General features: G+C 44.6%; 1 protein-coding gene and 1 long non-coding RNA gene across 5 annotated transcripts; one reads left to right on the forward strand and one right to left on the reverse strand.

The window, feature by feature from the left end:
• Positions 1-9,649: 9,649 nt before the first annotated feature.
• GPAM (glycerol-3-phosphate acyltransferase, mitochondrial) lies at positions 9,650-49,418 on the reverse strand. Of its 4 annotated transcripts, XM_039237621.1 has the most exons (22): positions 49,235-49,418; positions 47,369-47,499; positions 46,082-46,204; positions 43,483-43,556; positions 41,000-41,113; positions 38,878-39,024; positions 38,179-38,275; positions 36,877-37,013; positions 33,974-34,073; positions 33,444-33,656; positions 29,338-29,451; positions 28,109-28,194; positions 26,594-26,709; positions 24,212-24,282; positions 23,159-23,423; positions 22,445-22,587; positions 21,220-21,297; positions 20,498-20,638; positions 18,762-18,951; positions 17,578-17,636; positions 16,796-16,912; positions 9,650-10,308 (listed from the first exon to the last, which is right to left on the reverse strand). In XM_039237621.1, exons 2-21 carry the CDS (start codon positions 47,468-47,470, stop codon positions 16,796-16,798), a joined length of 2,487 nt encoding a protein of 828 aa, XP_039093552.1. In that variant the 5' UTR covers positions 47,471-47,499; positions 49,235-49,418; the 3' UTR covers positions 9,650-10,308. The 4 variants fall into 4 exon arrangements, with proteins under 4 accessions (XP_039093552.1, XP_039093548.1, XP_039093550.1 ...); XM_039237617.1 differs by lacking the exon at positions 9,650-10,308 and having other exon boundaries at positions 13,174-16,912; positions 49,235-49,417; XM_039237619.1 differs by lacking the exon at positions 9,650-10,308 and having other exon boundaries at positions 13,174-16,912; positions 49,191-49,417.
• Positions 49,419-59,663: 10,245 nt separating this feature from the next.
• Positions 59,664-65,445, forward strand: LOC120235330. The gene is made up of 2 exons (XR_005529383.1): positions 59,664-59,922; positions 65,272-65,445. It is a non-coding gene; the product is annotated as an uncharacterized LOC120235330 (long non-coding RNA).
• The last annotated feature ends 6,644 nt before the right edge of the window (positions 65,446-72,089 follow it).

Here is a 72,089-nt window from a genome sequence, read left to right on the forward strand (position 1 = left end):
GCTCTCATTTGGATCCTGACTTGAACAAACCAACTGTTAAAAAAAAAAAAGAAAAGAAAAAATCTGTGGCAATTGAACATCGAACACCAACTAGAATGACTGCTGTTTTTAGGTGTGATAATGCTATTGTGATTATGTTTTTTAAAGAGTCATTATCCTTTAGAGCTGCCTGCTGAAATATTTATGAAGAAAATGATCCGATGTCAGGGATTTGCTTTGAAATAATCCAGAGGTGGGGGGAGCAGGGAGGAAACAGATGAAACAGAATTGGCCCGAAGTTGGCAATTGTCGAAGCTGGCTGATGTGAGCGTGGGCCTTAGTTGCACAAGTCTCTCCATTGCTATACGTGTTTGAAATTTTCCATGATGAGCAGGAATGGTTTTTTAAAAGGAAAGAAAAAGGCCCCTGCTCAATAGACTCCCAGCTCTGCCACTGACCGGGTGGGGGCCCCTTACAGGACCAGTGGCTAGTAAGAGCGCCATCTCCTCAGTTATTTCTGCTACTCATTTGTCTTTTTGTTAGTGTTTAGTCTGTTTCTCTCAGTGTGGTGTCTACTTCCTGGATTACCCTCCAGCAGAGCTCAGCTACCTTTCATTTCCTCTAAGAAGTCTTGCTTGGTACCCAACTCAGCCAAGGTGAGTCCTTCCTCTGAGTCACCCTGCCTCCCTGCCTGGGCCACCCACACTGTGTACCCATCATCCTTATGCAGTCATGGCCCATCACCGCGTCCACATCCCCTGTCGGACCCCGAGCTAGCCTCAGCACCTCACATGCAGTTAGCACTTGGTAAACATTATCTGACCAACTGAATGAATGAAACCACCCACCTTTGGTGTCTCATTTTGCAGAAAGAACTCTGAAGGTCTAGAGGCAGGATTCTGCCTCTTGAGCCTTTCTCCTGTCTCTGCTTTGCTGTGTGGCCCTTGGCAAGAATCTAAATGGCTCTAAGCCTCTCCTCTAATAAGTCACACTATGATCACGTTGCAACACAGAACGAATGGAAATCTGGCCGTGGCTCACCGCCTCCCAGTTTCTGGTGAACCCGCATTGGTAGCACAACCCCTCTATCCAGCTCTGCCTGCAGAAGCATCACCACTACCTCCGACCCGCTGCTGTCCTGTCCTTCCTTAGACTCCATCATGGTCCACCATGACGCCACATGAGTCCTCAGGCTCTGGACAATTTCCATCGCCAAGGCTCTCTTTAGGATGGAAATTATCCACGTGACATTTACAATCAAATATATTAACATTTCAGACAAGCCCTAGATGCAGTGTCTTCCCAGCTGTCAGAGTGGCAGTCCCACTCAGGGGGGCCCGGGGGTGGGGGGGGAAGGGCTCAGCCCACACTGCGAAAGCGGGAGATCCAAGAACTTGACGGCGCGCCATGCCGGGGTGGCAACGTTCAGAGACGCAAGAGTGACACCAACCAAAGCCGCTGCAGACCTGTGTCCCATAGCCATCAGGGCATCAGTGCACCCCGTGGGGCACAACGGCAGCCTTGGATTGTGGGTCTCCCTGGGCCCTGTGGTTAAAGCCATTCCCCTCCCCCCACCTCACCCACCCAGGTTCCCCAGTGCAGAGCAGCCTGGAAAAAAGAGCTTTGGAAGCGGAAGCAGAGCGGCTGCATGGGTTAGTTCTCAAACAGGGACAGGCCAGGGTGGCCCCCGGGGCCCCCACCTTCCTCCCTGCCTGTCTGAATCCTCCTCCCTGCTTCTAAGAGCACTCCCCGCCCTCCCCTGCCTCCCAGTCCAACCCCATGTGCTGCGGTCCCCCTCCCCCTCCTTCCTGCTTGGCCCCCCTCCCTCACTCCGTGTCCCCCCGCTGCTTCTGAGCCTCGCCCTGCCCTGCGGGACCCGCGCACCACCTGCTCACCGGCTCCTTGCTTCCCAAGGCATTGCCACCAACCCGGCCAGCCAGCGGCGTGCAGGGGCGGACCTGTGCAGACACACAGGTCTAGTGCATTTGATGAGCACCTACTGAGTGCCGCAGCCAGTGAGGCCTAAAGCGCAGGGGCGCAGCGACAGAGCACTCCCAGGCTCCTGGACAGGCAGACCCGACTCTACACACACTGGGACCAACTCGGGGAGCCCTTCTAATGTTCACCACAGCAGCCCAAGGCCGGAGGGCCCTGGCCGGGGTCCCCACTTCAGGGCTCACATGGCCAATTGTGGGGTCAGAGCTGGTCCGAGAGAAGCCCAAGGAAGCAGCAGCCACGTCCGAGCACCGGAATGGAGGAGGGGGGTCCAGAGGACGTGAGACAGCCCTTCCAGGCACTACAGTATTTCCATACTGAGGACCCCCAGACACCCCCACTCTCCAGCGGTCTTTCAAGCCACCACCCTGCAACTCCAGGCCGCATTGACGGGGGCTGGCGCCCTCTAACGGTGAAAATCCCGAAGGTCCTATTCGACCGCGGAGGCAGCAGGAGGATGGTTCAAGTTCAAGGTCCCAGAGGGGTGCGACCAGAGCAAAACTGTGAAGCGCAACATCTAGTTTTTCGGCCCTGGGTCCCTCCCTCTGGCCCTCCTCAGCGTTTGCCCATCTTCCCGCAGGGCCCAGACACAAAGTTACACCTCCTCGCTAACCCCCCTGGCAGCTTGCTCGGTGGATCCGAGGTTTACTAAGGTGCAGGATTTACACTGTAAGTAAGGCCTCATAGGGTGGCCTTCTCAGGAGGAAGGCAGTTTAGAGCCAGCGAAATCTTTGTTAGGAGTGAAGTTCTGATATGATTCGGGCACCCAGGATGTGTTTCTGGAGGGATCTGGAGCTCACTGCGTAAGCAGCAGTGCTGGCCAAGTGGGCTCAGAGTCCTCTGGGCACAGAGCAAAGGGGACAAGAGACGGCCCACCTGGTCCCGCACGTCTGCAGCCATCACAAGCACTGCTCGGCCCGCCAGTGGCACGCAGAGATGGGGACTCTGCTTCAGCCCTGTTGACACCGCATCCCCAACGGTATTAAATATTCATACTTGTTTTGCCAAACGGAGGCCACCCCAGGAAATGCTTTTGGGGACACGACAATTAATCAAGCACAGTTCCTGCCTTCTGGAAGTTTTGAGTCTATGAATCAAATGTCACATCACTCTTCCAGGCCACACTGCCTTCCTGCACCCACCCCAGAGCTGGCTGCTCCCGTAAGTCACAGTCGCGCTTTGCCTCTCAGACTATGAACGGCCTCGGAGCCCCTCCCTCCTGGAACTCTGGGAGGCAACGACTCCTCCAGCCCAGCCCCAGCCATTGGAGTTGACATTCAACTTGACACAAGACCCCATCCCTTTGGGACTGGGAAGAGCTGCATGTCAATCTCCAGAGCATGCCCAGTCAACCCACTTCCCCACCTCCTCCCCCCATTAACCCACCGTCATCTTCCATGCACTGTGGCTTCATTTCTTCGCCTTGCCCCCAGACCCCTCTACACCAAGCAGCAACAGCACACTTTAAAAGTCTTAAACCTTGGGGGCGCCTGGGTGGCTCAGTCGGTTAAGCATCCGACTTCAGCTCAGGACATGATCTCATGGTTCGGAAGTTTGAGCCCTGCGTTGAGCTCTCTGCTGTCCACACAGAACCTGCTTTGGATCCTCTGTGCCTGCCCCCCCCCTCCCGCCCCTACCTGGCTTTCTCTTTCTCTCTCTCTCTCAAATAAATAAACATTAAAAACAGAAGAAGTAGATGAAGTCGTAATCCCTGTTGATTTCCCAATTCTGTGGCTTCCTACCTTGTGCTCTGGTGCTGGGTCCCAGCCTTCTTCCAGCTTCTCTACCGCCCAGCATCTGCCCATCCTGGGGCCCTACTTGTGGGGTCCCCTTGGCAGGAATGACCCACTCCCGGGTCCTTGCAAACCTGACTCTTTGTCAGCCTTAAGTCTCTCAGCTTAACTGTCGACTTGCTCAGAGAAGACTCCCCGAGTCCACACCCTACAATTACGCCCTCTCGCAGCACCCGTTAGCTTGGTTCCCCGCACTCGTCTGAGTCTGCACTCCCATTTACTTCTTTTGCACCTGTCTCAGCAACTGAAATGTAAGCTCCGTGAGGGCCGGGATGTCAGGACTGGTCACCATTGCATCCCCAGCTCCTTGCTGCATATAGTAGGTGCCCAGTGAATACCTACTATATGAATGAAAGGACGAAAGCGTCCAGGGCCCCATGGGAAAGATGCCATGAGGCTTCGGAAGAAGGAACAATCAGGAGACAAAAGAGACACAAGAGACCCACGGTTGTGGGAACCACACCCAGCTCTGCTCCTCATACCCCACCCCTCCTCATTTCTGTCTCTTCCCTTCCCTTTCCTCCACTGGGAGGATCCATCCTGAGGTCTCGTCTGTGGCGGTCTTTGCTAAAGTGCATACGGAGCTTCTCAAAGCCCTCCTGAGGGAAGCACATGCTAGAGTCCTGCGGTCTGGGCGGTGGCCCTACTTTTTTTCAGCCCCGGGTCTAGGAGCCCTAGATGAAGTTCTAGCACCACCTAGTGGACAGAGCTGGAATGCGCGGCGTGGCCACAGCCCACATCCCGTAAAGGTGGGACCAGATTCAAGCAAACTGGCCTGAGATTTCATAACCTCAGGGAGGCTAAGGAGGCTAGGGAAGCACTATTCCTGAACACGGACGTCCCTGCATGTGTGAGAAGGGACAGACCCTTTACAGAGCTAACATTTATAATGCATTTTCTATATGCCAGACATGATGCTAAATGCTTCCTGAACATTTGGTATTTCATTATATCCCAATGGGTGGAGGCCATTGAGGAATAACTACAAGGTCTCTGGGCTGGTGAGTAGGGAGCTAGGATTTGAACCCTGGGTGCCTGGGCAGTTACGAGGCACAGACTGGATCACAAAGGGATGAACGCCTCAGCAGCAATGATGTTATGAAGACAGTTAACCCAGAAGCCCCCAGGCTCCCACAAGAAACTCTATCTGCTCAAAACTATGTTGGCAGTTCACGGCTTTGTACCCAAAGAAAGCTGTGAAAATGGAGTCACCCATGACTTCCTGGTCATGGCCTTCTTTTCCTCATCCAGAGGCCCCAGTCTTGGGACCGACCCATCCGTCACACTCAACAAACACCAGCCCTCACGTCCCCCCGAGCCAACAGCTGCAGCCTCTCTGTCCCTGAGTGGGTGGGTTTAACTCCTGAGGCAGACGTGTGGGTCCCGGGAGGTGGACCCCAAATCACAGGGATGACCATAAGACCCCACCTCTGGGTGCTCACCCTTCTCTCCCTCCCACTACCCTCATCCCTACCCGACCCTGAACGTGGTGACAGACTTACCACACCCAGAGTACGATGTTCAAACGCTCGGGAAGAAGCTCACGGTCAAGGAGCCCCTGGTGTTTGGCGGAAAGAGCAGAAGTTTGAGGACCAGGTGGCCACGCTTCCCTTAAGAAATCTAAGGCATTTCCCAAGATGTTCATGCCTCCACTTCTTCATCTGTAAAATGGGGAGTGGCTGCTTTGTGCCTGTAAATCTGTTAGCTCAGTGACTGGCAAGTAGTTGGTGCTCAGTACATACCACTTCTTCTCCCCTGAAAATAACAAAGTTCCCATCTGCACACTCAGGTGGCTTTCTTTTCTGTCATTTTAAGCATAGACATGCATTTAGTGACACTGCTCTTATTGGGGGGAGAAATACAAAACCGCAAGCCCGGTGATTCAGTGACCCCTGACCCCTAACCCTGGCACGGGACAGTTGGGAAGGGGGAGGGGCACAGGGTGCTGTAACAAACTAAAAGGCACCTGCCTCATCTAAATAACCTCTACTCATTATAACCCCCACACTGTTCCTGGCAGAATGCAGATCCAGTGCTGCTGGATCTTCTAGTAATCCCAAGAAAAGCTAGAATTTTACTCGAATTTTAGAATTTAGAAATCTTTTGATATCTTAAACACTGACTCCATTTGTTTCGTATTTCAAAGTTACCAAAAATAGGCAGGTCTGTGGGCTGAATTAAGCCTACAGGACGCAGGTGTGCACGGGTCCTACACATGCGCACTTCATAGTTCAGTGAAATTTGGGGCACCTGGGTTGAGCGTCTGACCGGCTCAGGACGTGATCTAGCAGTTTGAGAGTTCGAGCCTCACATCGGGCTTTCTGCTGTCAGCACAGAGCCTGCTTTGGATCCTCTGTCCTCCTCTCTCTTCCCCTGCCCTGCTTGAGCTCTCGCTCTCTCTCTCTCTCTCAAAAATTAAAAAAAAAATAGTTCAACGAAATTTAATAATCAGGTGAGATTTTGCAAGGATTCCTGTCCTGCCGAACGGTTCTCAGCCTTCCTTCCAGGCCCAACTGAAGACTGACTGCTATGTATCCCACTCCATCACCACCCGACCCCCCCCCCCCCACCCCGCCACGGCCGTTGCTGTATTTGCCTCCAGGTAACGTTGTTGGGAAAAGTCCTGTGTCCCAGGAGACAAACACCACACTTCATACTGTGCATCCTGTCTCCTGCCTATTAAACCCCGTCAGTGTTGGCTACTGATAACGAAAACACTTCCTGAGCATTTACCACCCTGAATTCTAACCTCTCCAAACACCGTGTTGATCCTTCTCACTGGCAACCAGCAAAGGAGGCGGGGCGATGTTTAGAGATCATTCCTCGTCAGCATCATTGAACATGGATCTCAAACTGGGAATTAGAGAGGTCAGGTTCTCCCTCCCTCTCTAACTGTTCTGCTAGCCGGTATGTCGGTGAGTTGGTAGGTCCAACATTACGGTCTTTGGAAACACTTAACATCGCTGGAAGCTCAGCATCTAGCCAACGAATAGTCATGAGGGCTGTCTTAGTTTGAGTTCTCCTAAAGGCCACCCATGAGACAAGAACTGCCTCCAAGTCATTTATGGATGAACTGAGGCCAGGAAGCAGAGACAACCAGAAGGACACAGGGAAGAGGGAAAGCCAAGAAAAAAGTGTAATCGGTAGGTGACTGCCATGGCCAGTTGGAGCTTAATCCCATTGGGGACCCTCTGAATTGTGCCGATGAGGGGCACAACAAGCCAACTATTTATCCCCTGGGTCCAACCCCTTCATGGCTGATGGTCACTCATGGGATGTTAACACCCCAGCACTTCTGGCTTGCTCTGTGGGCCCCCATGCTTCCCAGTCAGAGAAAGCCCTCAGCAGGGAGATCCAGGCAGACGAAGGGTGCAGAAATGTCCTTGGGTGACCCCCAAGTGGCCCAGAGGGAGTCCTAGAGAATTTACTGAAAGGACTCTTGCCCCTAGAAAACAGAGTTCCGTGACCCTGAGAGAATAAATTATACTTTCAAAGCATCACCCACTGGCTCATTTCAGTTTCCCATAATAGACACGGGGTCATTTCTCGTTGGGGTAATTTACAAAAGGGAGAAATCAAGCATTTGCCCAGATAGATATAAACAGTTACTGACTCTAATTTGCAGACTTGATAAACTTCCTATCACTAAAGACCTTGCCAGGAGGTTGCTTTACACAGCAAAGCATTTCAGCCTTCCAAACTATTTATAATATTTAAAGTTGACTTTCTCACATCTTTTCAGGAATTTGTCTGGTCCTTGGTGTCATCTTTGAGCACTTGTGGGTCATCTCTGCTACAGGAACCCCCACATTCAGTGTCTGCCACATTCTGGCCCCTTCCAGAATCATGAGACCCGGATGCATGCGCTTTCTGACAAATACTCTTTCAAACCCTACCTTTCACCTTTATTTATGTAAAACTATTTTCTGGACACTGACAGGATTGTGTTGCTAATAAAATTGAATTAAAACAGCAACGATGGACACACCGTTTAAGCTGATGCTCCCGGTACAAGAGATTAGAGAGCACAATGAATTTTCCTGGAGGATGACCTCAAATGGAAGGCTGTTGCCAATAAAAATTAAGTTACGTCCTGACCAAAGACAATGGCTCTGTTCCACCGCCCATCTGAGACCTTCTTTCCAAATTAATTTGCCTGCTCTGTGCTCACGGTGAGAGGGCACTTCAGTGGGGAAAAGTTAATGAGGCTGGAAGGCCCCTACAAAACAGATTCTGTAAAACTTCCCAATCCAGAGATAGAAACAAACTTTCTACTAAAAACAGACTTGCGGTTATGAGCCTTACACCAGTAAGTAGCCATGACCCTGTTAATATCATTACTGTCCCGAGAGTGCAGGTTTAGAAGTGTTTTATTCAGTGCTTTGTAGGAGAAGAGGGAAGGGCTATCTCCTGACCCCAGATCGAGGGGCCAGGACAGGGTGGAAATGCCGCCTCTACCCTCCATGTGAAACATGGTGACTTTTCCAACCCAGTGAACACAGTGGAAGACTTCAGAGTGAGCCCAACCAAAGCCTGTCTTGTGCTCAAAACACTCCCCAAATAAATGCCATCTGCGGATTCTGTTTCATTGTTATTTGTTCTCTCTTCCAGCCATGGACCCACCAGGGAGGCTGAGTGTCTCCACTGAGGGTTCCTAAAACACAGTGCTGAAGATCAAGTCTGAAAACGAGCCCCACAGCCCAAGAGCAACATGACCTTGACTAATTCCTTACATTCAGTTTCCCCTTAGGGTCTTTTGGAGCACCACCAAGTGACCCGCATGGTTCTTGACACACATGATAATAAAAAGGCTATCGTATGATTGGTTCCCAAACTGGCCCTTGTACCTGGAAGGCAAGGAGACACCAAAGAAAGAGCAGATCACTCCAGATTGGTAGGTGGCGGACTTAAATAAGCAAGAGAACTAACTCACTTACGATGCTTATCCTGGGCTGCTGCAAGATGGGTAGATCTCTGCACCGGGATCTTCAAAGTTCACACACAGACCCTAACTGGGATCAGTCACAGAAGCCTCTAGAGGATCTGGACAACACCTTCCTCTCCCACCGCTACTTCCTTGAAATGGCCGTTAGCCCAGGAATAATGGGCAAAATGTACATTCCTCAGACAGGGGAGAGGGGGAGGACCTCCCACTGCCCTGGTCCGGCTTGCAGGTCAGCGGGAGGTCACATTCTCTTGATAACCTCCTCCAACATATATGGTAATCGTTGCCAATTTTGCTTCTGCTCTGTAACAAACAATAAATGGTAGCCAGTTCTGGCCATCTTCAACCCCAAAGCTCTCCTCTTGCTCAACTCCGTTGAAACAGCACAGTGAGTGAAAAAGGGCTTCTGCAAAATCCTCTGAGCAAGTCACATCGCCTCGGGGAACATGGCTGCCCTCTATTGTCCGAGGACGACCTCACAACGGAATCTTGAAGAAGCAATTCATTGGAATGAATGTGGAAGTGCTTTGTAAATTTTAAGGGGTTGCATTTGGGTGGTATTTGCTTTTCAATACTTCCGATTAAGGACAGAAAGTTTGGCTCTGACCGGAAAATTAGGAGTCACCTAGCATTCAGCCACCAAGTTTTCCAGAGGAGAAAATGGCCCTTGCTCACACAGTAAGTCGATGATAGAATCTAGAACAGAAGCATCATTGTTTGACCACCAGCCAAATGGAGGGCAAACAAGCAAGTAAAATGATCAAACTGCCACACAGCAATGTACCAGACAATTCATCCATTTAGTGTGGAACTTGGAAAATTACATGAAGATGTGAAACTAGAAGAAAGCTGATTGGCTCCAGCAAAACAATGTAGTAGACATTTTATTAAAAATATTTTATTAAAAATAATCATTTTTATTAAACACAATAAAAGCTGATTTGAGGGGCACACAGAACAAAACTTGGGCATGCTTTCTTTTTCATAAATTTAGTGCTGAGAACCACCCAGATGACAAGTCAATGAGGCAGGAGCTATGCCTGTCCTCATCTACAGAAATGGCTAAGCAATGACCAGGCTCAGTATTACTGTTTCCCAATGTAGATGTACCTTGACATGCATAGAAAGTCCAACCCCTGTGATCCCATCACCCAATTCGGTCAAGTTTACTTGGCTTTCATACTTTCCTGAGAAGCAGCCCTTTTGGAAAGGATATTTATTACCCATCTCTGTCCCCTTGTTTCCCCTTCCTGATTAAAATGTGCATAAGTGTGAAACTTCCATTTTTGCCAAGGCAGTGGCAAAAACTTTTGAGGCAAGCTTCTCAAAGCTCTCAAAAAGAGCTTCTCAAATCACCGAGGTTTGTTAAAACAGACTGCTGGGAACTGGGGTGTGGCCGAAAGTATTTGCTTTTCCAACAAGTTCCCAAGTGGTGTTGATGTTGCTTGTCTGGCGATCACCCTAGAGAACCACTGATCCATAGAGAGCGACCATATTCAACCCCTCCTTTTAATCCTTATCATGGGCCCCATGTTGCTCTGGTTTTCCTTATTAGGTGAAGGAAGACAGGTGATTCTCTTCTCTACCACGGCACACCTAGAACCATACAAATAGAAGCAGGGTATTTTGCTCACCATTTTAACAGTGGAATTTAACAGAGCAATAACAAAGCATGCAGGTTTGGCCTCAACCCCTCCGAAAGTACCCGAGGAGAGGCACTTTGTGGGATTATGTAAAACTGAAAGATTACCTGGAGAATATCTGGGCTGTCCCCCCATAAGTGCTCAGAATCATTCAAGAAGCGGCAGTTAGATATTTATAAACATTTCCTTACAAGCAAATTTGACGTTGTTAAAGTTCTCAGGTGGTAAACACCTGAGTGTATTTAAAAAAAAAAAAAGGCAGCAGAGTCAAAACTGCAGTAGCCAGAGTCATGGCAGGACAGACATGTAGAAAGTTTCTTCCCTTCAAGGCACCTGGGAGCCCAGTTGGTTGAGCTTCGACTCTTGATTTCAGCTCAGGTCATGATCCCAGGGTCATGGGATCGAGCCCGTCATAGAGCTCCGCACTGAGCGTGGAGCCTGCTTAAGGGTCTCTCTCCCCCCTCTGCCCCTTTCCTCATCTCGTACTCTCTTTAAAATAAAATGTAAAGAAATTTAAAGAAAGATATTCTTCCCCTCTTTGAGTTTTAGTCAAAAAGAGTGCAGCCAAAACGGTAATAAACAGCGGCATCATGTTTCTGAAAAAATTTCAAGGAAAATCACTGCGAACGGCAGTGGGAGCAATACGCCTGGAGTGGATCAGACTCTAAAGCAAAGGGTGGAAAGATTCAACCAGTTAGCATGAACGTTGGAGATAGTTCTCCTAGAATACGGAGACACCAAAGTAGTTCTAGGTGACACGGATTATTTCTTAGAGATGGTGACAATATCAGAGAGTATGCAGATGGAAATAAATCATTATTACAATGCCATCAAGCGAAGCTGCCCATTCCAGCAAAATCTTTCATCATGTAAATAATGTCCAGGTCTTGTATAATAATAATGGTATCCCAAAAAAGGTAGCTTCTTTCTCCAGTCTAGCAGAGGATCCTATCACTGACTGGCAGATGCATATCCCCACAGGTACCGTGACCACGTGATCTATTATCTGCACCTAGTCTCTTCTGAGAGTCAAAGAGGCATTCCTAATAGTTATGAAGGACAGCAGCAGGAAAACGGGGGTCTAGGCCTAGGATCAGCCCACCAATAAAGAAGCCCAAAGGAGGCAAAGGGAAAGGTTATCTACGTCTGTTCTTCCCACATGCGGGCCCCTCACTGCGTTCCCTATCGTGGCTGTGTAACTTGAGGACTTTCAGCAGGTGTTTAAGAGGATATCTGTATGGATTCTTTTCCTTCTATTTTCAACAGACCAGTACTGCAAAGGTGGCAAGACATTTTCCCAGAAGGCTGGAATGTAAGCCTGGGTATTTACTCTAATCACTTCCTGTCAGAAGTAGCTTTTGCACTAGTGCCAAAGCCACTGCCGGTGGCAACATGGACCTATTTGGACGTTTACTATCCTTGATGTGGGCATGGAAATGAGCCCGACACCAAAGGCTGACTCAGAGGCCCATTGCCTGCCTGGTTAAACATTACCCAGTGGTCATCATCAAAGCCTTGCTTTGAGACTTCATCCCTGGCTAATTTAGATGGGCAAGGTCAACCCTCTCCCAACGATGGATTGCCCTCCGGCTTTTGGAAGGGGCATCTGGAACGGGTGATTTCATCACTGCTCTCTCCTGGGGCAGAAGGCATGAGCTGGCAGCTGACAAGGACAAAGTGGTCCTGTGAGGCAGTGGACGTCATCCACATAGTTTGTTGCACCAACATCTAAAGCTTGGGTGCTTTCATATTAAAAACATTTTTTTTTCAGGCAAAATTGGCCTTTTTTTCCTTAACTCAGAGGCTCTGGCAACAATACCAGGACCCTCTGATAAAGGGTGGGCAGCAAGGAAGAGGTGAAGAGTGGAATCCTGAAGAGACAGAACACCTGAGGACCATGGAAAATTGTAAGGACAAGAGAGCACATCAGTGAGAGGCCAAGCTGTGGCGCGGACGTTACAGATGCTGTGCACAAGGAGGAAAATACCATTGTATTGGTCGCGGAGGGACATTAGAATTTTACTAGGTATGTGTGAGGACAGACTGCAAGGTGTTAAAAGGGGAATGAACAGGACTAAAATGAGTGAGCACAGAACTGAACATAGAGATGAGCCTTCAAAGTCAATTGACATCCCCTTAGAGTAAGTGGTTGTGAAAACTGGAATTTCATACGATAAGGGGAAGGTCACATTGGGCCACAGCAAGGGAGCGTGAATGCACCAGAGGGCAAGGATACAGTTCTGGCAAGAACCTTCCAGAGCACATCAGAGGGGGCAAAGTACCAAGTTCAGATAGAGGGTCTGGTGGCCATCACAGGGTTCATGATCCGGGGGTCAGGTTCACAGCCATGTCATGCGCACAAAGGGCATGGATGGGCATGTGCTTGCCCCCCTTTCTGGAGGGCTCACTCTTGAGAAGGCTGCATGTGGACACTTTTGAAGGATCCACAGAAAATAGTGCTGTAAGAAAAGACTTGCCTTCCTTGTCAAAAAAGTAGTTTTTGAGCAACCACTATCAACTAGTGGAAGAAACCTAACACTTCGGCACATAAAGCTAAGACAGAAGCTTTAAAGGAACCTGTACAGAAACTCCAAGTAGATCTCTATGAAATGAACATTTACTAAGGAGAGAAAATGCTTGATCAAATTTGAAGAGCTCTGGGTCAGTGTTAAAACCACCCCCCGGGGGTCCATAAATTTATGCAATATTATTTCCTATAAGCATTTTAATAAAGTCCTCCATAAAATCAAACAAGAGCAACTCTTTGTATAATAAATTATGTAGGGAACTTTTAACTACGAATTTGAAATATCAAGAATATATTCATTTTTTGGTTTATTAAAACAAAACTACACTTCTGTGCTTCTGACAATACATTAACAGGCATAAAAATCAATCGACATTTCCAAATAAGTTTCGTTCACAAAATCACACAGTATTATTTCACAGTACTTTATAGTAATCCTTTTATACAACAATTCAACATTTCTTTGTACAACAGGAAAATAACACCTTCCATCAAGGCATTTCAGAGCTTTCGATGTTTGGATATAAAGTCAAAATTCTTTCAAATGCAATCATTAGTTTGTATTAAACTAGAATGCCAGGTGCCAAGTCTCAAGTTCCTAAAAAGTGTTTTAAAAAACAGATTTACATCCAAATTAGGTCTTATAAACTTCAGTGATAGGTCTTATCATTTCTAAATACTAGAATATCTGTGGATAAAAATCTGCATTCAATTGTGCAATATTTTCTTCTACATGGGAGTTAAAATCTTCATTATTTACCCCAGTTATGTTCCTTGTGTTAATTTTGCTACTGTTGGGGAAAAAGCCAGGATCATGGACAGCAGATCTTTCCATCAAAGGAAAGGTATCTGACCAGCTATATTACAGTTTTCTGTGCTTATTGCCTCCAGGGGAGGAAACGTACACCCATGAACTAGAACATGAGATTGTACAAAACGCATGCAAACTCTGCCTCCCTGTTGTTACTGTCTGACGTAGTGCTTCCCAGAACGTTTTCCATGGCTTCGTGGAGGTTCGTAGGGCTGCAAAGAGGGGAAAAGATCCTGGGGTCACAACAGCCTAAACTGCTGGGTTAAACAGGCTTGGGAGCCCACCCTGAGCCCATGCTGCACTAGAGAGCACTGTGAGTTTCTACAAAGAGAGGATTTGCGTACACTTTTATTTTACCAGCAATACTGCTTTTCCAAAGCACCGACGAGCATCTCACAGAGCACTCGGATCACATGGAGAACCAGGGGACGTGCTTTTCCCCTGCAGGTGACCCCAAACTCCACAATCTGAGTTCACATTCGTTGCAATCCGCTCCCCTCTCCGACTTCGAGAGACTTAACAAATCCGAGAAGGAAGATTCAGAATACATTCTCTCTTACTAGTGCCACACGGTTCACACTAGTGCCTTCCCTTTGTTTTTCTTAAAAGTGAAGCGAGCAGAGATTCCTTCAGCCTGTTCTGAAATCACGTAAGCACACTCTTCACTGGAAAGCGTGCAGTTTCGTATTGCTTATTATTGGATTTTGTTTTTTAATTTGACTCACACTCTTCCCCTGGAGGACATGCATTTCAGTTTTATAGAAATGCGGTAAACTGTAATAAATTATTTACAAGCACCTAGTTTGTTTAATCTTACATAGAAGCCATTCGCTTTTGGAAAACAGTGAGAATAAATCTTTAAGCAAAACAGTGCTATCTGGAAGCCTTACTGTGATGATGTATGTTTTTTTCAGTAATGAGGCACTGAAGAATGAGTTGTGCTAAAATTAACTCAGGGTCAGCCTGTCTGGATGAGCATAACTTTGGTTGAGATTTTTCTTCCTTAAAAAAGGTTTTCAAAGCACCAGTGAGTGACAAAAAGCATGCATATTTATTCTCACAGTGAGTTACGTTGCAAGAGAGCCAGCAAATCATACGTTGCATTCCCCAAAGCATCTGGCTAGATTTCTAGAAGACAAACCAACTGAAAAGGGAAATGGAGCCAGAGAAGCCATTGTTCCTGCTCGGGCGGGCATGGCAGGGGCTCTTAGCAGAAGTCACAGGCAGCGCAGCCGAATCCACTCACAGTCAGTCCCAACCTTGACCTTCCACGAAACTCGGACGGAGTCTGGGCAATCCTCAATTTCTAATTTAGAGGAGGAATGAGAGAGACTAGAGCAATGACTGCCTGCCTAGTAAAGGGACGCTCACAGGGATAAATAAGCCTCCGCGGCTGTTCCCCGGCTCCAGCCGAAAGAAAGCACGTTCCTCTCTCCCGGTTAGTAAAACGGAGCGCTACAAGGTGAAGACCACGCTCCATCCCAGAGCCGCTACGACACTGACAATGCCTTAAGGGGACATGAGTTCCTACAAAGAACAAATAGATTTTAAACACGGAATCCGAGAAGTCTGGAAAAAGATCACAACAGCACAGCGTCATTGCGAGGAGTTTCAAACGAGACCCTTCATACAGCGTGAAATACCAGCCGGTGCCCTTCCCTCTCCCGACACGCACAGGATACTCAGGAGATGCTGTTAGTGTTTAAAGTCCAAGCTTATAAAAGTACAAACTTAATTCTCAGTACCTTGAGACTATCTGCAGTATCCCATCAGGAAAAATCCATAATACCATGAACAGAAGGAACGGTAAGCTGTTAGAAAATGTTTTAGTATCACATGATCTTTATGAAATCACCGCAATTACCACAACGAACAATTATGCTCCTGCCCATTATGAACAATTTTTCACAATAATTTGCCACCATGTGGCCTCAGGGTTTCGGCATATAACCCACATACATTTTTAAAAATCCACGTTTTTTTCTCAGAGCTAAAAATCCATAAATAACTCCAACCACCTGCCCATCCGTGGGGCCACCACGTGTATGGCACGCACGCTGCACACCACACAACCTGAGTGGGTACCAGTCACCTGGACTGGGGCAGTGCACAACCTGTACACAGTGCATGAGAGCCCTGGGTCGGCAGCCGAGAGCCCCAGTACTTAACGCTATCACAGTCTATCAGGCCAAGCTAATCAAGTTAGGCCAGGTGCTATTTAGCTGAAGGATCTCGAAGAAGTAGCCTCACCTGTGAGAGAGGCAGGGCGCCTGAGGGATAGGAAGCAGTGCAGACATAAAACAGGAGTTCTTCCTAAATACTTGCTGGTCATTTAAAACTCAATGGCACTTTTTACATGGGCATAAGTTTTTAGAGTCAGTGTTCTGGCAAAGTTTACCTTGACTTGTGCCAGCCAAATTTACTTCCTGATGTTAACTGTTTGATCCCGTGAGCTCTATTTCTCACCTAACCTCATACTATGTTTTCATGTAGTTCTTAAAACACTTTCTAAATCTGACTGCAAAGGACAGCACAGTGATACCTGGGTGTGGTATAGATCAGCCCGTTCATTTGTAAAGCACTTTGGGATGAAAGGTGTCCCCTTAATTAGCTATATTGACAAAGATAAAACTGGAAGAAAAAAAAACACACAGTGAATGGCTGACTTGATCATGTTTAAAGAAGCATTAACTGTTAATCAGAAAATATATGGACAGTATTAAGGACGCTATACAAGATTCGGTTCTAGAATGAATCTACGTGTTTATGCCCATCACAGTAATTAGTTCTTAACAGTCCTACTTAAAGGTAAACTTTAATAAACTCCAAAATGATTTTTTGAGATTTCATTTCATCATCTACTGACGACTTGCAAGCGGAGGCAGAGGGGCCCCCAGTGTCATCTGCGTGGGGGCGGCTGTGTCCTCCCGGGGGCGGAGAAGCACAGGCCCACGGAGGGGAAGGCACTTGTCTTCCAGCAGGTCACATCAGCACAGGTCAGGCCGGGCCACACGCCGGCACCTTCAACTCTCGAGCCAGAGGCTGGAGCCTACGAGGGACGTGTCCCATGCCCTTCACTTTGCCACAGGCGCCAGGACTCACCTACAGCACCACGAAACTCAGAATATATTCTAGGAGTTTTTGCCGGTTGCACTGAGGTAGAAACGTGCTGCTGAGTTCTAAAACAGACACTTTCTTTTGTTTGGTCTCTTTGAAAACCTGGAGAGAAAGTTTAAATTAAAGACAAACCAGAGAGAGGAGACATTTCTGGCACCAACCCTGACCTGTGTCCTAGACCCCAAAAGGCAGGAAGGCACATAAAACCAGATCCTGGCTTTAAGTAATCGTGCCTGTGGGTGTTTAAGAGTACGGGGGTGGGAGGTTATGGACGTGGGCATGGTGTCCTCGGGTAGAGTCCAATCAGTATACGTTAACATTTGTGTCAGAATAAAGTCACAAATAAGTCCCTTACAAAGGCTGTTAGTACCTCTCTGGGAGTCATGTCCCACAGGAAGGTAAAGTACACTGTACGATGCTTCTAGCAATACCAGTAAAAACATAATGACTGAAAATCATATGGCATAATTAACATCCCTACCAAAACTGTACTGGCAGCTGGAAACACCCCAACACTGTTATATGTAAATGCTGTGGGGATGAAGATCAAAACCAGGAAAGTTCTGGAACATTCGAATAAATCTGTACTGATGGGCCTCACCTTCAACATACCCCACCCCCTCCCAATCTCCAGAAACGCTGTCATAATTAGTCCAGCAGAAACTGCTTTTTCTCAGGGCCCACCCCAGGCTCAGACAGACTAGATCTGGGCAGAGAGAGAACAGAAGTTAAGACGTGACTCCGTACTGTACATTATGGGCACTCACCCCAATATCCTTGAACATTTTCACAGCATTCTTCACAAGGCAGTAAGTGGCACTCTCAGCTGTAGAGAAAGGACAAGACCTTGTCAAAAGTTCGGCACACCCAAAGACACCGACATCCACAGTAAGAAAGGGTGGGAGGCGCCGGGGGGCTTCAGCACGTCGGCAGACTGGGGTCAAGCTCCATTTCTGCTACTGGCAGCCTGTGAGGCCTCTAAGGATCTGCTGTTTCTTTAAACCTCCTCTGTCATCTTTTAAGGAAAAACCAGGAAGAAGAAAGGAGAGAAAGACAGAGGGAGGGAGAAAATGAGAGAGAAAAGGAAGAGAAAGAAAAACAGCAACAACCATCCTGAAGGGTGTTTGAGAGAAGCAAACAAGACGGTATGCAGACATTCTGTGGCCCTGCACAGTGACACACAGGCGATGCTTAGAGCACTGGGCCAGGATGAGCACAATGAGAGGTCAGAAGAGAATTCTGGACCCGGCTTTGCCCATTAACTAGCTCTGTGATCTAGGACAGTTTCCTCATCTATAAAGGGGTGACTCTCCCTCTAGATATCCATCTATATGGATATGGAGAGCGAGCCAGAGGGATGCCTAGAGAGAAATGATCTCTAGTTCACTTCTGGCTCTAAAAAGTACCGATTCCAAGCAGCTGCCATTCTAGGCCGTTAACTATATAAAACACTGCTCCCACCTGCTCACACCTCTTACACGGCGGCCAGCAGCAAGACCGGGCAGGTGAGGGGCGCCGGAGACACGCGGCTGCTGGCGTGCGAACAGGCACAGCCACCTGGGACTCAGCGGCAGCGCCTACTGAGGCCATGACAGAGGACTCGGAGGCACCCAGTGTGCAGGCAGGCGTGTGTTCGCCCAGGCTGTGGTCGAACACATTCACAGCCCCACCTGTCACAGTAGCTCCCAAGTGCAGACAACCCAGCTGTCCACCACTGAGGGGTATGGATCACAGCAAGAAACTCCCCCATGCTGGCACGCTACAAAGCAGCAAGAATGAGCCACCAGCCACGTGCACTAACATGCACACACCAAAACAGAGACTAACAGTAATCTATGAAGTTGGAGGTCAGGTTAATTGCTCATTTTCCCCTAATCATCTATAATTAGCAGATTCCTGTAATCAAAAAAGACAGAGCTTTTAAGAGAAGCCACCGTAGCGACACACATACCGTACACCGCGACGCTTCTTTCCGTTCTGCTGAGCAGGTATTTGTGCAGCTTCTGCAGGTACTCGGGCTCCGGCACCGGGCCGCTGAAGTTGTGGACGAAGATGGCGGCCGAGCTGTAGGCCTCCAGCAGGGGCCCCAGGAGCCTCTGCAGGAAGGTGATGAACTGCTGGTGCTCCTTGGACTGGCTCACCTGGGAGGACGAGAGCGGGCCGCGAGGTCAGGCCGAGGCAGAGGAGGAACAAGCGCGCGGACCCGGGACTTCCGGAGAGGCGGTAACTGAGAAGAAGGCCTCTCACTAGTCACTGCTCGGAAGCAGCGCGCCGCTCAGGGGACACAGACCCCCTGCCGGAAAGGGCTCTGGATTTGAAAATGGCTCTTTGCCGTAGTCACTTTCTCCGCAGTACTTGAGATTTACATCCACTGAACAGCTGCCTGGAAGAACCTGTCATCCTTGAATGACAGAATTATGACATCTGTCATCACTGAAAATAGCTGGGCCCAAAGCTGGGCCCTCCAGGGTTCAAAGCCCAGCTCAACAGCATTTGAGTGGGGAAGAAGGCACCTGACAAGGTCACCAAGGTCACCTCAGTCCTTCCCAGCCCGCACTGGCTGCCACCCCTAAGTGGCCCATGTCACAGCATAGTGGGGGATGACAGTAGTGGTGACGAGGTGCCATGTGGCAGAGAGGGCTCTCCCTCCCCACCCCAAACAGGCACCCTCGGGTAAGCCTCCCGCAGTGCAGAGGCAAGACCACTCCCCATCGTAAAACCATTAATGCTGAAAATGGAAAAACTCCCTAAAGGTCATTTGGACACTCCAAAAGCTACACCTCCTGAGTCTGGGGGGGGGGGTGACTTGCATATGCGCGTGCATGTGTATGTCCATGTCTGTGTAAATTAGAGGTGTTATACCACTGCAAAAAACGTAATCCACTTAGTGCCAGGACATCTGGGTGGCTCAGTTGGTTAAGTGGCCGGCTCTGGCTCAGGTCATGATCTCGCAGTTTGTGAGTTCGAGGCTTAGGCTCTGAGCTGTCAGCACAAAGGGATTCTGTGTCTCCATCTCTCTCTGCCCCTCCCCTGCACAGCGCACGCGCACGCTCTCTCTCTCAAATACATTTTAAAAAAATTTAAAAAGAGTAATCCTCTTAAAATACTCAGGAAAATGGGTCATTATTAACTTATAAAATTACAACTCAGGGACAATCAATCTCTTAAAAAAAATCTGAATTTTCTCCTTTGACGGGATTTGTTTTAACTGAAGGCAAAGCACTCAATGTATGCAATTTTGGGAGGGTTGACAAGACTGAGAATGACTCAGAAAGAGTCACTAGCCAGTGACAGCTGAACAGAAATCCCCCCCCACTCTGGGCACTGCTGGCTTTACTGATGACTGAACGGAAGTCTTCCCTCTTCAGGAGCAAGCACAGGGGTGGGGAAACATGTTTGCCCCTGTGTGCTCCGATGAGACGACGGCCGTGGGCCTCACGATGTTCATCTTCCCGATTTTGTACTTCTGTGTCCTTTTCCATTACCTACACCCAAACTGAGCAACTGAGGTATTCATTCCCTAAAACATATCAGTACCTTTACCAGGCAGAAAGCGCTGTGGCTGGTTTACAGGTGCTGGAGACAGGAACAAGTCACCAGAGTCCCGTTTATAAGGGCCTCACTAACTAGGGGCAACATAAACCCCAACTCCACAGTAACGTCCACCAGAATTCTTCACCAAAGTACCTTCAGGTAGCAATCTCGCTGCTCCTCACCAAAATCACTGTCTTCGTCTTCTTCATCACTTCTCCAAGACAAAGGCTCCGGAAGCTTCTTGTCCCACTGCTGCTCAGCAAGACCGGGACTAATATCTTCCTGGTCATCTTGCTACACCAAAGAGATGACGAATAGGAAGTAAATATGTGCAGGTGCACAGACATGTGCCCGGCTGGACAGCAGACAAAGCATCCTCACCGCCCTCCCTACTCCCGTCAGCCACGCAGTGTCTGCTCGCCTCCTTCTCCAAACTCAACGCGCTCGGGGCAGAGCAGGGAAGGAGAGAAGAAAGGGGCAGCGGGGGAAGCTACCAGACGGAGCAAATAAAAATACCCCCATCTCCTCTAAATCGGGGTCTACTTTCCCAGGCCATACCCGCTGTTCTAAATTTATAAAAATTAAAATCTCAAAAGAGAAAAATGCGTGTGTGCGAGCTACAACATGTATGTTTACTGAGATGTAACACTTCTGGCGTCAAGGAATCGAGTCGAGATAGGTTCTTAGACAAGACCGGTTACACAAAAGGAACCAAAATATTAAAAACAATCCCAAAAGATGTTTACTCTCCCTATCCTTACTTTTCGTGTGGACTGGACTATATTTCAAATGTAATTACTGGCTGAAATACTTGCTTGTAACAGTGGTTAAAATAATTGGTGGAAAAGAGAAGGAAGCCAAGCCCCTCCTCTTACCTCTGCCACTAGGAGAATGCCGTACTGGATAAACCTTCCTACTGTTTCGTGGCAAATTTGGTAAAACGTCTGGCAGGGCTGAAAAAAAACGGCATTTAAATATAAATGTCCCTGACCTTTTTTAAAGACAGAAACACAGTACAAGGTAACTGCCAAATGCTCCCGTGTCAACTACCTCACTCTGCTGGCCAAGTCCGAGGATCCCCACCCCTTGGTAAATGCATGGTCAAGGGCAAAGCCCATGAAGAGCCCTGGTCCTCTGTCTGGCAGAGCAGCCAAGTGGCCCCACCTGCAGAGGGCAGCCCGAGCGCAGCGTCCCCTGCGGTGGAGCGAGTCTTCAACAGGACTGCCTGTCGGGTCCCACCACGTTTCTGTTTCTTTACGGGACGATGTCGCTGCAAACACTACCTTGCAGGAAATATTGTACGTAAAGGTGGTAGATGAACAAGCACAATTATTCAAATAGCTCAAAAATGACCCAGGAAAAGGACAAGGTCAATCCTGGGAGCTTTACCTGCCCCATCACATCCTGCTGTCCGAAGCTCATGCAAAACAGATGCCCCAACGAGGCGACAATACGCCACACAAAGAGCACTGCCGTGGAGGAGGGCCGTACTCACAACACACGTCCTCGTACATGTTCCCGTCCACGTTCACATGTGTGGGAGAGAGTGTTAGACTTTACATAGAATAGGAGTTCTTTTTGTTGATGATTTTGAGGAAAAAGAATCTATTGCTCGATACGTCTGTCTCATAACGAATGTCTAGTGGTGCTTGAATATAACATAAATGCTCCTCAGTGCTGCTGGGTCTTGGTTTTCCCATTTGTAAAATGACAAGGGCTTGAAAAGATGATTTTTAAGACTGTTTCTAGCTCTTATCTTCTGGGCACGTTAATATTTACAAACCTCTGGCCCAGTGCCTTATGTATAGTAAGAGCTCAGTGACTTTGGATCTGACTGATGGAGACTGTTGAGCAATCTGTCCTCTCAGGCCTCCTGGCTACATGAAGGGGTCACTGCAGCAGTGACTCCCAAAAGCAAACAAAGATAGTACAACATATTGACCTGATGGTCACTGAGACCCAAGTGTAGAGCATAAAGCTTTAATAACAGACCAAACATCCTCTGAGAGAAAAACAAAGGTAGCTCATGTTTTCATAAGAAAAAAAACAAAAAACACTCAAGAGAAAGGGAACAGGCAACACGAAAGAGTCTTCACTTACGAGAGATATGGTGCCTTCGTTAGAGAGTAGATAGCACAGGCTGGCGGCCTTCCGCACCAGCTGCTCCTGGCTGATGGAGTTAGGGGACGTTCCAGCAGACCCTCCTGGGCCCCTCTTGTGCAGAACTGCGTACAGGCTGCAGGCTAAGGAAAGAAAGACATCAATGAAGCCAACAGCCTTCCAGCTCCAAGAAGAACTAACTTCAAATGGCTCAGAAAACCCGGAGTGCCTTAATACCTTGTTAACACATCAGAAATAATTATCTGCATTCGTTGGAGAAATTTACATAAATCCCTTCAGGATCCACTGCTCATGATTCCACCTGATCCCAACTCCATCGAACACTTTCCTCGGGGGCTTCCGACCCTCCTGCTCCTTCTCCTCTGTCCCCTCTTGATCACAAATGAGAGCCCTACACTCATTTTACTGCCATGTGTAGCTCTGTCTCAGTCAGGTTTTCAGCTCCTGATAGCAAAACAGCTTCCTTCTCCTCCTCAGTCAAAGTATAATACTATGCAAACAGTAATTCAGTAACTACTTGTTAATAAATGTAAGAATTAGCTATAGTGATACAGCAGATTACATTTTTATTCGAAAACTAAAAATACAGAAACCCATTCCCTCCAACAAAGGGCTACCATCCAAATCAACAAACAGTGCTATGTTCTTTAGGTCCTTTTACGGCCCATGAGGATACCTCAGGGCTGGCCATACCTATGATGGCCTCCATGATGAAGACGTGGAGCACCCCGTTGCTGTAGAAGTTGAGTTCAAAGACCGACGGGACAGTTGTGCTAGGCGTAATAAAAAGCTCATCGTTCCTGCTGGTGTGAGTGATTGTGACGCAATTTCCCAGCAGCTGGATGGCGTGCATAACTACGTCTTCAGAGTTTCCTGAGAACCCCAGGTCAAAATCTCGAGCCAGGACTTCCTCCTTCATCACAAAGAAGTCCTCCACCAACGTGGAGAGATCAATTCCCTAGAGAAACAGACAGACATGGTCTGGCGACAGTGGAAAACCTACTTCCCAAAAGGCCACGAGGCCATTCCAAGGAGTTTTTTTCTTGCCTTGGCTTTCCTTCAGCCCGCTGTCAGCACAGACAGGAAAAGACCCAGAATATCAGTGCAGAGGAGGTCAGAGAAACTGGTGAAAAGGCTGCTCCTCCAGAAGGCCAAGATGTTCACATCCAGAGAACTCTCTGGCCACAACACGTGATAGGAGCATATAAGGTGACAAAGGGAAGCAGCAGCCATCTAAGAGTAAGCAGTGCTTATTTTTTAGCAGTAATTTCCCTCATGTTAACTATTTACCTGACAACTACTTATTTGGTGTGTACGTATACATACACGCACATATACTGGCACTGCGTTTGGTGTTGAGAAATGACTGTGAATGGGACAGACACACTCTTGCATCACAGTAGTTAGACACGTGCATTAAAGGAATGTGGTCCTAAGTACAAATAAAATGGCGTGGAAACCGTCAGCTGTCGGAACACTTACTGCACATCAACGCAATATGCCTCATTTACATGAACTCTATTACTCTAGGAATGTCTTACTGTCATGTATGTTATGCAGTCTCTGAGGTGGTTTCCACGTGGACTTCCCCCATCAGAGTTGTAAGCTCCTGTGGGCAGGCTGCTCAGATTATTTTACCGCGTGTGTCACAAGCACAGGGCCAGATCTGTTCGGGAACGCGTACGTGGACAGCTGACCAAGCGCTCCCACGCTCTCTCCTGAACTCTGGAAACACTGCACACATACCTGCCTGTGTCTGTAGAGGAGCAGGCAGGCCACGATGTGTGTTGACATAATGGCACAGGACTTGCTAGCAGCTGGAAGACAAACACAAACCTTTAGGTTCCCTTTTCTTTTATTATAGCTGAAAATTTCTTTTTTTTTTTTTAATATTTTTATTTATTTCTAGGAGAGAGAGAGACAGCGTGAGCAGGAGAGGGTCAGAGAGAGAGGGAGATACAGACTCTGAAATAGGCTCCAGGCTCTGAGCTGGCAGTCAGCACAGAGCCTGATGCGGGGCTCGAACCCACGAACCGCGAGATCATGACCTAAGTGAAAGTCAGATGCCCAACCGACTAAGCCACCCAGATGCCCCTATAGCTGAAAATTTCTAACAGTACCTAACTCTTTTACTTATTTTGAAAGAGAGAGAGAGAGAGCGAGCGAGCATGAGCATGGGAGGGGCAGAGAGAGACAGGGAGAGAAGGAATCCCAAGCAGGCTCTGCACCGTCAGCACGGAGCCTGACACGGGGCTCAAAGCCATGAACTAACTGTGAGATCATGACCTGAGCCGTAATCAAGTCAGACACTTAACCAACTAAGCTACCCTGGCGCCCCTAAATCTTAAACAGGAGTATTTAAAACTATAAATACCTCCATGTCCACCACACTTCCCACAACTATAATTTACTGAAGGGAAATTACAACATTATACCATGTTCTGGGCCAAGAGAACCTCATTAGAGATCACTATTATCATGTCCCAGATTCTAGCCTATGGCAGCTCCACCTTCCAGACAGGCCAGTGGAACTTAGTTCCTGAATGACCAGGAGACGCCTTTATGGAAATACAGAGACCCAAAGTACACACCTGTCCTGGCAGCTCTACAGGGCACCCACTTTTGTGCTTCTGGGCCTGTTCCCTGCTGCAGTCCGTGAGGACTGCGCCTCTACGCTCTCCTCATGCAGACAGATTCACCGCCACATTCAAAGAGACGTGCAGTGGGAGAAGGGGTAGTAGATTTGAAGTCCGAAAATCTGGGCTCAAATCCTAATTTCTACACGAATTTCATAACTTGGGGGAAATTACTTCACCCCCAGGCTGCAGCTTCCTCACTGCTAAGAAGAAAATGCACCACATTCACTTGGCTGAGGGTGCGTGATCCACCTGCCGGGTCGGAGGAAGGAGTGGGGAGAAGGACAGAAGGACATCTGAGAATTACTGCAGACCATAACCCAAAACTCTGAGTTTATAGAAAATTATAATCGTATAAATCAAATATGAGATTATCTATGGAATATTCTGAGATAAACACACCGTTTGTGAATTTTCTGAGATAACGCATTCATGAATACTCCACTCCAGTGTTGTCTCCAGTGGTTAAGAAACAACGTACCAAGTACCATATTTATTGCCATTAAAAAGAGTATTTCTGAAGGGTTTTTTAAAAACTGTAATACATACTTGTGTTATAATTGGAAAACAGCACAATACAAACCTGTAAAAGCTATTTTTAAAGACTAGATGGCAACATCCCTGGTTATCTGGGTAGTGGGTTTTATCTGTATCTTCCAACTTTTCAACAGTAGGGATGTAGGATTTTGAGTGCATGGAATTTAAGCAGGAGAGAGACACGGATGGACGTCCTTAAGAAAGAAGACCCTGACCTCGTGTGAAGCAGGAGGGCAGGAGTGCGAGCTGGTCAGGAAGCCCACACAGCGGTGGTGCCGGGAGGGGCCAAGAGTCTGGCCGGACTTGGGGTGAGGCTCAGGGAAGGGCAGGGACAGCCTCCCTGGGCTGTGCACCAAGGGACACAGGGCTATGGAGCAGATGCTACAGCATGACACACGCTGCCATTTGGGACTTAGAGAAGGCTGATCCTGTACTCTGCTCACTCTGCTCCAGCTCACTCCTACTCGAATTATTTGTGCACAATGCTGCCACCGGGAACAGCACAAGCTCGCACAAAACCACTCGTTATTCATTTTGTATTCCCCACAGCGCAAACAAAGCTCTACACACACGTGATGGCCCCTCAATATTTGCTGGATGACGGTAAGCATGGGGTCAGCAGGAAAAGGGACACACAACTATAAAACTAGATGCCATACCACTAGGTAGTTCAAAGAAACAAGTTCATGAGTAAAAGAGGCAACAAATCTTTCTGATAGTACTATTTTTTAAAAAGCAGAAGAGCTACCACATGAGCACCTACTAATTTCCAGGCACCGTGTGTGATGTTTTCCCTAATTACATCAAATGCCCACAGCATCACGTTCCTAATAACTAACCATCACCATCTCTGTAGTAGAGAATGGCACCAGAAGTAGAGCCTAACTACAGCCGTTTCCAAACCAGTGTGATGTGCCCTGCACCATGCTGAGCCTGGGTTTGGTATTGTACTTACTGAAGAGGATGTGCTCAGCCAGATTTGCAATCAATCTTCTTCGGAAGGATTCATCTGCCACATTTCTGGACTCGTTAACGGATGTGTCTGCACCTTCGTCAGCAGCATCATTGGGTCTGAAAAGATTGTTTTTAATTAGACTCTACAACCACACCCTTTTATAAGCAAACTATCTAGAACTAAGGTGTAAAGTATTAAATACTTCTAACCACTACGTAGTCTACATTTAAATCACCAATAGATTCTTTCTGTACATTGTTTTCCTCCATAATATACTTTATTGTGTTTAATACACTCTCCTGACCAAAAGATTTTATTGAGTTATGACTAGTCTATTGGTACATTACCCCCAAAATTCACTGGCCGAAAAAACTGCATAAAGCAAGATATTTCACTTTATTCTTTTTTTTTTTTTTTTTTGAGAGAGAGGAAGAGCACAAGCAGGGGAGGGTCAGAGGGAGAGAGAGAATTCCAAGCAGGCTCCATGCCCAATACTGAGCTCCACATGAAGCTCAACCCCACACTGTGATATTATGACCTGAGCCAAAATCAAGAGTCAGATGCTTAACCAACTGAGCCACTCAGGTGCCCTGATACCTCATTTTATTTTATTTATTTATTTTTTTTATATATTTTTATTTTTTTATTTATTTCTAGGAGAGAGAGAGACAGCGTGAGCAGGGGAGGGTCAGAGAGAGAGGGGGATACAGAATCTGAAACAGGCTCCAGGCTCCGAGCTGGCAGTCAGCACAGAGCCTGACGCGGGGCTCAAACCCACGAACCGCGAGATCATGACCTAAGCGAAAGTCGGACGCTTAACCGACTAAGCCACCCAGGCGCCCCTCATTTTATTTTTTTTAATCTTTTAAAAGTGTTTACTTTGAGAGAGAGAGAAAGCAAGTGGTGGAGGGGCAGAGACAAGGGAAGAGAGAGAATCTCAAGAAGGGTCTGTGCTATCAGTGCAGATCCCAATGAGGGGCTTAATCTCACAGACCATGAGATCATGACCGGAGCCGAAACCAAGAGTCTGCTGCTTAGCTGACAAGCCACCTAGGTGCTGCCCCGATACCCCATTTTAAAACATTCCTAAAATGTTAACACTTAAACAAATTAAGGGCTTAATATTTAATTTCTCTAAGTTACAATTTAATTTGAATTCTGGAAAACGGACATAGAAAACACTTTCATAGTCTTCACTAACAATATACATAACCTAAGCTACTACCAAAAGGAATTTAGTTCCCACATTCAAAAGCACAAATCGAATATGATCTCCTACCTGATTCATATGCTCAAAAAGATTTTATAATGCAAATTATCAAGAACCTCCAGAGTAATATGAAAACCCATCACTTCACTATCCTTTATCAGCCCAAGAGAAAAGTTACCCACAGTGAGGAAGTGAAAACAAGAATGTGCACATTCTTCAGAAAGGTCACCTATTTCTCTAAGTCATGTAAGAAATAATAGACATGTGATAGCTAGGTTAGCATGAAACATTTCCACCAATCTTACCTTAAAGGAAGTATCGCTGGTAACAAAGCTTGCTCCAGGGAAAGTGGAGCAGATACAGGTTTCTGACTCTGGCTTTCTAGATATTCCTGGCGCGGTGCGGGAATACAACACAGTCGTTAGCTCTCATTGTCTTGCTTACATAAACATATATAAAATATGATTCGCTCTTCAAAAAGTAACAGGGGAGTAGTTTATAAAATGAGCCGTGCTACCAGGCAGGAGGACTTTCTCCACGCTCAAGTAGCCTCAGAGGTGCAGACTCACCCCAGGGTGTTGGCAAGTGCAAAGTCGAACGACCGACGACACAAAGGATGGGACAGTGGTGCTTAAGCAAAGTTATTTAAAAGTTAAAGGAAAACGCTTAACATTTCTCACATCTGCATGAAATTATTTGACATTCCCAATATTATTATTTGTGATAATCAACACAATCATGCTTTTTAAAGGAAATCTAACAACCTGAGGGTCACAGGATACTCAAAAGAACCTCCACCCAAAAGCAAATCCTAAGGATACAGAGAAGATGTGCAATGGTTTTGAAAAAGACAAATGGTAGGAGAGGGCAAGGCTCCCGGAAAGTGAAGGCGTGTAAGGTCAGAGAGCACCGCGCCCGGCAGTTAGAGTCCTTAAAGTAAAGGGAGGAAAGGAACAAAAGGAAGAGCAGGACTTGTGCTCCTTATTCCCGGGCTCCCGATTTCATTCCTCAACCTTCTCCTTCCTTATCAATTTGAAAATCTTCGGAATTTACAGCTGCCAGGACCCCAGGGACCCACCGCCCTAGGCTCCTCCACGAGACGGCCGCTGTCCCTTCGGACGTGCGGCTGGCTGCCAGGCTGTACTCAGTAGAGCGGATATCTTCCTGGACTACCGTCAATTTTACCCTGCCTCAGGGGTTAGGTTTTGAAAACTTTCCTCTAAAGGTGATTTTAAAACATAATATTAAAATAGCAACATGTATTATGAAGCAACATGCAAAATTCCCATGAACTAAAAATAATAATTATAAATACGGACCCCACTATTTCCCAAAGATAGAGACACTTACTGTCCTGTCAGCAGGCACACCCTGGTGGGATAATTTAGGAAGTGCCATTCTTGACACAGTCCTCCTTTTACTAGAGAAGGACCTGAGGACACACGTGGAGGAGGCAACAGAGGCAGGGCAGAGGCCACATCTTCTGACTTGGGGCTATGCCAAGGCTTTCGCAGAGCCTCCTTCCAACACTCACCTTTAAGGAAAACGGTTGTGCGAAATCCACTCTGACACACCCGTAGTTTTTTCGTAACATTCTGATAACACCTCTAGCTACGCTCCAAAGGCTCTCGTTCTTCTTAGGTTTTCCCTAAATTCCAATTTGGAAAGAATAGCATGATAAGAGATAAAGCTAACAGGTATTCCGCTCTCCAAAAAATACCAGTTATCTTTCTTAATGGAAACTGGAGGTCTGGATTGAAAAGGACAACGCTGAATAAAGAGGGAAAGTAAGTGTTCATTGACTGAGACCTGTCAGAAAATGACCAGCATGCAGAGATGCTAAAAGATGTAATCCTTTCATTAGGAGAAGCAGTTTGGTCAATGAAAAACAGAACACGTAACACTAATTCATTTAGTACACTGTTTATGCCACTCACAAAAACACCACTGCAAACTACGGTGCTGGCACAAAAATAAACACATAGATCAATGGAACAGAATAGAAAGTCCAGAAATAAACCCACGATTATATGGCCAATTAATCTTTGACAAAGGAAGCAAGAATATGCAATGAGAAAAAGACAGCCTCTTCAATAAATGGTGTTGGGAAAATTAGATGTCAATATGCGAAAGAATGAAAACAGACCACATTCTTTCACCATACACAAAAACAAACTCAAAATGAATTAAAGACCTAACCGTGAGACCTGAAACCATAATAATCCTTGAAAAGAGCACAAGTAGTAATTTCTCTGACATCAGCCCTAGCATTTTTCTAGATATGTCTCCTGAGGCAAGGGAAATAAAAGCAAAAATAAACTATTGGGACTACATCAAAATAAACAGTTTCCGCACAGTAAATGAAACATTCAACAAAACTAAAAGACATTCTACAAATGGGAGAAGATGTGATAAAAGGTTAGTATTCAAAGCGTACAAAGAACTGATACAATTCAACACCAAAAAAACAAATAATCTAATTAAAATCTAATTTAAAAATGGGCAGAAGACGTGAACAGGTAAGTCTCCAAAGAAGACTTAGAGACGACCAACAGACACATGAAAAAATGCTCAACATCACTCATCATCAGGGAACTGCAAACCAAAACTACAATGAGATATTATCTCACATCTGTCAGAATGGCTAAAAAAAACCCACAAGAAATAACAAGTGTTGACGAGGATGTGGAGAAAACGGATCCCTCGTGCACTGCTGGTGGGAATGCAAAGTGGTGCAGCCACTGTGGAAAACAGGATGGAGGTTCCTTAAAAAATTAAAAACAGAACTACCCTATGACCCAGGAATTGCACTACCGGGTATTTACCCAAAAAATAAAAAACTATATAAAATACCAAAAAAAAAAAAAAAAAAAAGAATTCAAAGGGATACACGCACCCCTATTTTATTGCAGTATTTACAGCAGCCAAATTACAGAAAGAGCCCAAGTGTCCACTGATAGATGAATGGATACAGATGTGGTATATATATACATAATGGAGTATTACTCATACAAAAAAGTATGAAATTGTTGGGAGCCATTCTGAACTCACTAGTTGAGAAAACTCCTTGTGAGGTTAAGGCAGGTTTGCAAGGCTTCCTGCTGTCAGATGATGACTGATATCTATCCCCATTCAATTGTTTCTGCTTGAGCACCAACCCCGAGGCACCTTGTTGACTGGTATCCGGAGTGACTTGTCCCCTTATTCTGGCCCTGGTATGACGACTGCACCTTGTGAAGGAACTTATTGTAGGAACTTCTTCTTTTGTGATTATGGGAGCAAACACTGTGTTTCCTGAGGATCCTGTTTTTCTTATACTTCCCCTTAAGCAAACAGGCTATTGACCCCTGCTCACAAAGAACTAACTTTTGCCTTTGCTATGCTAAAATCATTGTCTTGCTTGTATCTGAATGCTAAAGATACCTTCCTTCCCTCATATGATAAGCATCTAAATCACCTATATCAATCACTATTGATAAACGTTGCACATGAGTCTTCTACAAATCTATGTTCTGGGAAATTTTTATGTATCAGAGAAATTTGTCATAACAAATCATTGTCTAAGGCAAATGCCACTTCTGTGCTATTCCCCATACACTTAACCATAAATAAAGCTGAGACTCAGTCAGTGCAGAGACGCCTGCCTGATGATCATAAAGAATCCCCAGGCTCTCTCACTCTCTCACTGACACCATCCATCCTTCAGGGACACCTGGACTGGCTGGAGTGGGACTCCGGCATGAAATCTTGCCATTTGCAGTGACATGGACAGAACTAGAGAGTATAATGCTAAGCAAAATAAACCAGTCAGAGAAACACAAATACCATATGATTTCACTCATATGTGGAATTCAAGAAACAAAACAAACAACGGAAAAGAGAGAGAGAAACCATGAAACAAACTATAGAGAACAAACAGCTGGTCCAGGGGTGGGGGTGGGGGTGGGGGGCTGGGAGAAACAGGTGAAGGGGATGAAGAGTGCACTTTCTATGTGCACTGAGTAACATACAGAATTGTTGAGTCACTATATTGTAACACCTGAAACTAAATAGAACACTGTATCTAACTACTAGAATTAAAATTTAAAACCTAAAAAAGCAAAAAATACCACTGCAAATTAATGAAAGATAAAATTGATACAACAGGATGGAGAACAGTTCTGCAGTTCTCAAAGAAAAATAAGATGTCAAAGAAGCCACTTATATGAAGTCTGATGATCACTAGAGTCTAAATATCTAACCATAGGCAACTAAATGCCAAATCCAGCCCCACGGTGGCCTTTAACCCTATTATTCATTTAGTGTTCATTTCCTGAACATTAATTTACGTAAGGGACAATGACGGGCATATAATAGACAGAGGACTCTGTGAGTCTGTGAGTCCACAGACAGATATGGCCTCATGAGACAGGGTGAGTGGTGCACACATTCAAGACAGACAAATATCCACAAGGAGGGGTCTCCTCAGAGAAACTCAGGTAATAATTGAGCACTACCACTTCATTTGTAAAGCCTCTAATTGTCTAGTGTCCTTGAGCTTCTGGCACGCTCGGGGCAGTGACCTTAGAAGAAGTGCTGTGTCCCAGACTTCCACACTAAATAACGGCAAAGCGAAGTCCCTCTGGAGCTCTCATAATGCAGGCAGGAACGGTAAGTTGGTAAAAGCATTCTGGAAAACGGTTAGTCAGCATCTACTAAAGCTGAACACATGTATACTTTATGAGCCAACAATTTCTACTCCTAGGTGCTTACCTAACAAAATGCATGCCTGTGTTCATCAAGAGAAATATACAAGACTGATCACAGTCCAAAACTAGAAACCAAACTGTTTGCAACCGAATAAACCAAAGTACACGCATACATTGGAATACTACATGGCTATGAGAACAAACACACTCTAACTGCATGCAGTAACATGGGTGAGTCCCACCGGCACCTGCCTGGGCAAGGAAAACCAGAAGTTAAAAAGACCACACACTACACAATTTCATTTATGTAAGAGGCCAAAAATAGGCAAAACTAATCTATTCTGGAAAAAGTCAAGGTAAGTGGTTACCCTTGAGGGGACAGTGAAGAGAGGGGCACACGGGGGTTCCTAGGAGCCTACTAATACTGTCCCTTGCTGTGCATGCAAGCTGATTACACGGGGGTGTTCACTTTGGGATAATCTAAGCTATAGGCTTATGATCTGTGCATTCTTCTGAAACTTATCATACTCGCTTCAATAAAAAGTTTGCTAAAAAGCTACTGCCACTTTCCAAATTAATTTGTTATAACTGCTTTATCAACAGGATCCCAACATTTCTTCAGGCTGACTTACAATTTACACATAAACTAAAACCCTGGGGAGAATGACATATAACCCCCCAGGTAGAGATGGCAATGCGATGCCAAGTGTTCTTCCATTTCCCAATCCCAAGATCAAGGCCAGCCACGTCACTCCCTCCAAGCACAGGGAAATGCCACATTAGCACTACCCATCAGGCGGGCACAAAAGATGAAAGCCACTCACCATGCCCCCTCGACCATGTTTCCTGCTTTAAGTAGGACCAGAAGCACTCTGAGTTAATTCCAAAAGCACTTATCTAAGAGCAAAAGACTTAAAAGTGAAGAAGACTTCTGGGTGGGCAATCCTCTTACCAGCTGTTCGCCATTGTAGTGACCTTCGATAATGCGGTCATAGGAGATTCCAACAGGAATGACCAAGATGTCTGGGATGGTATTGGTAGACAGTGTATCAACCACAACTGACAAAAGTCCTGCCCGTGCGCAGGAGGTTTTTCCACTCCTAGAGCGTGTGCCTTCCAGAAAAATCTCTAAGAACTGCTGCTGTCGAAGTAGTTCAACTATATGCTGGAAAATAAGGAGAGTATAAACATGAAACCCAGACCACCCCACTTAGAACGAGCTCAGCAAAGGTAAATCTTCAAACAAACACCTAGAACTTCACTACTGACAAAGTGTTCCACTCACATAAATAATGGCAAGCCAGCTCCTCAACAGCTCTATCTCGGTGATTACAAAAATAATCATCAACCCATACTCAAACAATAACCACTCAAATAATTACACAGACAACATTTTTTCTAAATCTCAATCAAGTCTCTTCTTCCTCGTACTGTGAGATGACTATGATAACTGCTTTAAGGACGATGAGACAGCATACATACCCCGTGGAGCAAAGCTCTATAGAGAATATCCTTCCGTCCATCTGGCGTCTCATCTAGCCTTCGTCGTATGAAAAAGCCACCAAGCTTATGGATCAAGGTACTATATGTTGAAGAATGCATTATTTACTTATATAGGAAAACATACGAATACTCAAATTCCAAGTTACTTCAAAACATACACTATATGAACATAAACCATGTGTTGTTTGAGCTGCTGACACTTTTCCACTTTCCACATTACTGACATTTTTAGTTGCTTACATCGTTCATCAGCCTTCAGAACGTCACTTTGTATACTGAAGCTCTAATAAGGTCTGTTCCAAACCAAAACAAGTTGGTACCATATACTACCCTGCAAAGGTGCTGTGGCAGATTTTAAGAGGATTATGAAATACTTGCTAAATTGTAAACCCCTGCCAAGGTCTCAGGACACCAACCATTAGACATCCTGCAATGTGCTTTTGGCATATGAACTGCAAAATGAATGCGAGGTTACAGGAGCTCCTTTGGGGAAATCTCAAGAAGGTACTGCTTAGAGAGTGTCTCTGTGAGACTATGATAATTTTATCAAACCCAAACCAAGCATAACCAATTTTCCACAACGTGAAACAAAAATGTGCTTCGTGTGCACTTACACAGGGATAATGTGATTTTCTCAACCCCTTGTTTCTTTCCACAACACTGACAGATCTTTACATTAAGATGAAATTTCGTAATACTTAACCCAACCTTTCCAAACTCAGAGTCTCTTCCTATTCTTCCTAATAGAGTGATATTAAAATGTCAATATCAACACATATTGCCAGTATCTTCTCTAGTCAGTACAAGGAGGCAACAGCAAGATGTCCCCAGACCTTCATATCACTCTCTGAGAGCAAGACTGCAGACAAGTGCATAATGAATGAGATGAACCACTCACAGAAACAACCCACCCTGAACAGTGACTTGTGAATGTATAGACTGGCACGTAACAAAAGAAAGCTGTGAGTCAAGAGGCCAGGTCACTGACTGGCTGTCACGTCTGAAAAATGATGAGCTAAGCAAGGACTGGCATAGAGTTCATGATTATGAGAAACTATCAATTTTTAACACCCACTTCCATGGGATCCTTCCAGGAGCACCTCCAAGCTGAGAACCTGGAGAGAATGATTACAGGAGCTATTCTGATTATAGGAAAGGCAGACTGTTATAGGGCAGGGCCTCCCTAGAGTCTGAAAGGAACACTCCTCTTGGCTCTAAATCTATGCCTGCCAACAACTTTCAGATGACTTTTTTCCCTCCAGTGGGCATCATGCCCAGTGAGAAGTCCAACATAGGGCTTGAACTCATGACCGTGAGATCAAAACCTGAGCTGAGATTAAGAGTTGGACACTTAGCCAACTGAGCCACCCAGACACCCCAACTTTCTGATGACTTTCTAGTACCACTTCTCGGGTTCCTCAGTACTGGGAAGAGGTGCTCAGAAGAGTAAACAGATAGCCTAGTCCCTAGAGAAGCATGTCTGTTCCAAACGGATGTATCACATTGTATTACAGAGGTTTGTCTACATTCCCCAGCAGATTCTGAGCTATTTGAAGGCAAGGACTATAGAACTTCTTCACTCTTGTCTAAAGTATAGCTGGGTGAGAATCAGCTGACTGCTTGAATGAATGGCTTCCCTTCACCCATTCACACGAGTCTGGTTAGCCACAGAACTCTGAGCCAAACGATTAGGAAGGAGCTCCCTGGACTGTGAGGCTGAGGATCAGACTTCACAGCATGCGAAGGTGATGAACTGCCACTTTTGTAAGGCCCTACCTATGTGCACAACCCACAAGCCCACTTCCCTTCCTGTTACTGTAAATCCATCCTCCTCATACTCCCTACGGCTCAGAGCGGACCTCAGGGATGCTCTATGCTTGGAAATTTGAGCTCTCAATATCCCAAACCAACTAAACCTACTCCTCGTTCATTCCCCATTGGTGACCAGCTCCACTATGTACCCAGTTCCCTGGTGGTAAAGATCTAGGAGTCTCCCTCCCTCATCAACCCCTCTTCCATTCTGGACTAGCATTGGGTCTTATAAATTCACCTTACTAAATACATTTCAAATCTCTGCCCTCTTCACCAAAAGCACCACTACAAATTTTAATTTAACCCTTCATTATCTTTTGCCTGAACTCTTGCAATATAGTAAGAATTGCTCTAACTCCCTCTAATCAAGGGTGACTTTTCAAAACGCAAATCTGACCACTGCTCAACTACAGGATACACTCTAAATCCTCGACCTAAAAATTGTTCTGCTCCAGCTCTCACTCCCTACGCAGAGGCCACTTCTGGCCTGTGACCCTTCCCACTGCACCCCGCATTCTAACCCTACTGACTTGTCTGCCATTTCCTAACCATACCATACAATTGTACCTTTCTGCATCTTCAGACTATTTCCTCTGAATGGAACCCACTGCATTCTCCTGAAAACTTCTAAAATATACCTTTTGTGTCATATTATAATCATTACATGTTTCTAGTGCTACTAAATTGTGAAGCCAAAGTTACCAGGTATGGTTCTTCTCACCTACTTTGTATCAACACCACCAGCCACCCACACCCTGGCCTTCCCTACTGCCAAACCTGATTCAGTAATTTGCCACGTTGTCTAATTGTCTTTTAGCCATTTGATAAATACGGCCCGTGAAGTTGAAGTATTCACTGTTCACCAAGTATTTCACATAAAACACGGGAATATCGGTGAGAGTTTAAAGCTTTTTTGTACTTGTCAAACTTTCCACAATAAATTTTTATAATGAAAGTAAAAACGCTCACATCATCTTTACAGTAATATGTTTCAAAACATATAAGGAAAAACAAAGAATTTAAAATACAATCTTTTTCATGCCTTAAATTTCAAAATAAGCTGATCTTACCTAAAGATGGGAATGTTAAGATTGTTGCCTGAAGCAATGTACGGCGCTTTGATGTTATGGCAGAAGAGAATGAACGTGAGCAGCAGATAATCAATGTGTGATCTGTGAACTGGCAGAAACAGAAGTGGCAAATTCATCTAGTAAAAGAAAAAAATGCCAAACTTCAAATTCAAATGTGACCTTGAATCACACTTTGCAACTTTCTATGTGGTTAGAATCACTCAAACACTGGCTCATCAAGGACTCATTCTTTAAAAACATTTTCCAGGGGCGCCTGGGTGGCTTAGTCGGTTGAGCGTCCGACTTTCGCTTAGGTCATGATCTCGCGGTTCGTGGGTTCGAGCCCCGCGTCGGGCTCTGTGCTGACTGCCAGCTCAGAGCCTGGAGCCTGTTTCAGAGTCTGTGCCTCCCTCTCTCTCTGACCCTCCCCTGCTCACGCTGTCTCTCTCTCTCTCCTAGAAATAAATAAAACATAAAAATAAAATAAAATAAAATAAAAAATAAAAACATTTTCCAGGGGTCCCTGGGTGGCTCAGTTGGTTAAGCAACCAACTTCAGCTCAGATCATCATCTCACAGGTTTGTGAGTTCAAGCCCTGCATCGGGCTCTGTGCTGACAGCTGGGAGCCTGAAGCCTGCCTCAGATTCTGTGTCTCCCTCTCTCTCTCTCTGTTCCTCCCCCACACATGCTGTCTCTCTCTCTGTCTCTCTCTCTCTGTCTCTCTGTCTCTCAAAAATAAATAAAAACATAATTTTTTTTAATTAAAAAATAAAAACATTTTCCGGTAACATGAACTTCTTGCAGTGTAATACTTCCCTATCTGAAAACCAACAGAGCCACAATGAAAAAGAGCTGGGGAAGGAGAAGCACAATGGAGAGTTCAAGTGGACTGTCTTCTGAGAGGCAGCCCTGGTCACGTTTTAAAAAAAAAAAAAAAAAAAAAAAGCAGAGGGTTTAGAGGCAAGCCTGGTTTGGCTTGAAATCATGGGCAGTCACTTACCAGCCATGACTGGGAAATCTTCTATCTGTGCTTTATATTTCTTCATTTATAAATAGGGATTATTCTACCTGATTTCAGAGTTGTTGCAAGGTAACTCACTGAAGGAATCCTGCACCTAGCTACACCTTTACCTGCCCCTCCTCGCCCCTCCCCAAAGGCTACTGTGGCCCATCTCTCAGGGGGGAATCTTCCAAATGGGTTGGAATACACACAGCACACAAAAGAACATTTCCATACAAAAGAACTCTAACATCACTCCACAAACATGGAGAAATGGAATGACAGATCACAGAACTCCTTGCCTCAGTTGCAGCTTTAACCATCTCAAGTTGGCCTTTGTGAATCTGAATATTCCAAAAGAAGCTGTTGAACAGTTTGAGCAACACCCATCCTGTCAGTCTAAGTGGGGAAAAGAAAAAAAAGAAAGGAATTTAAGTGTATATGCACACATTTATATATAGAGGCTGAATTTTGTCTATTCAAGTTTCGGAACCTACAACCTAAAAGCGCCTGTGACTTAGTGTGTGTCTGTCTGTATCTAAACTTTTACACACACACTCATAGATACATATACTTATAATAAACTAAAATCTTCCGTTTTTATTTATCTATTTATTATAGACTAAAATCTTCACTCAAATAGCACACTTTACACATCAGAAACAAATCAAATAAACATTTAGGTGAGCAGAATGCCTATAAAACCCCTCCCTTTAAGATATGGGTGTGTGAAACCCGGCTCACAAGTCTAGAGAGAGGTCAGCAGTAACTTGGTGGTTGTTATTAATTAACAAACATTAAGGAACCTTAACATCTACCACAGTGCTACTTCCCACACAAGCTGAATACAAATATGAATATAAAACGGAGTTAGTTTTCACATCAGATCACGTCTAAATTTCGTTTAGGCCAAAACCACTGTGCTAGGAAAGCCCAATGGCTCAGTCCCTGTTTGCTCAAAACAGCTCCAATTGGAAGCTTTTTACTTTGCCTTTTAATACCTGATCATTGCTGGTGAGACGGTGGCAACCATTTCTTGAAGGATCCTTTTGGCTTTCTTTTTCACTTTACTGATGGCTTTTGACTGCTGCTGGGCAGAACCATCAGGATTTAATTCAGCTGCCACTTGTGCAATCGCCTCCTGTACTCTGAATTGAGAGCAGAAAGACAATGTAACCAGTTCTATGCTATATTCTGCATTCGGTATTGTCTAAGTCACAGCTGTAAATCACAAAACAAAACCTATCTTCTCTTAATATGTGATTAACATGGGAATAAGCTCGAGTTAGATGTGTTTTGCTTGGTTGCTTAAATATTAAGGATATTATATTCATGAATCAATGAATCCCTGAGGAATCTGGAAGGCAGAAATTTAAGAATGTAACTCAAATTCACTGGGTAACAACTACACCAATTTGAATGTCCCATGTATGCTGTGAGGGACACAAAGTTGCACTGTAGCAGAGGGGGAGAGAAAGAAAGGTTATCCCTTCAGACATATAATTCAGAGGTATCCAAAGCCCACTGCCAAAGGAATGTGTGATTTTTCTTTTGAAGATCTAATTTACTACTCATTTATACTGTGCCTTTATTTGAACTGTATGTGAAACTCTCTAAGAGGGATCAAAGAGGGGCATAAATATTTACAAGTGTTTTCCATTTCAAACCAGTAATATAAGAAAGGCAATGCTCAAGATAAACCAATAAGCAGTGAAGTTAAGAGGTAAGATTTAATCCAGTTTTGTTAATCTTCCACGTGACTTAGGGAAGAACATATGAGGTTAAATCTCCTTAAATCACTTTTAATATTCTAGTTACTAGTCAAAACACCTGGGTGGAACGAAACATACTTGGAGGTTTTTACCTAGAAAACAGAATATATAATAACCCAAAGGAGTTTCAAATAATTATGTTTTCTCCCATTGTTGCTACTGATTTTAGACCAGTTTGGAGCAAAGCTCCACAGAGCCCCGTAACTCATCGATACAAAAGACCAATTCCACAGGACATGGAGGCACCCTAGCCCGACTCCTTTAATACCTTTATTTCAATCTGGTCAGGAATATTTTTACAAGTAATTGACAAGATAAGTAAATCTCCATTATCAACTATTTACTCATTCATTCAATAAATACTTGTTGAGTACCTACTATGTGCCACCACTGTTCAGGCCTTAAATAACCACACTACAGGGTCTACATTTCTAAGCAGTCTGAATTTCAAACCACTCTAGTGTCTGGCTCCCCAAATCCAGGTAGATGTCTTCCGCAGGCCATACCAATGAGGCACAGTAGAGACTGACCTTCCCGCAAACTCCCATATTCTAATGCCTAAACTTGAGAATGACATTTCCCTGTTCCATTGTATTTAAGTCAGTCTCTGCTATTTTGTAAGCAAGCTCCTCTGAAAGCAAGAATAGAATCTTTTAAAATTTCTAGTAATGATTTTCTAGTACAAGAATTTGTGCCTACATACTCCATAATTATTTGACAGAAATATCAAACATGCTTCTCTTTTGGCTATAAATTAGGAGACACGGGGCGCCTGGGTGGCTCAGTCAGGTAAGTGCCTGACTTCAGCTCAGGTCATGATCTCATAGTTTGTAAGTTCAAGCCCTGCATCGGGCTCTATGCAGACAGCTCAGAGCCTGGGGCTTGCTTTGGATTCTATCTCCCTCTCTCTCTGCCCCTCCCCCACTTACACTCTGTGTGTGTCTCTCTCTCTCTCAAAAATAAACATTAAAAGACTTTTTAAAAAAGTAGCAAGTTTAAATAACAAATAAAATGAGAAAACACAAGTTCCCAAACATTTATATCACAGAAAACAGAGAATGGAAATATGTGCATCCCTGAATTCCAGCTCTCCTTTCATATATTAGAAGCCCATTCGTTCAATTATTAATGCATAAAACAAGGCTGCCATCCCCACCCAGCACTGCTCACCAAAACCAACTGTTCTCCTGCCTTCCCTTGCTTTCCTCTGAGTTTAATATCTGACATTTGGAAATGGAAACCCCTCCTGAGACAGAGACCCAGAGAAAACCCAAGGTTAAAAAGGCAGTTACTGTCCCACCCCACTCCCCTTCCCTGCCTCTTCCCTTTACAACAGCATCCCCACCCTTACCTACTGCTGTTGAGGACATTTTCAGTCACGTTGGTGGCAAACATGCCTTTATGGACATCACGTTCTTGAACAAAAAGCACATAAGAAAGACGCCTTGCAAGCCATCCTCGATGCCTGCAACGTGGAAGAGGAAAAAAAAAAAAAAAGACTTAGCAGAGAAGGACTCTTGGAACACTTAAAATGAATTGCTTACATTATATGGTTGTTTCCCTGTTATAAAAACAAAGCCTCATTTCCTCTATTCCTGAAATCTCGTGTTCTCCTAGAGCAAATTCTCCTTAGCAGTTCAAGATGACCCGTGGCAGGCAATGTTACTCATAATTCCTTGCATGTACTCTCAATTAAAGTTGGAATTTGTGTACTAAATTTAAAGTTGGAATTTGTGTACTAAAATGCTTGAATAGTGTCCCTCTGCAAATAATAAACCAAATATTAAAAGAAAAATGCCTTATTAATTCATTTTTTAAAAGTATGTTCAATGCCATACATATAAGCAATACAGCTTATGGCTGTGGGCTATAAAGAGATAATTTGGAAAGCCGTGTGTGTGTGTGTGTGTGTGTGTACACACAAATGTCTACGTGTCGCTTTGTGTAACACACAGAGGCGCTAAACAGCCAGCTCAACCGCACAGGGAGTGTATCACGCTAAATGGCTTCATATCAGTGAGTCAATACGGCATATGCTTTTTTCTTCTTAACTGCCTCCAAATGGAGACAAGTGAGCCCTCTGACTTTATACATAAAATGTCTACTTACATAAACAAGAAGAGGCTCTATGAGATTCCTTCTTTTAGGATCTTAATCAAGTCAAAAAGGGGGAAAACAAATCAGTGGGCCAGAATTTCTCCTCTCTCCTTCAAATTTGAGATGGAGACAGAAGGGTAGCATGGGAATGGGGAAAAAATATGTCCCTTGATTTTAGTTCTATTAAAAAAAAAAAGACCTTTAATATATATACAAATGTCATCACGCTCACTGATGATCTCATCACTAAAATATGATTAGGAACTTCAGAGAGCCTTCAGATTTAAGTATTTGACTTCTTGGATAAATTTTCACAAAATTTCAAGCATTTCTCATCACCTGAGCCTACTGCTGACCTAGCCCAGGCACTTACCCTTAGAATTATAAGAGCTGGTAGCATTTTTGGCTGCTGTTCTCCCCTGCCTCACAGACATTCACAAAACCTTCCCCCCCTCCTCCCTTATCCCCTAGCCTAGATTCACTAAAACAAAGCCTCTTTTCTCTCATTCAGATGCCCAGCAGCCCATCCCCATGTGTCTGAAGTCTGGAAGAATTCTAAAGAAAGTCTTAAGCTAATAATAAATGAAAGAAGATTTGCTCAGTACAGGAAAGTATCTTCTTTTTTTTTTTTTTTTTTAAATTTTTTTTTTTAATGTTTTATTTATTTCTAGGAGAGAGAGAGACAGCGTGAGCAGGGGAGGGTCAGAGAGAGAGGGAGTCACAGACTGAAACAGGCTCCAGGCTCTGAGCTGGCAGTCAGCACAGAGCCCGACGCGGGGCCCGAACCCACGAACCGCGAGATCATGACCTAAGCGAAAGTCGGACGCTTAACCGACTAAGCCACCCAGGCGCCCCAGGAAAGTATCTTCTAAAACTCCATAGATTAGGCTGGTTTCAATTTTTAAGTATACAATAATCATAACAGATCGTAAGACATTCAAACCTACCCTTTCCTCAGATAAATCTTTACCACATTTTGTCACACTTTAGATATAAAATCAGTATACAGGGGCGCCTGGGTGGCTCGGTTGGTTGAGCGTCCAACTCTTCACTTCGGCTCAGGTCATGGCCTTGCCGTCTGTGGGATCGAGCCCCATGTCGGGCTGTGCCCTGGTAGTGCGGAGCCTGCTTGGGATTCTCTCTCTCTCTTTCTCTCTCTCTGCCCCTACCCCACTCACTCTCTCTCAAAATAGATGAATAAGCTTTAAAAACATATATACAAATGGGAAACCTGGGTGGCTCTGTCGATTGAGCATCTGACTTCAGCTCACGTCATGATCTTACAGTTTGTGAGTCTGAGCCCCGCATTGGGTTCTGTGCTGACAGCTCAGAGCCTGGAGCCTGCTTTGGATTCTGTGTCTCCTTCTCTCTCGGTCCCTCCCCTGCTCATGCTCTGTGTCTCTCAAAAAATAAAATAAAACACTTAAAAATTTAAAAGATATATATATATGTACATATATATATATAAATATGTATACACACACACAAATTAAAAGAGAAAGCTGTAGCAACATCTACACTCTCATGAAACAGTCACCATACAATTGCACAAATGGTGGTGACAGTAATAGGGCTCCCAGGTGGCTGCCCTGCTTTCGGTTTTTAGATAAAGCCTCCTGCGTCAGAAGCTCAATTCTATTAACTCAAAAACATGAAGAGATTCTCTTAGAGTATATCCACTAATTATTACAGTTTTTCTTTTGAGATGTATTAGAAATAGAAGAAATTTCTTTTTACCTTGTGTGAGTTTCATTGATATAAATAACATTCCGCAAACCCAAAGATGGGATACTGGAGTTGAAAAACTTATCCTATGTGAAACAAAACAAATGTAGACATAAATATACAATTGGATTTCTGGCAAAGAGCTCGCATTACCACTTTCTGATAACTTTTATAACTCAAGTATAAAGTTAGTCATTGCAAAAATCTAAGTGATGAAGAAAAATTACATTTTATCGAAAAGTACTGTTTAGCCTTCAAAGAAGGTTACAAACTTGCAAAGGAAATCGTGCCTCCCTGTCCTGCCTCACGCCCCACCTCCGACCCAGAAGAGCTGAAGCTACAGAGAGCTTACATCAATAACAGGAACTCTGGAGTGTTTCCCAAATGTACAAATACCATGCTAAGTACCACAGTTATCTTTAAATTACTAAATCTGGCAATAATGCTGACACAATAATTATTATCCCCATTTTACAGATAGGAAAATTGAGACTGACGACAGAGGTTTTAGGATTCAAATCTACATCTTGTTCTAAATGACTGTTTACTTCATTAGAAAATGTATGGCTGAAGGTGACTTTCTTTACTGGAAACCTTAAGGGATAATTCAGAGCGAGTTCTGCTCAAAAGAGAGAGTCTATAGCTTGATCAGTATGGACAAAAAAAGGTAAGCTTTCTACAGATCAATGTTGGGAAAGCATAATGTACCTTCAATAAAAGATATAAAAATATTTAAATGAATCTCTTTAGAGACCAGGAAAACAGGATATCAGAGAAAGAGTAGCAAATATCAAAAAAATATTATGAAAGTTATTTAAAATTATTTTAAATAGGGACACCTGGGTGGCTCAGTTGGTTGAGCATCCAACTCTGGATTTCGGCTCGGGTCATGATCTCACTGGTCATGGGACTGAGTCCTTCAGCATGGAGCCTGCTTGGGATTCTCTTTCTCCCTCTCTCTCCTCCTCTCTCTGCCCTCCCCCACACACATTCTCTCATTCCTTCTCTCTCTCTAATAAATAGTTTAAAAATCATTTTAAATAAACATGCCATGGAAGAACTTCAAAGATCAAGTTCAGTTCCATTAGGAACTGTATTTAAGCAAAAATCAACTACATATTATACTACTGACCTATTCCTACCCCAAACCACTCCCACCAGCACCACCAAATAATTTCCTAAATTGTCTTCTGACTTAAGAACACATTAGAGTCAAGGTAGTATTCTGATCTTTTAAGCATTTGAAATTAGAATTAGATGAGATGCCAGGTCTAAAAAGAAAGCCACATGATCATCTATTTAAATTTGTATTTCTACTGGTCTATTAACCTGAACTGTCCTTACTGCTGGACTACAAATTATCATGATCGCTCAATTCTACCAAATTCTTGCAACACGGCACTTCTGTTCTAAAAGGGACAGTATTTATAATTAAGACATTCTTGAGCAGACCTGAATATTTAACATAAACTGCTTGGGTCCCACACAAATCTCTTCCAAGTTAGTAAATCCCTTTATGCCAGACTCAGAATTCTACTTTCTGCCAGGCCAACCCAGAATAGAACATGCACATAGTACAGTTAGGTATTTATACAGATTATAAGCAATCTCTATAAATGACAGGCACTTAAGTGGCAGAATTTCTGTCCTGATAATTGGCCCATCCCAGAGAGAGCTGAACATCCAGGCATACCTTTTAAAAGGCATCCCTACTGCCAGAGAACACAGCCATATTAGATTCTAAATTCCTATGCTAACTCATCCCTCTAGCAAGCTGCCAACAGAGGCTTACTTCTCATTCGATGGACTCTTTTCAAATACTACTCTGTAATATGGAAGATTTTGCATGACTTGTATCTGTTTCACCAAAACACAAACAACAAGCCCGTACGCACTCTATTTAAAATATTTATCCTTGAGGTGCCTGGGTGGCTCCATCCATTAGGTATCTTACTCTTGATTTCAGCTCAGGTCATGATCTCACAGTGGTGAGATAGAGCCCCACATGAGGTTCTGAGCTGGGTATGGAGCCTGCTTGGGATTTTCTCTCTGCCCCACCCCCACATGCTTGCTCTCTCTCTCTCTCTCTCTCTCTCTCTCGCTCTCTCAAAAAAAATAAATTAAGTCTTCATCCTAACATTTAGTAACCATCCTTCACTAACATAGTCAACAGACACCCTCCATCCTTACTCACCCTCCCCCAACAGAAACTTAGCAAAAGGAGACTAGGGCAAAGCCATAGCTTTAGAGCTTTAAAACTCTCTCCTGCTGTTCCTTGCTCATCTTGCTAGAATTTTAACATTGAGTTAAAAGGTCAACATGTAGAAGTTACATGAAGGTTCCCACCAACTCTTAGATTTATCTAAAATCATACTAAACTAAAAACGAACCAAATTATCACTTAGCATCAACTGTTTAACCAGCATTTACTGCATAAATGAATGGAAAGACAAATTGAGTCAACATCATTACTTGAAATATTTGGTTTATAGACATGGGCCTAAGTTCTAAAGATGAATTAAGTCCATTAAGACTACCCAGTAATAAAATTCGCAAAGCTGGAATCTCACTCTATTTTTTACTAACGGTCAGCAAGCAGTAACACTCTTACCCAGCTCTGGGGAGTGCAGGAATAACAACATCTTCCAACAAACGGCCTTTTCCGGCTCAGTAGGCTTTCTTTCCATTTTAAGGTTGCAGATCTGAAGACAGTAGGTCTGAACCCACACTCACCCTAATAAATGTTAAGGGAAAAAAGCGTCTGAATGGCAAGGGAACTATGCTTGTCCACTTGATCTCTAACACTAAGATATCTCAGAAGAGAAACTTCGAACTTAGATTTCTTTTGGTAGTGGAGGTTTCTTGGGGTAATTTTCCTTCATGGCTCCCCCATCCATCATCAACACTTGGAACAAAACTTGGAACATAAGCAAAAATTGAGCACCTAAGAATGGTAATGGCTAGCAAGGGCATCTGCACACCCAAAGGGTCAAAGACAACGTTAAACAGCTCAGGACAGTAGCAGCTAAATAAAACCAGGCTCCTGGATACATATGCAATCAGGTAATCTTACTCCCTTCAATCACAGACTCCCACAGAAGTGCTACAAAGCCTTACATAGTAAGCAAGCTGTTACATACAGCTTGAAATATTTTACTTTAAATAAACAAACAAGGTAAACCTATGGAACATTCCTTTATCCTGTCTGGAATTTAAATTACAGCTCTACTATCCAATTAGGGTCAAACTCTGCTCCTCTGTTTTAAACATTTTGTTCATTGAGTTCATTAGTTGCTCAAATACCACTGATGTAACATTCTCAAAAATTAGCAAAACAAAAAACAAAAAACAAAAACAAAACAAAACAAAAAAAACACCCAAAACTCTGACATCATTTTTACATAAAGCAGAGGGTGCTCAAGAAATATTTTAAACATGCCAAAATAGAAAAAAAATAGAAAAAAAAATCACAAGAAAATGCATGTCCTTTGAATTGAGGTTCATACTAAAATTTCTTTCCCATTTAAAAGAAAAACAACCCTTTATTTCCATTACAAAATTCATACTTATTACATTATGGAAAACAGATCCAGAAAGTATCTTTATAAGTACACCATCCAACACAACTCCTAGATTTTTTTCCGTATGCAAAGTATTTTGCTTTTTAACATAACCACTGTGTTTAAATATCCTACCCAACTGTCTCTTCCCAATTAACATAAAACTGTAACAATTTTTAAATATTAGGTTTCAAAGACATACCTTCCAACAGCTGTTAAGAAGTTTCTTTAGCTATTAACCTCTACTTGATATATGTTGCTTCCAGTTCTCCATCTTCATGAACAACATTGAAATGAACATCTTTAGGTTGTATGTTTTTAACCCCTATTCAACTTACCCATTCCTCGTTTGCATGCTTACATCGAGCAACACTGTATTCTGATGAATTTGGCAGGTAAGAAACATCTATTGTGCCAAGGGTCAGTGCAGATTCATCCATGTCACAAGGGGTAACTCCCAAATCATGTGCTATAAAAAATACAAATATATACATTCACCATTTAAGTTAATAAGTAAGCCAGACAGTAGATACCAAAGCTCAAAATTCTGACCTCGACGTTCTTTTGCTCCATCATAGGATGTCAAAGGAACCACTGGTGGGCTTCTACCATGGTTAGTCGAGGTGTAAAAACAGACTTTGATGTGTTTAAACTCAACATCATCTCTGGTAGACTGTTCTAATTTTTTTGTAAATCAACATTTGTATCTTTAGACTTCTTGAACAAAACAGCCATGAATGTTGAAAAGTGAATAATAGCTTACTTCAGGTAGGTGACTAAGAATTATTTTATTTGCATTAATAATTGAACAGTTCCTGGGAGAATGGAGGCCATTTGTCTTATTTAATTAAATATAAGTTACATGTATGCACACAAGTAGATTTTTTTTTAATTATGTGCTGGGAATGTTTGGTCATACACGCTAGGCAATGGAAACATGGGTAAAGGCAAGGAGAGCGCCTCTAAAGTTTCCCACTTAAACTGAATTGAGGTCTCAGTTTTCTCGTGATGGCTTAAACGCAATGGTATTTGCACTTTCAATACAACTACAAAGCTTTAAAACAAAACCACACCATCTTTAAATATCTGACTGAAAAGCTTTCATCCTTTTCAATAAGCCTTTTCATACCCTAAGGGAAAATGCTCAGTAACAGTGCACTGCTAAAGAAAGAGATTAGCCTAAAATATAAAAGCTCCCTACCATAATTCTCAAATTGCTTCAGCTTTTGGCTATTTCTCACCTGGCCTTAAATTATTCCTTTAAAACTCAGAAAGGTCACGTCCAGAGTTAACTGTTACTTGGAGGGTGTATTCCGATTTCACTAAAATCCCCATATAGGTTTGCTGCGGCAACTATTATCCTCAGCACAACCATCCTAGTACATCCTTAACAATTTAACATGGCATCAACCTAACAGAGCAGGAGAGAGAATAGGCATGAAAGCTCTTCACGATTATAAAACACGTCAGCTATCAGTTTCACATGCAGAATGTAGCTACAACGGGGGGGGCGTTGCGCCCAGAGAAAAAGTCCCTGATGGCCCCAGAGCTGGAGGAGTGGAAGAAGAGCGGAGTGCCAGCAGGAAGTCACGCTTCGCCCCTCCCTCCCTACAGCGTTGATCCAAGGTCGAGAAGTAAAACAAAATCTGGAGGCGCCAGACTATGAGACGAGGGGAACCAACTTTGGGCTTTGAAAGGAACAAGTGATAAGACGGTCATCTCTGAAGCCAAACGTACCCGAATTCAAACCCCCCACTGCTGACCCTCTGTGTGACTTTGAACAAGTTGGTTAACTTCTACGCTTCGTTTCCCCATCCGGAAAATGGGCATTACGCGATAGACCGTACCTCCTGGCGTTGCTGGGAGGGCTGGATTGTACCTACAACGCGCCTAACCCAGTGTCTGACACAAGGCGTACGCTCAGACCAGTCAATGGTCCTGTGCCATCGGACTGTTCCCGGCACCAGCTGCTTGCAGAGCACCCCCGCAGCCTCCACGCCACGCTCCAAGTTCCCCTAAGCTGCGGGGGCTGCTCGGTCCCCAGGACCCTCCCTCCTCCCCAGCGGGTCTCCCAGGGAGAGAACCACCCCGACCCCCAGCCGGCACGAGCCGGGCCCATGGCTCCGAAGGAACCCCGGAGCTCGGCGCGGGGAGAACAACCTGCCCGCGTCGCGCCGGGTCCAGCGGCGAGGGCGACGACGCACCTGGCGCGGCGCTCCGGGCCCGAGCAGCCTCCGCAGCCGCTCTCGCCCTCGCGGTGCGCACCCGGCAGCTCCGCCAGCTTCGGCAGCGGCTGCGGCAGCTGCCGGCTCTTCAAGTCTTCGCCGCCGCTGCTGCAACGTCGCGTCCCGATGACGCAACCGGCGCCCGCGAGTGAGCGGAGCCGCTGTGAGTCGGCCGACCTCGTACGGGGAGATGGGGGATGGGTAACGGGCGGGGGGGCGATGGGGGCGCCCGGGCTCCGCTTTCGGATCTCAGCTGAACGCGTGCACACGAGGGGGCCGGCGGGGCCGATAACCGAGTGCGAGCGCCTAATCGCACGGGTACCCTTGCCTAGGCGCCGAGTCACGTGTGCGCGTGCGCGCTGCTGCACGTGCGCCTGAGGCCCCGCTGTGGCCAGTGTGCCCATCTGGACGTCGGTGCCTACGCCGCGCTGTGTTGGGAGTGTTCGCTCGAGTTGTTTGGTTCACGTGGGCATGTGTGGTCTGTCTGATGGGATTTGTAAGACTCCGCAGAAGTTGTTAGGGTTGGGGGAGGTGGGGACAGGGAACGGCCCTGTTGTGTGATTTCTGTAACAGTGGCCCAGTGCCTTTTCCTTAGGATGGAAGAAAATGACTTGAAAGAGAAATAAGTAAGGTTTGAAAGAGCCTGCGTCCAAACTCGCCTACCTCTGATCCCTCAAACACATTAACATGGTGTCGCAAAGAAGTTCTTTCACAATACTTGTCATGCCATTGACAAGGCCAATGGTTATCAAGAACGTTAGCCATTTGGAAGGCAAAAGCTAAACTTTTACGGGCACCTTAACAAACATTAAGTTTGAACCTGCAGGTGGGAATACAGAGATGATTAAGACATAGCAGAGTCCCCGGTCTCACACCTCTGCTGCCAGGCCTCATCTCCTCTACACACGTTAACCCTGACTTCCATCGGAGCATGTCTCCCATGTCCCAGCCACCACCACCCTCCCACCCCCCTCATCGCAAACCATCCAGAGCTTTCCACATCCAAATGCGGAGCCTGGCACATAAGGCCTCCAATAGGTAGACCTCTACTTTTCCCACTGTCACCAGGAGGAGCTCCAACTTCAACCTTTCTGGGAGTCCCTAGTCGAAACATGGGCTTCCATAGTCTTAATGGTGCTCACAGCATTCTTCTAAATTCTATCATTCTTTCCTGAACTACGTCTCTAAGCCTTCCCTCATCTCTCCAGCCCTCAGTAATCACACCCTTCTGTGAAATCTCACAGGTTTGCCCTGGTGCCACATTCTGGGTCTTTATCAATTTGTGGTATTCTTCCACAAGAGTATGAACTCATCGTCTACGTCAATGACTTTTCTTAGTCTCTTAGGTAACAAAACAGCACTCTTTTATGAAAAACACTCAATACTCTTGAAGCTGAAGAACAAGAAGAAAAACAAGAAATCCTTTTCTTGAACTGTCTACTTCTATTTCTAAATCCATCCTAAAATGCAGGAGTGTCCTTCCTTTGAAACAATCCAAAACTATAGGAATGGCTATGCATATAAAAAATTTTTTTAATTAAAAAAAAAAGAACTGAGCTGCTTGAAGTCCAAGTCCCTGTCTTTATTCAAACCCACACACACCTTAACCCCAAGCACACACCTAAGTCTTCAAGAGCTATGTTGACTAGAATACGATGAATTCGAATCCCGAAACATCATAATATTTTGTGTATAGATTACTGGTCCCTGACCAAAAAGGAAAAAAAAGAGAGAGAAAACAGAGGAAAGTCTCAGGGTTTGAAGTCACTGCTGAAGAGAAAGTAACGAGAAATGAGCTAGAGAGAGAGCATCACAGGAATGAAAATGTAAGCCAGAGGGGAAAATCAGATTCTCTTACACAGAGGTTATTTGCAGGCAAGGATGAACTGTACTTGCAGGAGATGTGGATTGCAATGCAAGGTGTTTCAGGTTACGTAAACGAGAATTGTTTTGGAAACAGCTGACACCCTCAGCAATCTGTTTTATCAACAGAACAATAATAATTTATAGTAATCCAGTCTAACCAGCTAAAATGGAGCAACATTGACTGAATTTACTCTCCAATAAAAACAACTAAAGAAATAAAATAGGCAGCAGTGCAGAGCAGTGGTCCATAAGAGAGATCAGACGAATAAAGCTGAGCATCTGATTGCCTCCACTTACTGCCCAAGGTAGGTGCCAGACAGCAGTGCAGACAGCGGGATCCAGGAAGAGCTAGACAGACTCCCTGGGGTGAAGCAATAGAACTGGGAGATGAGGAAAAGCCAAAGAGCTGGAGCTGAGAGTAAAGACCCGGAGAGAAGAGAACTACACAGTGTAAGGAGGAGCTTTGACGACGGTCTTGCTCCAGTCTTCAGCTGATTAGTGTGTGAGTGGGAAGAAACTACCTACGACCAGGGGAAGAGCCACCTAGACAGAGAGAAAAATCACCAAAGCTTGCAGGAGGCAGAGAATTGGGTCTGTTCCCACGAGTCAGAGTGGAGAGATACATAGTGATCATACAAGATCAGGAACAGGACCTGATCCTGGCACCCAGATCAGAAACCTCAGAGTTGGTAACTCAGTAGGTCTTGCCTTGGGAGTGGAGTAAAAATAACCTTAGGGTAAATGCTGCTCTGGTCCTACCTAACAAATCTTATGCCAGCCCCAAAATGATCAAACCATTTCCAGCAACAAAGCGTCCCAAAACAAAGCATAACAGTACTTAAAGGAACTCAGAAATATCCAGCACCCAACAGGGTAAAATTATAATCAGAGATTTGACTCCTCTCCTTAACAATATGTTTATAATCAATACTCTTTCATTAATCACCCAACCTCCTCGTCATAGCTTTCCTAGCATTAGTCAAACATAAGGTACTAGGATATATACAACTTCTCAAAGGACCAAACATTGTAGGGCCATATGGTCTACTCCAACCTATTGCAGACACCATAAAACTCTTCACCCAAAGAACCCCTCCAACCCTTCACATCCTCTATATCCATCAGAGCACCTATCCTAGCTTTCTCATTAGCAGTAAGAGGCATCTGATTGACAATGATCAGGCATACAAAAAGGTAGGAAAAATGCCCCACATATTGAGAAAAATCAATTAATAGAGTCACAGAAATGACAGAGATTATAGAATCAGTAAACTAGAATGTTTAAAAACAATTAGAACGGTATTCTATGTGGCCAAGGGAGTAGAGGCATGGAAAATCTTTTTAAAAGACCCAAAGCAAATACCTAGAAAATACGAGAATGTTGGCTGAGATTTTTAACACACACCCCTACACTTCTATCAGATTAAACATTACTGGGGGAAAAGGTTAAAGAATCTGAAAACATTGCAATAAAAACTATCCAAAATGAAATAGAGGGGGAATAAAAAGACTGAAAATATAAGTAGAGTATCCACGAGCTTAACATAACGTGCAGCAATATGTGCCGTGTCCAGTATGTGTCCAATATGTGCTGGAATCTGTGAAGCAAATATGAGAGTGAGGAGGGGTCAGCGTGGACAGAAAAAAAAAAATTTAAGTCTCTGGAAACTTCCCAATTTTGGTAAAAACTATAAATTCACAAATCCAAGAAACTCAACAAACTCTAAGTAGAAATATATAGAAAACTATGCCAAGGAACATCACCATTAAATGGCTTAAAACCAGTGCTAAAGGGAAAATCTTATAAGAGGAGGGGGAAAAATGCACCTCTATGCAAGGGACACAGATAAGATGACTGCAGGTGTTTGTACAGAAATTTGCAAATAAGTCAGGGAAGCAGCATCTTTAAAGCACTCAAAGAAAACACTGTCAATCTAGAATTCTTTTCCCCAAATAGATGTGTTTCAAAACTAAGACAAAGGCATGCTCTGACATACATAGTCTAATTGTCCATTACAGCCAAGATGGTCATGTGACCCAGTTCTGGGCAATGAGACCTAAGAAAAAGTCAAACTTGAGGATTTCCAGAGAAGCTTTTCTTTCTCAGTGAAAGGGAACAGGCAGCTGGCACTGCATCTTTTTCGCTTTTTTTCTCCATTTGCTCCATAACTTAGTGTCCAAACCCAACACCACCAATCACATACCTCTGCATTTTGTTAAATCTCTGTTTAAACCGCTATCATCTTGTTTTCTGTTATTCTCAGGCAAATGCATGCTTGACTCATATTTCATTTTGAGCACAATTCTAGCCACTATAATGACTCAGATATAAAACCATAGGAGACTCTTAAATACAGAGAATTGAGGGGTGCTGGCTCGGGGAGGGGGGGGATGGGCTAAATGGGGGAGGGGCATTAAGGAGGAAACTTGGGATGAGCACTGGGTGATATATGTAAGTGATGAATCACTAAATTCTATTCCTGAAAACATTATTACACTTTATGTTAACTAACTTGGATTAAAATTAAAAAATAATAAAAATTGGGGCACGTGGATGGCTCAGTCGAGTAAGCGTCAGACCTCGGCTCAGGTCATGATCTCATGGTTCATGAGTTCGAGCCCTCTGTCAGGCTCTGTGCTGACAGCTAGCTCAGAGCCTGGAGGCTGTTTTGGATTCTGTGTCTCCCTTTCTCTCTGACCCTCCCATGCTCATGCTGTCTGTCTGTCTGTCTGTCTCTCTCAGAAATAAATAAAAACATTAACAAATTTTTTTTAAATAATAAAAATCAACAGGACACTTGGGTGGCTCAGCGGTTAAGGGTCTGACTTTGGCTCAGGTCATGATCTCATGGTTGGTGAGTTGGAGCCCCACGTCGGGCTCTGTGCTGACAGCTCAGCACCTGGACACTGCTTCAGATTCTGTCTCTCTCTCTCTCTCTCTCTGCCCCTCCCCCGCTCATGCTGTTTTTCTCTGTCTCAATAATAAATAAAACACACACACACAAATTTTTTTAAATAATAATAAAAATCTAAAAGAAAATAGTCCCTGCTGGCATATCCTGTGGAGGCTTGTAGCAATGGAAGTGACCTTAGAGCCAGGCATTTAGAAAGTATCTTAGACCAGAAGAGAATAAAACCCCTCTGACTCAAGTTTACCACATTCCTGGAAGAATAAGGAGTCAATTCGACTAAAAACTGCTTTAGTAGTAAATTAAGCTACAAATTTCAAAGAACCCAAGCAGGAAGCATTCAGGCTTCTGGAAGATCTGTCTTGGCATCTCCTATAGGATGGGAGCTGCCTGACAGCTACCCAACCCCCTACCCCCAAGGTGCCACCCCCACCCCCACCCCCCCCCCCCCCCCGCCCCTACCCCAAGAGGGAAGGCCAGCAGGAACTAGGTAGGATTCCAGACTTTGTTTCGGCCATTAGCTGTGCCTCAGGGCAGGGCACCAGCTCTAGAGGGGATCTGGGGCACTGGATCAGGTAACCAGTAGAGCAGGGTAATTAAGAAAGAGCTTACACATCATTTATTTCCTCTCTTTTACAATTTGTTAGTTCATTCTTCAGAAATGAGAGGTATTTTTCCCCTTCTCCCAGGAATGTAGCCAGGCTCTTTGGTTTATGACCCGAGATTCCCCAAGCCCTTAAGGGAGGCTGAGTAATTGCAATTAGCAGCCTTTTTGTAACTGAAAGCCAAAAAAAGCTAGTAGCTACTGATTGGTTTGGCCACCAAGAAGACAAAACCTGAATGGGCCTTTTGTTTTCTCTGTGGAAGGAAGCTGGATTGTGTGAGAAGAGGTTGTCTGAGAAGGGGGTGGGGACCAGCATGGCCCAAGTGCTGAGGAGGGGTTTGGTGTTGAAGGTGGTGGTTCTGGATTCTGTTTGAGATTGCTTCCTGGGGGCCTTGGAGGCGGCCAGTCTGCAGAAGGAGAGTGACCACGGGAAGATGGAGACGGCTGGATATAGAATCTTGGGAGCCTCCATGAAGATCGCAGTGGCCAAGCGTGTTGTGAAGGGAACAGAGCTTCTCACACCACGTGGGGCCTGGGCAGGGAGCAGTGGTGAAGGAGACTGGCTTTCAAGATTTCTGCATAAGCGCCTGAGTAAGGGAGAGGATGGGAATCCCAAAGATCATCACTATTAGACTTCAACTAACCCTTGATATGAGATTATTTCAACTACTTTTCTTTCATAACATACTGACCAAGAGCACATTTTATGCCAATCTTTCTTTGTCCCTAAGGATACATGATGAACATATGAGGATGTCACACATACGTCCTACCCTTGTGGGATTAAGAGTCTAATGGTCTATGGCATGTTGGGACGGAGACAAGCTGTGGAAAGTACGATGAAGATCCAAACAGCCTCTGTCACAGAGGTCAACAGGGGTGACTGGCATTAGAGAAGGTGGTCAAGGAGGACCTCTCTAAGGAGGGAGCAGCTACCCCGAGGCTGTGGTGTGCAAAGGACCTTATCTGAAAGGAGCCCAGGAAAGATCCTTCCATGACAGGGGAACTCTGTATGCCAAAGCCTTGCAGAGGACAGACAAGAGTTGCAGACACAAGTGAGCCGTGTGGGCTGGAGTGGGGCAAGGGGTAATGGGGCAGAGGGAGGTGTTGGCAAGCCAACCCGCCTTTATCTCAAAATAAAGCTGTGCTTTTTTAGTATAAAAAAAATAATAAGAAGTTTCGAAAATTGAAAATAACACTGGGACATGTATCAAAAATGTCATGGAGGAATTCACATGTCCTCTATTCTGTGAAGATTAGAGAAGAGGAATCCAGACAGGTCCACAGACCTGGCCAGCCTGGAAGATGAAGGGGCATAGACTCACAAGCTATGGTGCAGGCAGGGACCTCCCTGGGGCAAACTGGCCACAGAGTATGTCCTTAAGAGGAAAGTGAGCACATTTTGTAAGCTACTATTGATTGAGCACTTTTTATGTGCTGAGCACTGTTCTAAATACTTCATGGGCATTATCTCAAACAATCCTCTAAATCAGCCATGAGACAATTTGGAAAATAGCTCAGGCCAGACCACCGGAAGTGAGACTTTCATACAGAATCCTTCTTAGAAAGGTCTTGGAAGAGCGGAAAGAACAAAAGGGGACTGTGAGGTGGCCTGGAGATTAGCAAGAGCTAATTGTTGGTCCCTAGGGCTGGAACAACAAAGGAAGATAGTCACAGAACCAGGAGCCAGAGCAACACCTGAGACCGAGGAGAGAGGGGGCTGCCTAGGAGGAGCCAAAACCACAGAGCGGCTGCTGCTGGAGGAGTCACCTGAAACATGGAGGGACACCGCCCCCCCCCCTTCTGCCCTCCCACCACTTACAAGGCCCTTCTGTTGCCTGAAGCAAACTGCAGAGAAGCTCAAGGAATGCATTTGCAGGATCCACTCCTCTCCCAGACTTAAAGTAGAGCGGGGAAGGATGGAGAATGGATCTGAGAACAAACAGGAAAACCAGGGGTCCATCCTCCCGCAGCCCCATGAGCCAGGAATGATTATTACCTCCATTGTTCGATGGGGAAACTGACATACAGCAAGAGTTTAGGTGAATCTAATACCGGGTAGAACCCCAATTTGAATTCAGATCTATCTTATCCTAAAGCACAAACACAGGGGTGCCTGAGCGGCTCAGTAGGTTGAGTGTCCGACTCTGGCTCAGGTCATGATCTCGAGGTTTCTGAGTTTGAGCCCGGTGTCGGGCTCTGTGCTGACGGCTCAGAGCCTAGAACCTGATTCGGATTATGTGTCTCCCCCCTCTCTGCCCCTCCCATGCTTGTGCTCTGTCTCTATTTCTCAATAATAGATAAAAACTTTTAAAAATTTAAAATTAAAAAAAAAATAAAGCACAAACACAGAACATACATTTTCAGGCAGCTTAGGTAAGAGCCTGCTAGCTAAGAGTGGTCCCAAGTCTGAAAAACATATGTTAATTGTTAAACCTCAATCTATAAAACACTCAGATGAGGTTAGTTTAAGAACATCAGTAGGCCAACCCTGAACCTTCCAGCAGAATGAGAACTCTGCAAGGACTTTGGAGCCACACAACCTATGTTCCAATCTTGGTTCTGCCATTTACCAGCTGTGTGACCCTGGGCATGTTATTTAACCTCTCTGAGCCTCAGTTCTCTCATTTTTGAAGTGGATTTGCTCATGTCCACTTCATTATTGGGTTATTTTAGATAAAATGGATAATTAGCATAGCTCCTGTTGCATGGTTACAAGTTACTGACTAGTCACAATTACTATGATTGGTAACAGTCTCCTCTTGCAGAGATTCAGGAGACAAGAGAGGGATCCTATTTGTTTGAGCTTGCCCGGCAAAGAATTTGTTCTAAAATCTTCGGAACTCATATGAATTCTTAAGGTTACTTTGCTCTGGAAAGGGTATCTCTGTATCAGTAAGGATGGGCTAAGTTATGATATAGTAACAAACATCTCAGCTTCTTAAGATAACAATGTTTATTTCCTGCCTATGATACATGTAAACTACAGGTTGTTATAAGGAGCTCTGCTCATAAAGGTCACTGAGGGAAGCTTCTTCTTGACACATACTTCCTTATTTGGTGAGGCCGGGAATAGAGCGTGCAAACCAGGAATTGGCTCTTAATCCATACATCACTCTGTTCCCATTTCATTAGGTAAAGCATCATATAAAGCAAGTGGGTAAAGAAATGTAATCCTATCATGTGTCCAAAGCAAGATAACCAAACATTTATGAACAACCCTAACAACTATCAGAACAATCTCAGAGAACCTTCTGGTTGGGCTGGATGAAGCAAAGTTCCCAATGTGGAATGAAGAGCTTTAGGAGCTGCTAACAGGCCAGAGTAACCGCCCGCCCCCCCAATATGATATCATAAAAGCTTGTCTTTGCTCTGCTGGTGTTGCATTTCTGAAGACAGCATGTCGGTTAGGAAAATCTTTTGTTGCAAAATATTTCTTAAGGTCGTTTTATGAAAATCACTCTTGGTTTTTGGAAGATATTGTCCAAGGTGATTTGTCGGGCTGTGATACTAGCTGCAAACAAAGCACCTTGTCATCTGGAAGAGGGATCCTAACGTGGATGAGATCGTGAGTGCCCAGACTTACCCAGAGCCCATCTACTGTGGTACAACCTGATGTCAGATTATTGGATACTGATGGCTTGTTGAGCAAGTTCAAGCTCTAGGGGAAGGAGCAAGACCTTTCCTCGGCTTTCACAATCTCACGCCTCCTGTATTTCTTGCCCTCTACCTAGATGTCTTTCCTTGGCAACTTTTTGCTGGCTCAAAGGCCTCCTTCATGCTCTTTGTTTACTCTCTCCTCAGCAAACCAGGAGCCTAAGAGTCATTTTTAACCTCTTCCTGCATCCAATCTAACAGTAACTTCCAGCAACTTTGCCTTCTAAATAGCTTTAAACCCATCATCCATTTATCTCCTTTCTACCTGCACTGTCCTAATGCAGACCACCACCAACTTCCCTGGGAGGCACAAAACTTACTACCTGACTCTTCATGTCATCTTCCCACCCCTCACCCTCCAAATGTCCCATACAGCCTCCAGAGCGGACATTTGAAAATGCAACACTGAACATTTCAGTGCTGCAACACCCCCATTTCTCTGCCTGATCCCCACCGCACGTGATTAAAATCCTTGAAATTGTTTCTTGCAGTGTTTTGGACAAAGGCTTTGGACTTTTAGGACAGAGACTTTTAGGGAAAAAAATCTTCAACATGGCCTCTAATACCTGGTATTAAGTAACCTTACTACCCTTATCTTGCTAACCTTACCACCTCATCTCCTCCCAAATGTCCCTTCTCTCTCTGACTTTGGCTACACTGGCTTGCTTTCAGTTCCTTAAGAAAAATGGCTCTGCCCTTCTCTTCTTCTGAAGGCAGTGGTCACCACCACAATCCCCTTTTTCTTCTACAATTCATGCTTCATAACACAGTTGAGATCTCACCTCCCCATGACAACTTTCATTGATCCTCAGACTAGGTCAGAACCCCTTGTCATAGGCTTGTCCCCCATGGAACCTATCACAATTATAATTAAAGACTCCATTATAGAATTAGCCATTTAATGTCTGCCTGTCCCTCTTAAATTCTTGACTTCTCCTATTCCCATCTTGATTTCCTAGCACCTAACAGAGGTTTGCACAAAACAGATGCTCAAGGTGTCTGTTGCATGTACAAGATGAGAGTGATTAACTACTTAATAAAGAAGAGCGTGAATGGCTATTACAGCTGTCAACAGTCCTGGACAAGCATAATGTTAAAAATAAAAGTATTCCAGGAGGGACGTATGAACCATAGACCTTTAGGGGCTCAGAATTCTATGGATCTTGGAGAAGCATGTATCCAAGCTTGGTAGAGAGGTAGGAAGCAGATTACTCATTCTTCTTTCACCCCCAATCTTTGGGTCAGAGGAAAAGGAACACTATGAGTACCAGGGAGAATAGGGGCCCAGGTCTCCAGGGGTGACCAGCAGCACAGTGGGTGGTGGTCGCTAAGGAGGAGTAGGTCACAATTGAGAACAAGGCAAGCAGAGGCTGGGAGGCAAACACACACACATGCCCGGTACACTCGAAGGAAAGAAGTTGAAAATATCTGAAAGCTAGACATGGCTGGAGGTAGGCTTATTTTTATTTGTCCTCCTCAGAATCAGTTTTTGTTGAAAAGGAAAAAAAAAATCATGAAGAAGGCAAGGAGAGGCAGAACTACTTTGAATTTAAAGTATTCTTTTTCTAAGAGAAGAAAGTAAGTTAAAACTTCACTTATTAAGTCTACTCAGGAAGAAGATCAAAGTTCAAGTAAGCCTTGATTTAGAATACTTTTAAAGAAATTTAGTTGTTTTTTTTTTTACTTTTGAAGACATAGAAGCTCCAAGATTTTCCTTTAGAAATGTATTCTTTTGAGTGCTCTAAACATACTTCTTTTAACTATCCTTAGCTTTTAAGTTACAGATTTCCCCAAAGAAAAGCTTTTCAAAGAGTATTACCAACCCAGTTTCCAATTATCTAAATTACGTGGTATAAAGCAAAACCCGAATAAGTATAATAATACAATTGACTATGATTATTACTAAATATTTTCTGACAGTCCCCATATTATTCCATAAAATATTTGAAATGGATTACAAGGATGGTCTCCAACATGAAAGGAAGATCTTGTATAATAGGCTTTCCATAATCCAGAGTCACAGGGTACAATCCCATCTTCTAGCTCCACTTGGTTATACCACTGACTGAGCAGGTCACTGAGCCCAACCCTTCACCCAGAGTGACTTGCACCTCACCCATTGCACCCTCTTGCACATCCAGTTCTGCTTAGGAGATGGTTCTCCTTTGTCAAATTATTTTATAGTTACTTTTTCCAAAGGCTGTCAGTTCTGGTCCAGAATTCCTACTTTACCTCTACAAATCACTGGCACATGTATGTAAATTTAGCATGCATCCATAAATTGTAGAATTCCTAGCAACCACTATAGGTTATAGACGGGATTAAACAAAACTTAATGCCCACAATGTTGGTTTTCTCTAGGTTAGTTATAAATGATGCTTTTAGGGGATAGTCTATAAGCTTCTAGGTCACTTGCTCATTAACTATTGAATATATATATAATCTAGGTAAAGGGTGAATTATATGTAAAGCCCCATCAGTTGATCATATCCTGGAATGAATGAAATTTTAACCTCCCAGAGATAAGGTTTAGTTAACTTTAAGCTCTATAGGGTCGTGGCATGCCTTATGTACATGGCATGAATTTTTTTTTGTGATGATAATAGTTACAATAATATTATCTACTGGGTCAGTAACCCCATTTTATACACCACAGGATGCTTAGACAAATTCTAATTAAAAGAGTAGTCAGCTGGCTCTCCTCTGCACATGACCTACAATCTGTTCTTATTCACAAAACCAGAGGTGGCACATATGGGAATCCTATTATTAATTAGGCATGGGCTTGAAGATTACAACATAGCTACCATTCAGCTATATCCGAAATGGTAATTATTCTGAACCATTAATTACAGCTTGACAAACTACATTATCCAGCCCTGTGAAGGGTCTTGGAATGTGGAATGCAAACTCAATCTATGGTTTTAATCTCTCTGTGCCTCATTTTTCTCATCTGTAAAACAAGACTAATAACAGTATCTACTTTATGTGGTGGTTGTGAGGATTAAGGGTTAAAATATGTTAGGCACGGGGACAGTATCTGGCACATAGCAGGCAATACATAATGTTTGCTATCACCCTAAGAGTTTCTGGGAAAATGTCTAATCCCCTAAGGCTATATGTGATCCAGGTTTCAATCCCACTTGCCTTCACAGGCCATAATTGATCAATATCGTATTTCAGAATGGCAGGCTTCCCCAGCTCCAACCCGACAACTTCCCATTTCCAGGAACAAATGTGCACAGAGCTTTCCTTCAATGACTATACTACGGATTGTGTCGCTAAAGTCTTGAAAGTCATGGTTCCTAATAATTTTTTGGAGTCCAGGAACACTGAGAATCAAATGAAACTCTAGATTCTCTCCCAAGGGAAAAAAAAAATGGTACATGTAGAGGTTTGCATTTGATTTCAGGAGGTTCATAGCCCCCACTCTGAGGTCATTCAGGGACCCCCAAATTAAGAATCCACGTCAGGGTTTGAAAGCATGGCTTGGAAGACAACCACATTTGGGATCTTGTTCTTTTAACAATGCCTAAAGCAAGAGGAGACAGAAACACATATTTGCACATTGTAAAGGAAGTATTAATTACTATCAGCCAGCTAAGTACCATCCAACAAGGGGTTTTGGCAATGATGAGAATGATGAAGCAGGGAGAGAATGAAGAGCGGAAGGAGTCATCCGAAGTAGACAAAAGTGGGTAAACTAAAGGTAGACTTCTAAGTAGCTAGGTATGCAGCAGGGCTTTGAAACCAGGGACTGCTGCCTGGCTGTTATATTAGCAACTCTAGAGGCAGTTTGGGTAACTGATTATATCGACAGCTTTCTTTAAAACCTCCAAAAGGCAAAATATTATCACTGGGGCTCTTCACGCCTGTTCAGTAATTCAGACACAAAAGAAATGCTAATTATGGGATCTGAGCTGTGAAGTCTGAGTGAGCCTAGGGACAAAGTGATTATCTGGTGGTCTTATGTTGCTGGAAATTTATTAGTTTTAAGATTACATTAACTGGGTTTCACCTTAAGTGCTCTGCCTGGAGAAGCATTAAAGGCTCCCGATAAGAAAGATTTCAAAGAGGTAATGGCATCGGCCAGAAGATCTTTTGGGTGAGTCAGGGGTACTGTAAGGAGAAAAGCCCAAATGAGGTGGCCGGGATCAGCTGGGGTGGTGGGATGGACTCGCCACAACCAAAAGCTTCCACTCTGCCGAGGGTCCCCTAGGTCCCTTCTTGTCTCCGGTTTCCAACAGCAACAAATGCCAGAGACCAAAAAGGAAGGATAATATATTTACGACAAAGGTCGGAGAATGAGGCCAAGGACTTCATTTCTGCTCCATTATGGTCTCAGGTTGCACCCCTGCCTCTAAAATCTTTCAAGACCTGCAAGTGTCAACATGCTGTTCCCCCTGCCAACCTCTGCCATCCCCCTTTCCGTCACCAGGCCGGTTCCCGAGGCCACTTGTCTTCCCGGACCATCCCAAGCTCATCCCTGGCTCAGGGACTCCTTATCCACTGTGCCCACTGCCAGGAACATTTCTCCTCTGGATATGCACATGGCTGACTCATTCTTACATTTAGGGTTTAGCTTGGTCGGCAGTTTTCTATTCCTTGCCTCGTCATTTTCTTCTATGTCATCCTATTTTATTTTATTTATAGCACTCATCACTATCTGATAATAATCTGTAGTTCATTGACTTTATGCTGCCTCTCTTCTCCATTAAAACGTGAGCTCAGGGGCGCCTGGGTGGCTTAGTCGGTTAAGCGTCCGACTTTCGCTTAGGTCATGATCTCACGGTTCGCGGGTTCGAGCCCCGCGTCGGGCTCTGTGCTGGCTGCCAGCTCGGAGCCTGGAGCCTGTTTCAGTCTGTGACTCCCTCTCTCTCTGACCCTCCCCTGCTCACGCTGTCTCTCTCTCTCTCCTAGAAATAAATAAAAAACATTAAAAAAAAATTTAAAAAAAAAATAAAACGTGAGCTCAATGAGTTGGAGAGCTGTGTATGTCAAGCACTGCTGTGGCCCCCACCGCAGGCGTGGCACAGAGAAACCACTAGATATACATTTGTTGACTAAAGGAATGAATGCTCACGAATAGCTACTATTTATTGGGCATTTGCTCTGTGCCAGGCACGGGGCTGTAGTTGTTACAAAAACTATCTCACTGAATTCTCACACCAACTCTCCAAGGCAGTAGGTATTTATCTATTATCCCCATAGTACAGCTTATGTTTCAGAGAAGTCATGTAGCTTTTCCAATGTCAAAGCTAGCTTGTTACAAACTAACGAGTAACCAAGACCTCATTTGAACCAAGGCTTGTTTGGCCCTAACACTCATACTCTAAATCAGGAATCAGCACACTTTTTCTAAAAAGGGTAGCTAATAAATATTTAAGGCTTTGGGCATAGGGTCTCTGTCACAACTACTCAATTCTGTAGCAGTATGAGAGCAGACATAGATAATAAATACATAAACGAACGGATGTGGCTGTGTGCCAATAAAACTTTATTTATAAAACAAGTGGTGGGCAGGATTAATCCCAAGAGCCTTAATCTGCAGATCAGAAAGGGGTTAAACAAAAGAGGGGGAGGGGAGTAAAAGAAAAGCATTAAAACATTAAAAAAAAAATTTTTTTAAATGTGTGCTCTGTGTATGGTGAGCCTTTTCGTCGGATAAGAAGCACTCCCACTTTCAGTTAAGTTTAATTTCGTTTAAAAAAGGTGAAAGATGAGATAGAGTTCTGGTAGGAATCAGGACTCTACTGATTCAACTTCTCGGCTGAATTATGACCATCCTTTAAGACTACAGTAGAGCTTACAGCAAATGAGTTATTCCGTTTATACCATGGTTCCATTCACAGTGCAATGGCACATGATTTTGCATCATCTGAATCATCGTGATGCCAGGACCCGAACAGAACCACATAACCTTCCATTGCAAGAGGCCCCAAATTGTCAATATTGAAGGACCAAGTGTAGCAAGCCACTCTGTTACAATTCTTCCCCTTTGAACAATGAGCCTAAAGCCTTCAGCCTTTCCTTCTCAAGCAAGCCTATGAGTTATTGGCAAGAAGTAAAAGATGAGATATGAATTACAGGTCAAAGCCAGCCCAGAGAAATCTCTCGCAGCCTCATTGGGAAGGGGAGGACTATTTGTGTTCAGTTATCTAGTCATTCATAGTGGCTTTTGAGACCAAGTATCAGCATTAAGGCAACAGATGAACTCACCAGCTCCTTGGGTATGGGCTGGGAGATAAGGGCTGAACGTTGAGAAGGTGGGAGATGGAGAGACAAAGGCAGTAATTGCTATAGAGCTTGGTGGTGTGTAACGACAGGCTGGTATAGCTGGAGCCTTGGGGAGCTAGGCCCCCCTCTCAAACTTTGCTTTTCTCTAGGGCAGCCTTACATCGTCAGAAACCCATTAGACAATATTCATTTCTCTCTTACTCTGAAGAAGTCCCTCTGGAGACAGCACATGGTGCTTAAACCAATTGGTGCATTTTCCCCAATTTGTATGCAATTTTCTAAACTTGGCCTTTAAATGTTTGAGCAGGTGACAAAAATTCAGACTTTACTCGGGATCCAATCCTGAACCTTCTCCTAGGCCCATCCATGCACCTCTCTGTGAAATCCAATTTTAGGAAGAATGCTGCTAAGTCAGTTTAACCAGAGTCCCAACCTTTGATATCTGACCAGGCTCCTTGCCCTCCACCATTCCCCAGGTGTTGTCTGACCACCCCACCCTGCCTTCAAGGAAGAATCATGTCAGGTCGGTTAAGCCAGAGTCCCCCTTAACCTTGTTGTCTCCTTTTAGTACTTTTCCACCCAATGACCCCTACCCTGTTTCTTGCCCATGCTGTATTTGGAGTTGAGTCTAGTCTGTCTTCCCCATCCCCATTATGGTGGTCCCTATACCTCTTGTGAGAGTCCTGAATAGTCTGCCATATCATGTTTACAAGTGTTATTGAATAATTTTTTCTTTAATACAGGAAAGCAACCCCAGCGCAGTAGAACCAGCATTTAGACGGGAATCTAGAGATGCAAGATCTGCCCCAGCTCTGCCATTAACTTGGGTACACTTCTCCTTGCTTCCCCTTCTGAACCTGTTTTCTCATCAGTAATGGAACAGGTCAATCTCATAAATACCTTTTCATTCACCCAAATCCATCTTTTTGCTGTGCAATACCTGTCACATTTATTATTGCTTATAGTTACTATTTAAGATGACACATATTGTTAATGAAACTGGGTTTCTATTGAGCACTTGATATCTACCAAGATTCAGGGTATCTGGGTGGCTCAGATGATTAAGCATCCAACTCTTGATGTCAGCTCAGGTCATGACTGCATGGTCATGAGTTTGAGCCCCACATCAGGCTCTGTGCTGGGCGTGGAGCCTGCTTAAGATTCTCTCTCTCTGTCCCTTCCCTACATTTGCTCGTGCACTGTCTCTCTCAAAAAAAAAATTTTTTTTTACCAGGATTGTACCATGTGCCTTCCATGTAGTGTATTATTTAATACAACCTCTGAATGAAGAGGGACCTGTATGGCTGCAGACTTCTCAGCTATGACAGCCAAGGTTCAGAGTAGTAACAGAAATTTCCCAAGGTCAAACAGACAGTGACAGAGCTGGGATTTGAGCCTTAACCTATTTTTTCCAAGAGCTACACTGTCTTCATGTTCTCCATACTCCCTGGGCAGGGTCTGATCTGAGAAGAAAATACAGATTCAAACCCCCTTGCCCTGTACTGCTTATTACTGCACCATGATACCTCTCACCATGTCAGGCTACAAAATACAACATGTGTTCCCTGGAGGAGGTGGTACAGGAGCACCCATGGAAGCCCAATGCATGATCTTTGCCCTTGATACACTTAGAACCAATGATAAAACCCATGGCCCAATCAATGACCCAGGAGAAGCAGTGTTGATGACTCGCAGAGGAGGGGCTCCCGCTTCCTCAGTTCTTTATTGTCACTGTGCAAAGGCAAACATGAAACAGTGGCCTCTGCTAATCTCTGGTTATTCTCTGGAGAATCTTTTTTCTTCACTACGGAGAGGCAACTCCTTCAAAAATGGACCAAGTTAATAATCTGGTGATAGAAGACATTGAGGGCGGTGGGTGGGGGGTCTCCTTGAAACATACAGTTGGAGATTTTTTAAAAATGTTTATTTATTTTTGAGAGAAAGAGAGCAAGCAGGGGAGGGGCAGAGAGACAATGAGACAGAGGATCCAAAGCAGGCACTGACAGCAGAGAGCCAGATGTGGGTCTCGAACCCACGAACTCTGAGATCATGACCTGAGCTGAAGTCAGACCCACCCAGGTGCCCAAACAGTTGGAGATTTTTAAAAGGACATATCAAGGGCACCTTGGTGGCTCAGTTGGTCAAGTGGCCAAGTCTGGCTCAGGTCATGATCTCGGTGTTCTTGAGTTCGAACCCTGCGTCGGGCTCTGTGCTGACAGCTCAGAGCCTGGAGCGTGCTTCGGATTCTATGTCTCACTCTCTCTCTCTGCCCCTGCCCTGCTCATTCTCTGTCTCTGTCTCAAAAATACATAAACATTAAAAAACAAAATGTTTAAAGCACATATCTGTACTGGCCTGACTGGGGAGTGGATTGGGGTCACATGGTAGGAGAAGGGTAGATTCCTAGAAACGGCAGAGCAAAACTGATAAAGTTAATGGTTTGTGTAGATCTGATTCTCCCAGGGGTGAGGAAGAAGAAAAGAGAATGAGTTTAATTATTGAATGTCTACTATCATTTAAGGTCTTTCCTATACACTAGCCATCAGGTCCTGACAACAGTGTATGAGGTTGATGTTTTAAAGATGAGGCTAGTAAGAATCTAAATAGACATTCTCTCTTTTTTTTCATTCTACCTCAGTGCCTGTGTAGACACCATCCTAGCTCTAATTCAGAGTTTCATGAAGTAGATGATGGCACCTCCTCAGGGGAATATCTGTAAAAAAATATTTAGGCTACAAAACCTAATATAATGTCTAGCGTATAGTAGGTGGTCAATAAAACCGGGTGGATTAATAACTCAGAGTGATTTCTCAAACTGAGTTAAGTATGATCTGATCCAATAGTTCTCAACTGGGGGTGACTTGGCCCCAAAAAGACATTTGGAGATGTCCAGAGATACTTTCACTTGTTACAAAAGAGGTGAAGAGTACTACCGATGTCTAGTGGGTAGAAGCCAGGAAGCTCCTAGGCATCCTACAAGGCCCAGGACAGCCAGCCCCACAACAAAAAAGTATCTGACCCATAATGTCACTAGTGCCAAGGTTGAGAAATTCCGATCTAATCCAAGATGGTTCACGAAGGAGGAAACCGTGACCCAGAGAGACAGATGACTTGCCCAGGGCCATACAACCGACTGATGACAAAGATGGGATGAGAAATGTCCTGAAGCCTTCTACATTGTTCTCTTCAGATCTCAGGCTGCTGACCAGCCAAAGGGCTGCCTGCTACAAGATGGATGAGTTAAGTGGAAAAGATTGTGTTGGCCAAATCACCCAGGCAAACCAAATACAATTATGCAAGGTCAAGTGGGTCATGCCTATTGCTCCTCAATCTGGATGAGACCCTGACTAAGCAGCCAGTGGAGGTTCCAGAAAACTAGGTACCAAGGCTTGGAACAAGTGCCCACTAGAGGTCTTTGCTGCCCACCATATACCCATTTTTCCTTTTAAGGAAACCAGAACAGAATTGTCAAGTAAAAGAATTTTCTTCTAATAATTCAATAGGCAAGCTAAAGTCATGTTAGGCCAAGGTAGAAACTGCCAGAAATGGATTCTCTCCAAAATATATTAGTCATTTGTATTATTGATATCACCAACAACAATTTCTTGGCATCTTAGGTGCCAAGAGATGTGTTAGGTCCCAGCGGAGAGATGTGCAGAAGAGTGTGTTCAACAATAATGTGCACAAGGCACATAGTTGACCTAAAGAAGCGCTCAGTCCAAACATGAGTCTCCTTTGCAATTGCCATCACAAAGCAAAACCAACATTGCAGAATGGTAAAGCAAATCTCTCCTTGCAGCTAAATTATCTAATGGGGTGCCTGGGTGGGTCAGTCGATTAAGCATCCAACTTTGGCTTAGATCACAATCTCGCGGTTCTTGAGTTCAAGCCCTGCGTTGGGTTCTGTGCTGACAGCTCAGAACCTGGAGCCTGCTTCAGATTCTGTGTCTCCCTCTCTATCTCTGCCCCTTCCCTGCTTTCTCTCTCTCTCTCAAAACTAAATAAATGTTAAAAAAATTTTTTAAATAAATTATCTAAGTCAAGCATGAATTACTTATGTTAAACACTATTAACATAGAAATGTTCAACACAGCCCAAGAACTTGAACTTTACCACTTATATTATTGGGATTTGGCTTGCCTGATGGGCATTTTCCTCTACCCATCAAGCTTCATGGGAACTTCCCAAACCATATCTAAATGGTGGGATAACCTAATGTGGTATGGGACTTCATTTAACTAGACTAGATCCCTTGACTTCTAAAAAAAAAACTGCTCCAAACCAGGACTGGCATGTTTTCCAGCAGTTTCTAAGCTGCATCTCAGTGTAAGCTGGAGATCTGGGTTAACATAACTCTGAAGATCACTTTTTATCTTGAAATTGCAATGAAAAATTAAGCATCCTGATAACACTGAGTACAAGTCGCTTTTATTTCCATTGCAACTGCTTTCTGAGACAGATAATTCCCCTTTAGATTTTCATGAGTTTGGCCCAGAAATTGGATACTCAAGGCATTAAATATACAGCAGCCTGGGATACCAAGAAAACAGGAGTGTCCATTTAAGGGTTTGGCCACTACAGCCAGCTAAGGGTCTTGGGGAAGTGAGTTGAATTTGAATACATGAGCTCTGCCAGTCTGCTACAGACTGGGAAATCAGACACTAAGAAAGACACCCCAGGGGCTCCCGCTTGGGTTTGAACATAGGTGTTCACCTCAGTGACAAGAAGTTTATTAGGCAGTGCTTCCCAGACTGAGCTGTCACAGTGCAGTAAACAATGGATGCTCTTTTTTTCTGCCCAGTGGTAATATTAAAATTAAACTCAACATGAGTTGACCATCTACAAACACTATCATCTCATAAGTGAAAGGTTTCAACATCTCGACAGACAGACAGGAGGGATAGACTCTCCAAACGAAGGGAAGTTCTTCAGACTGAACACACACAGCTGTACTGAAGACTGGCTATTCTGTCCTTAGTTCTTAACTCACCCTGGATTGGAAAAACATCCTAGACCAGCACTCATCTGCAGTCTGGAATATGGGTACCGTGAGGAGCCACTGGAGTTGCTGGGAGAAGAATTAGGCTTGCGACCCAGATTGAACACAGAAGATATTCCAGGACAAGGAGAGGGAGGGGGAGGGGGAGGATTGGAGGGATCGAAGTTGCCTGGAGAATAAGCCACTCTGCTCTTTGGTGGCACTCTCCACGTGGTAATGCTACCCTAAATTGCTTGTTTGATTACTCATCTCTTCCACTGGGCTTTGAGTTCTTTGAGAGCAGTGGTTGTGCCTTGTTGCGCTGTCATGGAGCTAGTTAGTCGTGGGGCAGGCCTGGTGGTGTAGCAAGGGGGGATTCTAAGGAGCAATGGCAAAGCACCAGGAACACACAGTGCTGCTTCACGAATGCACAGTCTGACAATTAGAGGGCACATGTCTATTATCTAATCATGCATGCTGTTTGTGGCTGGGGCAGTGGATGGGAGCCCCGCCTCCAGCCTACCCACAGGCTCACCCTGAGCATCATCTCACAAGATAATTAAAGTGAGCCCCAAGGGGAGTGTGATGGAGGTTAGTGTGCAGCAGATACTCTCCTGCGCCAGGAGGTACAGGGGACTACCGAGTAAAGGCTCAGCTCCTCTCCCATGTCGTTTCCTGAGCTGTCTGGGCTGAAGCAGGGCTGGGGTGTGGAACTGCCAGCCTCCAGCCTGCCTGCTGCTGAATCCCCCCGCTATGCCCACTGCCAAGTCAGAGGAGAGCTCTCAGCCCCAGAGTTTTCTGTTTTCCCAGGCCCCTGTTCCTCACAGTCACTTTCAATTCGGAATTGACAAAAAGAAAACATCAACCACACTGTTACTAAGCAGTCCCCCTCCCTCCCCCTGTGATATGATCTACAAAAGCCGCTCTGCCCTACAGAAAAAGTCCAGCTCACGGAAAAAGGGTGTTGCTTTCTTTTAAAACTCATTTTGGGTAGTTTTTAGATTTTTTGGTTTTTTGTTTTGGTTTGGTTTTTAGCCAACTTGACTTCTGGCAGGATGTTGAAGCCCAATGCACAGAGCCAGACTCAGCTAAACTTCCCATCAGACCCACAGGGCAGGTTAGAGAGAGGTCAAATGCAAAGTTCAGTAAGTAAACACACAGAGGCAAGGAGAGAGGAGGGGTAGGGAGAGGGTTCCTGTCCCCCTGCTGCTTGAGAGATCAGGAGTGATGGAGTATTTTTATTAGCACTGGCTCAGCAGGACAATTTGGAGCCGAAATATACATCTAAAATGCTCTCATTGCTGCAGAACCAGGCTTTGCTGTGGCAAGATTAGCAAGGCTCCAGTTTCTGGGAAGTGAATGGTGAGGGTATGTTTCCCATTGCAAATATACTGTCACTTTCCTTTTGTGAACTGTTGGGGAGGATTTGCCTCTGGGTACAATTTGATATTCAAAGTCTCTTTGGAAATGCTCTTGGGGCGCCTAGGTGGCTCAGTTGGTTATGTGCCAGACTGTTGATTTCAGCTCAGGTCATGATCTCACAGTTTGTAAGTTCTAGCCTCGCATGGGGCTCTCTCTCTACCCCTCCGCCCTCCTCAAAATAAATAAACTTAAAAAAAGGAAATGCTTTTGGTGGAATGTATTATCTATTACACAGCATTTCTGTTCCTTTCTCAACATCCATTTAATCTTCTTTGACTCCCCAAAGGTTTTCAAATCTTGAGTTCATGTGAAGACAGTTATGTCCCTTGAAGTAGCAAATCTACAGCCTGCCTTCCCACCATTACTGCTCCCTTAGGCATCACTGGCTAAAACAGTGATGTCCATGGGAGGTCCTACTAACCATTATGGACAGTAAGCAGTAAGTGGGGATGGGTTAACAGACAGTTGAAGGCAAGAGCGAGGCTCCAGGTAAGGGAGAGGAGATGGAAAGAGAGTTGATATGCTCCTGGAGGTCGAGGGGACAGGGTCCCCCATGGGGAAGGTGGGAGAGAATTGAAGACCATTCTTTCAGGAGGCTGAAACTTATCATTTCCTTTCATCACACTTGGCACGCTTAGCCTTCCCATCACCTCCCAGAGCTTCTGGCTTCGTCTGGAAAAAATGCTAACCAGCTCTTCACAAGAGCGGTCACTAAATCCCTGGCCAGAGAGCTCACAAAAGACACTGTGTGCAGTGCAAAAGGAACATGGTGCTCCTGGGGGGGAGGCTGAGTGGGTGGGGAAGGGGGCAGCCTTGGGAGCACTCATGGGCAGCCAAAGAAGATGGTGGGCCCATCCCCAAATCCTCAGCACTCCGCTCCCCTCCCAGCCTGCCTGCACTTGGAATTTCACCACCAGAGATGATTGCCCCAGGTGGGTTAATCATCCAGGCTGGATGTATAGGATCCTGGGGGACAAGGACACAGAGAACCTATTTTCTGTCCCTGGGAAGGGGCTTAGGGATTTCTATCTGGTCGGAGTGACCATAGAGGAGTGAAGATACGAAGATCCAGCTGGGGAGTAGAGGGAGGTGCTAGAGAAAAGGGCTTCCAGGAGACAGAATTAACCACGTCTTCCCCCTGGCCTCCTTGAGTTTGGACTC

The sequence above is a fragment of the Hyaena hyaena genome, unplaced genomic scaffold (genome assembly GCF_003009895.1).
Source record: "Hyaena hyaena isolate Hyena2069 unplaced genomic scaffold, ASM300989v1 scaffold_128, whole genome shotgun sequence".
In the NCBI taxonomy this organism is placed as follows: domain Eukaryota; kingdom Metazoa; phylum Chordata; class Mammalia; order Carnivora; family Hyaenidae; genus Hyaena; species Hyaena hyaena.

Coding starts and splice junctions, on each gene's coding strand:
- GPAM (XM_039237621.1), bottom strand. CDS start 47,470: ATGGATGAATCTGCACTGACCCTTGGCACAATAGATGTTTCTTACCTG. Junction 43,557..46,081: donor CCTGCACTCCCCAGAGCTGG/GTAAGAGTGTTA, acceptor TGTTTCACATAG/GATAAGTTTTTCAACTCCAG. Junction 21,298..22,444: donor ACGAAGGCACCATATCTCTC/GTAAGTGAAGAC, acceptor GTTTTTTTTCAG/CCCTGCCAGACGTTTTACCA.